The 72,089-nt window shown below is 40.9% G+C and overlaps 2 protein-coding genes across 4 annotated transcripts; both read left to right on the top strand.

Moving 5' to 3' along the window:
• The first annotated feature begins 20,275 nt into the window (after positions 1-20,275).
• LOC105181084 (netrin receptor UNC5B) lies at positions 20,276-53,695 on the top strand. 2 transcript variants are annotated; one of them, XM_011137610.3, is made up of 13 exons: positions 20,276-20,976; positions 28,223-28,437; positions 29,961-30,174; positions 36,165-36,494; positions 38,404-38,571; positions 41,031-41,195; positions 42,463-42,498; positions 42,580-42,853; positions 44,810-44,958; positions 47,705-48,450; positions 52,583-52,971; positions 53,061-53,162; positions 53,290-53,694. In XM_011137610.3, exons 1-13 carry the CDS (start codon positions 20,916-20,918, stop codon positions 53,459-53,461), a joined length of 3,021 nt encoding a protein of 1,006 aa, XP_011135912.1. In that variant the 5' UTR covers positions 20,276-20,915; the 3' UTR covers positions 53,462-53,694. The 2 variants fall into 2 exon arrangements, with proteins under 2 accessions (XP_011135912.1, XP_025157975.1); XM_025302190.1 differs by lacking the exon at positions 42,463-42,498 and having other exon boundaries at positions 53,290-53,695.
• Positions 53,696-57,108: 3,413 nt separating this feature from the next.
• LOC105181077 (uncharacterized) lies at positions 57,109-58,697 on the top strand. 2 transcript variants are annotated; one of them, XM_011137600.2, is made up of 2 exons: positions 57,109-57,167; positions 57,259-58,697. In XM_011137600.2, the coding sequence occupies exon 2, from the start codon at positions 57,272-57,274 to the stop codon at positions 58,553-58,555; it is 1,284 nt and encodes a 427-aa protein (XP_011135902.1). In that variant the 5' UTR covers positions 57,109-57,167; positions 57,259-57,271; the 3' UTR covers positions 58,556-58,697. The 2 variants fall into 2 exon arrangements, with proteins under 2 accessions (XP_011135902.1, XP_011135901.1); XM_011137599.2 differs by having other exon boundaries at positions 57,124-57,180.
• Positions 58,698-72,089: the final 13,392 nt, after the last annotated feature.

Below are 72,089 nucleotides of genomic sequence, written 5' to 3'. Positions count from 1 at the left end.
GAAATTCTTCCGATGGGGTTAAAGCGACTCGCTTCTCTCCCCAGAGGAACGCATCGGCTGGCGCTTTGCATATTCGAGTGTTCTATTACCTCGACGCTCATGCATTATATAAGTGAAGTCGCAGTGTATCGCCACCAGCCGTTTTCTTTGTTCGGCCTTCTTGAGCTCGGGAAATTCCACCCTGCGTGAGCAACCAGCGGGCGGTGCCGCTGACGGTGGTGAAAGCCCTGAGTGACGTTTCTCCCCGCTTTGGGAGAAACATTTTTTCCCCTCGCGCGCCTTGACGGCCACCGGAACGACGAGTGACGAGAACGCGGATCATCGAGACCGTTTTGTGTACTTTGGCGTTGTGCTTGGGAAAAAAGAGAGAAAGAGAGAGAGAGAGAGAGAGAGAGAGCATCGGGTGAAAAAAGGACGAGGATAGAATTTGCACGGGAAGTCTCAGGCTTCTCGTGCAAATTCTATCGCGCAAGCTGCAGTCGAGTCGAGAATTGAATAGAAATCGAGTCGGATCGACGAGCCGACGCACGTGAGAAATTCGGACTGTAGAATTCAGGTGGTAAAAATTTCATGAGACTGCAACGTAGTTGCAGTGTGTACAACGTAGATAGCTCTTAGCCACCAAGGGGTTGATCCAGCTGCATGGTACAGTCAGCGGGAGGAAGATTGCTAAACTTTTGCCTCGATAAACTTCACGACACATCCGGCGCCCGATGGGAAAATTTATCTTCCAAGTATTACCGGCAAACAAATTCTCCTGTGTCGGACACGGACACGTTGCAAAATTTATTGGAAAGCAAACGTGGGAAGCTTTTTTGCTCATTATGCATGAATAACCTCGCTGTCGATGGAAGATTTATCAAATTGGACGATAAACAGCACGAATAATGCATCGAGTCATCGTTGCGATCACCATATTAAGTTGCATTTTATTGAGCTTTGTTTGACGCAAATTTACACAGATTTACGAAGATTTGGAAAATGCCGCATTTCTGCTGCAAAAATCGGAACACGCATTGGGAAAACTTTTGTGATATTGCGATAATCGCACAGTGAGAGAATCATCATTGTGACAACCATGTTTTGGCAAATGTTGCTATAATGTTCAGAATGATAACTTTATACTCCTATTTTTTCCTACTCGGACAAAAAGATGTAGTCGATATCTCGAAAAGGGCTTTAATAAAATTCACCGCTTTGTTCTTTCAGTTTCTCATAGTTGTCTTAATATTTGTTCTAATTTGTTTTGCTTCATTGTTTTTTTTTGTATCTTTGTGCCTGGTCCATCGGCTAAGTACTGATGAAAGGAAAATTGTTTTCACCCCGAGGCTGCATTTCCTGAGTAGAAAAATTAATAGGGCTCTGGTAAGGGCCTGATTATTTTTCTCTAATATTAATCGGGGTCTAGTAGAGACAGAAAGACAAGGACTCTATAAGATGTGTAACAAATGATAACGGGTCTTTATAAGGCAATATTTCAAGGGCTTTATAAGACAATATCAATAGGGCCTTATAAGGTAATAATAATAGGGCCTTATAAGGAAATATTTTTATTATTGCTTGAGTAAAAATATTCGTTGTTTTCATTTCAAGAAATTTAGACTATAATTTCTTTATTTCTTTATAACCTTGTTAATATATAACAAGAATTTTTATTTTAAAAATATAGCATATTTTATACAATAAAATATAGCATTCTTTACATATAAAAATTCTGCTACTGTTCTTATTAAAGTTTGCAACATTTCAAAACGAAGGCAATACTAGAAAAATCCTTGGAAGGGACTAATGAATATGGCAACTATAAACTAATAAAACTATAATAAATAAACAATAAAACTAATAAAATTTGTTTTTAATTGCGGTATAATCAAAAAATCTTTGAAAGAACCAGATAGAGCGTACCTACTAAAACAATACTAAATTATGACAATTTTATTACACGCTTCAGATCTTATTAATTTTCTATAACAAAACTTGATTTTGTATATCTAAAGCATCCTTAAAAGATCCTTCTAAGGCTCACATCAGCTTTCCATGATAAAATGTTATCTCATAATATCTAAGGCAGCCCTAAAAAATTCTAAGGCCTTTATCAGTTTTTCGTCTATCAAAGCCATATTTATTAGATCTAAAGCATTCCTAAAAAATCCTTCTAAGGCTCTTCTCAGCTTTTCCTATCAAAATCTTATTTCGTAAAATCTGAGGCATCCCTAAAAAATCTTTCTGAGGCCCTCATCAGTTTTTCTTATCAAAGCTTTATTTCGTAAAATCTAATTATTTCGTAAAAAGATCCATTCTGGAGCCTGATGTCCGCTCCAACCTGTTTTACTCTACTGTTTTCTTTTTTTTTTATGTACTTTAGCGTCTGGTCCATCGGCTAAGCGCTGAAGAGAAAGTAAAAGGAAAATTGTTTCGTGAAGCACAAGTAAGTAATGGGAAGTTTAGAATAACTGTGAGATAACGGAGAGTTAAGCACCCCGAGCAAAAAATTGTAATTGGTAATAATGAGCCATCCCTTTTTAGAGCATCCCTTTTTAGGGCAACTTACTTTCAGCCTTATCGAGGCCTTATGCTTCATAAGGATAGCCTTAACAATCTTTTGCTCGGGATGCTTAACTCTCCGTTATCTCACAGTTATTCCAATCTTCCCATTACTTACTTGTGCTTCGCGAAACAATTTTCCTTTCACATTCTCTTCAGCACTTAGCCGATGGACCAGGCACTAAAGTACACAAAAAAAAGAAAACAATAAAGTAAAACAGGTTGTAGCGGACATGAGGATGGACAAAGAAACCTGAGGCTGTGCAGCAGCAGCGGCGATACGTTGCAGCCTGAGTGAATAACGCGGAGCTTTCATTCGCCTGGATTCGCCTGGAATTCCGAGCGATTTCGTTTCGCAGTCCGGGTGTCCATCCCTTTGTCCTTGACGTCCGGTGAACAAATACCGTCGCCCCAGGATCACACGGAGAGACGGCGCGGCGCGGCGCGGTGCGGCGCGCTGGACGAAACGACACGTGTCGGCGCGTCTCATGTCCGCTCCCCTCCCCTGCCGAGCGAACGCGATGATTACGCGCGGATCGCGTCCCGCCCTGGATGAATCGGCCTCACCGTCGACAGCCGTCAATTTCGGCGGCCAGGTGCCGTCTGGCACCGGCCGATCGCGCGTTTTCACGCGGCGGGAGACGTGCGACGTGCGCTGTCTCGCGTGTGACGAACTTTCGGCATGAATAACCGATGGCTAATGGATGCCCCTGCTTACTCCTGCGGCGCCGATACGCGCGGCTCCTCTTAGCGGCCGATGAATTAATAATAATTGTCGCACGCGCGCGCAAATATCGTCTTTCGCAGCAAAACGCGCTATATGCACCCTCCTCCCCTCATCCCTCACCCTCATCCTCGACCATCGCCCACCCCCGGCCCGCAGGTCGGGGATACGTACGTAAGAGAGCGCGCAAGGGAGCCGCGGTGCGGTTTTTCTCGAGTTTGCGAAGACAACAGCTGCACGCGCGCTGAAATATTGAGGAGTTGTATGCGAGAGGTAGGTCCTACGGCCAACCCTTTGGGAAGGCTGTAATCGATGAGATAGTACGTTCCACCTATACGGTTCTTCAACCCCGCGCGCGCTCGATACGTATCGACGGCGGCGGCGGCGGCGACGTTCGCTGGAATCGCACGGATGCGGCCGTCCGTTCGGAATGACGTAATACGTTGCAGACGGCGGCGACGACGGCCGCGGTGGATGCGCCGTGCGCACGTCGGCGGGGTGTCATCACGAGGGGACGTCTCGAAGAGAATACTGTACGTAGAGACCCCTTCGCACGCTCCGGAGGATACATCATTCGGCAGGGAGCGGAAGGGGCGGCAGGATGAGATATTCTTTGTTTCTCTTTTTGCGCACGCAGAAGCGAAGCGTCTTGCAGATGAAACTGGAGAAGAGGTCTTTTGTGCAATTAACACGTGACCCTGCCGTTGATTGTACAAAGGCTCGACCGATGATCGAATTGTCAAGGGTGCAGGGCGGGGAGAGGAGGATGTTCTTCATCAACATCTTTGCGCCGCTTATGTTGGTCGAAATTAACCGTCAGAGAAGTTTTCGTAGTCGAATCTTATTCTTATTTGGGGTTGTCTCAAGCTCGCCTTCGGATGTTGAGAAAAAAGTGATTGGTAATTGTGAAAATATTTGTAACTGTAATTGTATAGTGAAAGAATTATATAGTCATATATGAGAGGTATTTTTGTAGTAAATGTTAGTATAGGGTTAGCGATAATTACTATATACAGGGTGTCCGGGATCTTTCGGAAATGAAAAATTGTGAAGATTAATCAGTTAAAACTGACAAGAAAAGTCATGTACTATTTTGGAAAAATCACAATATTTATTAATGATTTAATATATATATATATATATATATAAACTAGTTATTAATGATTGAAAATGACCGTATCTAGAAACTTTTTTAATTGATAATTTGCGCACTTATTTGCAAAATAGTAAAGGGCTTTTTCAGAATGACCTAATCTACGATTATACGCTGTTATGTCTAGCGATAGATATGAGTATATTGAACCTTGAAGCCTGAATCTTGAACCTATTGCTAGGCACAACAATCGTCATATAATTGTAGATTAGATTATTCTGAACAAAAAAATCCTTTACCATTTTGCAAATAAGTGCGTAAATTTTCAAGTTATCAATATAATTGTAGATTAGGTCATTTTAAACAAAAGAGTCTTTTACCATTTTGCAAATAAGTGCGCAAATTTTCAAATTATCAATTAGAAAAGTTTCTAGATGTGATCATTTTCAATCATTAATAACTATTGTGATTTATGCAGAATGGTACATGACTTTTCTTCTAAGTTTGATCTGACTGATCTTCACAATTTTTCTTTTCTGAAAGATCCCGGACACCCTGTATATATACATCGCAAAAACTGTTATTTTGTTAGAACAAGAAGATTAATTGAAACGGAAATAAATATAATTTTGGCAACTTTAACTATTCTTTTTCTTGGTATAAAGATGTTTTATTAACTTATTAACAAAGTATCTGAAGATAAATTTGTGTGTATGTGAAACGATTTTAATTATAATTTCCGACTATGAATACAGACTTAAATGATTGAATATCTAAGGATCTTGGATACAAATAGCGCTTGGTTAAAAGTCTTTGGTATTTGTTACTGTAATTATACGGTGAAATAATTGCAGTTAAGAAATCACTTCATGAACAAACATGTAATCCCTCTTATAGAAATTCTTTTCGATTTTACCATATTTTCCGGTGGTGCAAGAATAAACTGACAGTGGAGTTTACCTCACTAATTAACACGGCGAATGTTTTAATCGCGGTAAATCCTTAATCATAATCCCAGTTCCTGCAATATAAATAGCATGGAAGAATAATAAATTAGGACGGAAAATGTTGATGTGTTCCTCGCTCATAAAACTCCGCGCACAGCAACTTTTACCGTAAAATTCTCTTTGTGCGTATGAGCGTGCTGGTGATGATAATTATATACGTTTTGCTACTAAGAACAGTAATAAAAATAAAAATAGTGCTAACAATAATAACAATAACTCTAGTGACTAATTTTGGTTCCCCCGATAACGGCAAATAAATATCTCCGTCGTCCATCTTTCCATCGGCTCGCCATTGATCGTGCGACCAATTTTTTTGCCTTGATTCAATTAATTATACTTCATAACATAACTCAATGAGAGGCGGGTAGTGCCATCAGAACCAATCACCGGTGCCCGTCGGTGCGGCATGCAACGTGTTAAAGACACTCGGAATTCATAGCGTGTGCGCGCGCGCGTGGTCGAGAATTATCGTCGGCGAGATAATTTACGCGGTTCGCGCCGACCTTTGACTCAACGCAGAATAAACCGAGCCGTCGCGCCTCTCTCGCGCGGTTCCATTACCGTTTGGATTGCCTCGTTTAACGCGGGGCGCAATTACCGCCACCGTTAGATTCGAAGATGCTGCAAGCAGCCCCGCGGCTTTCGATTTCTCGCCAGAGAATAGGAAATTTTCCAGAACGTGTGGGAGTCGCGAAGGAACGCGAGTGTGCGCGTTCACGTGACTCGCGAGAATAAATAATGAGACTGCGAATGGACCAACCTACGACGCCGGTATCCTCGTGCGTGGCTGGGAACTGAAACTATAGAAGTCAGAAGTGTCGAAACATGGCGGAAAGTAAAACATTAATATCGTTGGAAAAGCGTATCGTGTGCGTGTCATGAAGGCAGGATAAAGGACACATTCCTGCGTTTATTACTGCTAAATATTTAATCATTTAGTTGGTCTGAAACGTTACCTTTAATTAAACTCTGCACAAGTGCGAAGCGCATTGTTCACTTTTATCATTATTCATATTTATTCATTTGCGATTTTTGATCTGGGAACAATACTCTCTCTTTCTCTCATTGATGCATTTTAAACAAATACTGACATGTAAATAATAATGAAGTTTTCTTTTTCTCAAAGTAATGCCAAAGACTTGCTAATATTTATTATTATTTTCGATACTCGTGTCGGTTTTTAAATTTTCGTTTTCAATGTACGTGTTGATGAAAAATTGTGAAAAAAATATCGAGCGCCTTCGTGCGCCTTCCGGAATTATTAAATGCTTGTCAGCATTTATTCCGATTGTCATGAAAAGCTTTCATATTTTATGTCGGTATTTAAAAAGAAATGATTGGGGGAGATCAAATATAAAACGTGGGAGAAATGTAATATAACGAAACGGATAAAATACGATTTAGGGTGAAGCGTCCAGTTGCCGGCGCGTTTGATCAATATATTAAGTACATGGGGATTTATGAATTATTTTTCGATTATTTATTAAATATTATTTATTTATGTATTCATTTATTTCAATCCCCTTAAACCATAATATCAGCGACAAAATCAACGCGAGAGTGCCAAAAACTGGCAACGGGCACAAAAGGTGCCGAGGTTACGTTGCAAATCTGAATGTGTTATTTTTGCATGCGTAAACGTTGAAAAGCGATGCACTTGTCCAAAGCTTTTGTATATCTCTTGCCGTTTCGAATCATCATTCACGTTGTTTTTAACGCACGTAGAAATTAAATTGCAAGCCAATCGTAAAAGGAGAATTTCAGCCAAAGTAATATTTGACTTTAGAGCGGTGGTCAAAAACTGATGACAACTAAATATTTCTCACTTTCCCGTTGAAGTGGTTTCAACGTCACTTGATTAATGAATAGAGTTAATTTCTGCAAATTTCGGGTATATTAGTTTGGTGCAAAAATAATTGTGGTTTTTATCATTTTAAGTTTGACGCCGATTTTTCGAATTATCGTTATCTTTTGTTACAGTCATGTGACATGCATCATTGTGAACAATGAAATTGACACTACTGATTTCAGCTTATGTCTATTGTTTCCATCCTTTAGTATTGTTGGATATAACCTCTTAAATTAATCATGAAAAAAAGAGCAATTTCTCGCGATTTCGTTGTATGAGTTTAAATTGGGACGTAAAGCGACGACAGAAACTGCTCGAAATATCAAATTTGTTTTCGGCGAAGAGTCAATTAGTCAGCTCTGGTTTCAAAAATTCCATGATGGAAACGAGAACCTTGCAGATGAGGAGGATCGTGGACACCCTTCGGCTGTAGACAATATTGATTTCAGAACTATTATTGAAGCTGACCCACGTGAAAAAAAACAACTCAGAGGTGGCGGAAGAGCTCAATGTTGATCATTCAAGGCCAATGGTCTTTATCTTGATTAATAAATATAATTTTTAACTGACATACGCGTCTTTATGCTCGATACGTAAAAACCGCAATTATTTTTACACCTACCTGATGCAAACGGCCTTACCAGCCGTACCAGCGGCGGCGTCACGGGAACGCGGTTACGCGAACGTGACCTATTTTCCGCAGCCGTGCGCAACCTCCAGCTCCACCACCACCACCACCACCACCACCACCACCACCATCACCAACACCACGATCATTATTACCACAATCGCCATCCACCCACTTAAAGCCCAGAAAGGGATCCGGCCGGCGCCTTCGACTCGGCCGCGACTGTAACGTCGCCGACGCGAAACGAAGTTCGTTCACGAGGCGAATGCCGCAGATTATACGCGCCGCCCACCGCCTGGTTTAATGATTAAATCGCCAGGCGCGTCGCCGCGTTATCCGCATATTCTGTCAATCGCATTGATCATCGCGCGACATATTTGGCGAAACGCGTTAAGCGTGTTTATCGTCCGGCGTTTAACGGCCGCAGCGCGGAAGCCAATTACGCGGTGTCTGTTTGCAATCGGGCAATATTCATTGTCACCGGTATGCAAGCCGCGCATAATTATACGTGACGCGACATTGTTTTTAATTACGCCCGCCGATTATCTCGTTATACGAATTGTGATTTCCACTAAATGTCGCCCGGCGCTTACGCGCGTTGCACCTAGCGGTCTCTGTCTCGTGACGGCGATAAAGAGATGAATAAGCGTGCTGTATGTATGTGTGTGTGTGTGCGTGCGCGACACGCACAATGGCCGCGGGGTCGTTGCATATTAACCGTTGCGTATTCGCGCGTTGGAGTGTCTAATTAGAGATCGGCGATCATTAGCCGGCAATCATGCTCGACTTGCCGGGTGCGAGAGAGAGAGAGAGAGAGGGCGCTATCTCTTTCCTTCTTCTCTTCTTCTCAAACATCCGACTTTGCTCTCAGTCTCTTCTCGAAACATGTGAGAAACAAAAGGGCTGAAAATTAGTAAGTAGTCTGTAACAAAGCATCTAAAAAGATTGTTACAATTATAATTTACTGCATCAACTATATCTCTTCGGTGTAATAAAAAAATTACACTATAATAACATTTATTACAAAGATGATGCTCTAACTATATTTCTTTCACCACACTATCATATTATAATAAAAAATATCGAATATGTTTTTCTTCAGTATATGTATCAATTGAGTGTACATGAAAAGTATAGACTTTATTTTTTAACGAATTACAGTGTTGAAGAAAATCATTTGAGCAGGGCGATATTCTCATGACATTTTCATTCGCTGAAAAGTAGACGAGAATATGTTATATTGATATTAATATTTCAAAGGGTTAAAAATGAGGATAATAACGTCTGACATATCAAAAATATTGTAAGATATTGTGAGAAAAGTTTCCTCAACGAGAGAGAAGCGATAAGTATAATAAAATTTCCTCGCGGCCATATTGAGCAACATTTTGGCTGGCACAGGGCAGCTTATGAACATTTTCCGAAATCAGTTTTAATTCTAAGTTCAGCAACAAAAACTTGTCTTCAACTTTACTTTGGCGATACAAATTTAGTTCTGGCCCTCCGGAAGTGTTCCGGGAGCCTATCGACTCTCACGATCCAGGAGACCGCCGCAATAACGCGGCAGCAGTCTCATATTTGCCGCCAATCTGCCCTTTCACATGAAAAACTGCCGATACCTCTCGAGAACTACCCGAGGACTGCGAGGTTTTCCGGTCATGCACGAGAGACCGAGAGAACTCCCGAAAAGTCTTTCTCCCCCCCGTCCCCCGAAGTTGATTGCTTCTTCCTCGAAGACGCGTCGGGGCGGTAGCTTCGTCCTCATAAGGTGCGTTCACTCAACTCTTTTGTGCAACTGTTGGGTGATTTCGTCCTGAACGCTACTGAGCGATGCGCTCACTCGCAACATGTTGAGTGAGCGGTTGCCATTTTTCTTTTCATAAATATTCGTCGCTACTTTTACTGATCAGTCTCCGATCCAATATGGCGCAGCCCGTGAATGAAGAAAATAACAAAGAAAATAATTAAATCCAAATATATATATAGGGTGTCCGAGATCATTTGGGAACGAAAAATTGTGAAGATTAGTCATATCAAACTGAGAAGAAAAGTACCATTTTGCAAAAATCGCAATATGACCACATCAAGAAGCTCCTTTATTTTAATTTAACTTGAAAATTTAAGTACTTATTTGCAAAATGGTAGAGTACTTTTTTGTTCAGAATGACCTAAGCGACAGATTCAAGATTTAGGGTTCAAAGTTCCCATATCTATCGTTAGACACAACAGCTGTTGTATAATTGTAGACATTTTAAACAAAAAAATCCTTTATCATTTTGCAGATCAGTACGTAAATTTTCAAGTTATCAATTAGAACTTTCCAGAGCTTCTAGATATGAGAATTTTCAATCGTTAATAACTTAAGAAATATCGCGATTTTTGCAAAATGGCACTCGACTTTTCTTCTCAGTTTGATCTGATTAGTCTCCACAATTTTTCATTTCCAAAAGATCCCCGACACCCTGTATAGTGAGAAATACACATATGAATTATATTTATAAAAATACTTAATAATTACAAGACACATAAACGTGTAGACGGGCCGTAATATTTAATACATTTATCTGACACTTTTTCCGCGCAACAAAATCGCGCGAAACTGATCAGTTGCGCTCAGTGTACATCTCTACTGCTCACTCATCGGATGCTCAAATGTTGTGCAACTGTTGAGTCTCGTGAGCGCACCCTTTGTCGTGCAAATCCTCATAGCGGGCCTCATAGTAGGGATGGGCGATACAATAGAAAATATCGATATTTCATATCGATATTTCATATCGATACGTATCATCAATAGAAATATCGATACATTAAAAATATCGAATACAAAATGTCGGTATTAGTAATATCAATACCACTAATATCCTTATTTTTGACTTTGTATATACCTACTATATATTTATTTATTGATTTATATTTGTTCATATTAAAATCTATTATAGTTACCATTTTTGGAATGCGTCAGAAATAGATGTATTCCTAGTCATTTCTTAGGTAAAAAGGAAAGAATCCAATTACATTGACGAATTGCTCAACCGTTGTATAACCTATATTTTCTGAACGCGGCCTTATATTTAAGTCCGTCTTAAGTTCATGTTTAGATACTATGTAGCCAATGAAATGATCCATACAATATCTGAAGATGAACTTAAAACGGTCTTAAATATAAGATCCGACTATGAATACCGGCCTAAATGTGAGCAGATTAAAAATATTATTTGTTTAGTTTCGGCGACATTTTCGTTTAAGACGGAGTACTTTTAACAAATTACATGATATGTACATAAATTCAGAAAGCTTCTTAAATTACCTGCACTCATAAAAATGTTAGCATAAAAGTACGCACTCCGAGCAATTGCGCCTAATAACAAAAAATTACTAGGCACTGGGACGGAGCGAGTGCATGTCAATCGAATTCGCCATTAATTTGCAACGGTTTGCGACAATTCAAATGCAAACGGAACTGAGAATGGCTGTGGTTGGTAGCGCTAGTTCCAAAAGTTTCGGTTTCGTACGCTAAAATTTTCGCCCAATAGAATACTAATGATTCGTATTGAACTGTATCGGAAGTCCGATATTGCTCTTGAAATATCGATACACAGTAATATTGAAAAGAAAAATATCGATATTTAGATCCAAAAGTATCGATATTTTAAAATATCGATCGACTGTATCGCCCATCCCTACCTCATAGTCACGCGGCTCCTGCTCGGCTCGTCTGATATCGATTTAGACGATGGCAGCGTCCGCTCGCGCGCGCGTTAATAATTCCAACGACGGAACTTATCTAGATGCGGCGTGATATGCTCGCTCGGTAACTCACACTCGCCCGTAATTCATAGCCCGAAGCCGATACGAGGCAGCGAGACAACCTGCGAGGGAAGCCGTGCCCTTTTCCTCTTCGCGAGGATACCTCTCGCTCCTCTCCGGCCGCCGCACGCCGAGCGAGGAGACTTTAACGCGCCGATTCTTCCGTCCCCTCCCCTGCGCGCCGCCATTCTCTTCGAGAATGCCGCAGTCGTCGTCGTCATCGTCGTCGTCGGGAGGACGCGAAATTAGCGGTCGCAATTAGCCGCCGCCGAGTGCAGCGAGACGGCGGCGCTCTGGGATCACCGTCGTCCACGAGACGCCGCGCGTTTTCTTTCGTTATTTCCGGCCGCGTGATAGCTTCGGGCTAAGAGACGAGACAACCTGACCCGCGGCCGGGTATTGTTCTCCCTGCTCTACATTTTGCTCTTTTCCGCCGCCCTCGCTCCCTATTTCTTGTTCACTTTTCTCCTCTCCTCTCCTCTCCTCTCCTCTGGCCCGCGCTCACAGCTCTCGGCTGCGCTGCGCCGCGGAGCGGCGAACGAGGACGCGTGGGTACCTTTTTCCCGAGGGCGACATAAAGCCCGGGACAAATTGCTACGTGTGTTTACGTTAAATCGCTTAAGCGCGCGCGCACGCTCTCTCGGAGGGATCGGCTCTCATACCGGCGAGAGATAACTATCTGCGAGTGAGGGCCATCGGCATAAGTCAGCCTTCGACGCGAGGAGGCGAGCGCGCCGCGCGCGCAGTGTAATGCATAATAGCGTGCAGCGTCGGCCGAGATATACGTGTCCGGATTAAGGCCACTCGGTGCTGCGCCTCCCTAGCCGCCTTAATGCCCGGCGCGGTGGTAGCGCGGAGCGGCTCTTGAACGTTATCGCGATGCATGCCGAAGCCCGTCCCTCTCTCCCTCCCGCCCTCGCTCGCCGAATCGCGCCGGGCGCTAATGTGTACATTTTGCGTTACACGTTAATCCTTTCTGTGGGGTATCATTAATTATGCCGCTGCCACGGGGATCTTCTCGTCTAGTTTCGGCGTGAGATACTTACGTGTATGGGCAGGATGAGAGGGGGAAGGGGGGGGGAGGGAGGAGACGGAACTCCGCGCGGACGCGACGGACGCTCGAGTGCACTTGAACGTTTACCCGGACGCTTTTCAGTTGAATTCCCAAGAATGCGCGGCAGCGACAGGTGGCTGAGGTTCAGCGGGGATCCGCGCTATCGGCGGTAACGAGTGCGCGAGAGTGTTTTGCCCGGCGATGGAGAGTCCGCGGGATAATATAACAGGCAACTGTGTAGAGTGTGTAGAGTGTAGCCGTGCCGTCATTCGCCTGCGCTGCAAATCCGAGTATTATTTTGACACAAGCGTAAGCGCCTGATTGGCTGAAGCTTTCTTTACACGTTTCTCGTCATCCTGGATTATGCTATTTCCCGAGCAACAAATTGTTAGGGCCATCCTCATGAAGCATAAGGCCCCGATAAGGCTGAAAGTAGGATACTCTGGAAAGAGGTGCCTCCTTATTACCACAGGCCCCGAGATGGATCTTTTAGGGATGCCTTAGATTTGATAAATAAGGCTGTGATAGGGAAAACTGAGAAGGGCCTTAGAAAGATTTTTTAAGGACGCTTTTAGGAATTTTTTAAGGATTTTTTAAGGATGCTTTAGATCTAATAAATAAGGCTTTGATAAGACTTTGATAAGGAAAGCTGAGAAGGACCTAAGAAGGATTTTTAGGGATCCCTTAGATTTGACAAAATAACGCTTTAACATGGAAAACTGATGTGGGCCTTAGAAGGATCCTTTAAGGATGCTTTAGATATACAAAATCAAGTTTTGTTATAGAAAATTAATAAGATCTGAAGCGTGTAATAAAATTGTCATAGTTTAGTATTGTTTTAGTAGGTACGCTCTATCTGGTTCTTTCAAAGATTTTTTAATTATGCCGCAATTAAAAACAAATTTTATTAGTTTTATTAGTTGCCATATTCATTAGTCTCTTCCAAGGATTTTTCTAATATTGCCTTCGTTTTGAAATGCAGCAAACTTTAATAAAAACAGTAGCAGGATTTTCATGCGCAAAGAATGCTATATTTTATTGTAAAGCATGCTATATTTTTAAAATAAAAAAATCTTGTTATATATTAACAAGGTTATAAAGGAATAAATTACAGTCTAAATTTCTTGGAATGAAATGAACGAATATTTTTACTCAAGCAATAATAAAAATATTTTCTTATAAGATCTTATTAATATATTGCCCTGTAGATATTGACTCGTTAAACCATTTGTTACACATCTTGTAAGGCCCTTATCTTTCTGTCCCTACTAAGGCTCGATTGATGTTAGAGAAAAATAATCAGACCCTTACCAGAGCGCTATTAATTTTTCTACTCAGGTTTAAACGCACTAAATGATGTCTAATGATGTGATTTACGACAATAAGAAATGCGTAAAAAAAACTTTGACCAATTAAATGCACGTTTGTGCATGTCAAAATAACATACTCGGATTTGCAGTGTAATGTTCGCGCATGACGTTAAGAGCGGAAACAAAACTTCAAGGTGGAAGTCAAATGGCGGCGTTCCTCCGCACCGCGATGGAAGCCTCTCTGATATGTGTAAGCAGTTCTCGAGTGTTGGACGGGTCAAATATTGAGTATCATATTTTTTTTCACGAATCGAGTTAGCGAGGAATTGGGAGCTGAAATCGCCAAGAGGAAAGTTACAAATTCAAAGGGACAAAATAAGGAAAAGGGACTGGAGGACGGTTGGAATCATGCAACGGAATTGGATCTGTTTGGACAGCATTTAACACTTTTAAATGTATTAAATGACGTGAAATCGAAAACGACAAGAAAGAAAGTTTCAGCCGATTTCGCGCTTACGCGTGTCGAAATAATACGCTTGGATTTGCAGCGTAGTTAACCTTCTATAACTAAATTTTTTTTCATAAGTACAAAAAAATTATGTAACTCGAAACCAGCGAATCTTAAATTTCAAATATTAACAATTAATTTACAATTTTTTAAGACTTTATTCAAACGAGAAAAAACGGTTTGTTACTTTGGAGTTACAATGGGATACAGTATTTTTTTATATATATATCCTATATAAATTTTTTTATTCTATTATATAGGATACCCTATATACATATTTTCTTTATATATATAGGGTATCCGGGATTTTTTGGAAACGAAGAATTGTGAAGATGAATAAGATCAAACTGAGAAGAAAGTTCAAGTACCATTTTGCAAAAATCGCAATAGTTATTAAGTTATGAATGATTGCAAATGGTACTTGACTTTTCTTTCTTTCGTTTCCAAAAGATTCTGGACACCCTATATAATTTAAATTAAAAATATTGATATCAGTGTGTGACTTTAAAGTCACGTGACCTTATAGAGGATTAACACTTGAATAGATTAACATTTAATTATTGATTTCTGTTGATCACAAAAGCCTAAGTGATAACTGAATTATTATATTATTAAATATTATTATTATATTATTAATTATTATTATTACATTATTATATTATTGTTATATTATTATATTGTTATATAAAGATATAGTAGGGAAATATGACTCGAAATATACGTGCATTTTTAATATCACTTCATTGATTACTTCGTTAGCCATCCAATTTTGCGACTTCTATTAATTATAATTCAAAATAATTATATTTATTTTGAATTTCAGAATTCTCATAATTTTAAATAAAATAATAAAAATATCGTTTCGATGCTTGTACGGCTTATATGCATAATAATGCTCGCAAAAATGTTTAATAATAATTATCATAATTTATTTCACAAGACGTAACGAGGATGTGTATTTGTTATCAGGAAAATACATTGTACTTTTACACGGTTGAGCGAGGTGAAAATACGATTATTGTGGCGTGGAGCTGGCTGACGGTTCTCTCTTTCTCTCTTATTAATCTTGTTGTCGTAATATGCTTTTAATTTATCTTTCCAGCGCAACATATTTCAAGTCTTGAGCGGATCAAACAATCTCTAAAGGAGCAAGCAATCTAACGGATTCTCGAATATCAATAAGCTAACGTAACTTGATACGTAACTTGATACATGATAATATCATGGTGCTGGTGACCGGTGAATATCATGGCGTTAACCCATTGAGACCGCGTGATTCTGGTTTGTCACGCGTACCTATGTTCAAATATGAAACCAACAAATCGAACTACAAACAATCAGATTAATTAATACCCAACTCGAACACTTATACCATATGGGAGGGGGCCTGCTAACGTATGACGTATGACGTTTAGAATAAACGTCATACGTCATACTGGAATGTGTCGGTGAATATATTCCGCATATGTCAATGAAAGCTCAGTCCTATTACTGAATGTCCAGAATGCGCAGACAGATTGTATATAAAATTAAGAATCAAGAATCAAGAAGAAAAATAATAAACACCCAGAAACTTGTTTCTTTATTAACTAGATTAATAAACGCGGACTTAGAAACTTATTTCTTTATTAGCCGGACTAATCAGTGTCCAGAAACCTCTTTCCCTTATCAATCAAACTAATGAACATCCAGAAATTTAGAAACTAGTCAGACTAATGAACAGAGATTAATACCTGACTTCCGCCGTTTCGCCCAGTTCTGCGACTGATGACAACAAACATTGCATCTTCGGCCTCGGCAAGAAAGAAACGGTTCCAACGGGCGAAGCATGAGTGAAAAGGTGAGTATAAGCGAGTCGGATGCACGACGCGCAATTTAGAAAGGATTAAGTCGCAAAGGACGGATCACATGTGCACACTTTACCCGAGTGTAAAAGGATTACTCGCTAAGTAGTGTAAGAGTTATTTAAAAGACAACATCTCTCAAAGATAAAAGATCTAGTTCCTTCTCCTCCTTTTATAATCAGTTACACCTCATCACTCTTTCTCTCTCTCCCTCTCTTCATACACTAATCCTACCGCGCGAAACTCAAAAACGTCTTACACGAGGGACATCATTGTGGAAGAGTCATCGCGGGCTGTTACGTAACGCAACTTTCTCCTAATCTCCTAGAGACCCATATCTTTTCCTATCACTACCTTCCGAATCCTTGCGCAACTAACCTAACCTAACCAAACACCTGAACCTCAGAGTTTCCTTATTGTCACGAAAAACGTATCAAATTTCTCACGCTATTTGCCTTCAGTCCACAATGATACACCCTCGTAAATCTCATCCCTGAGAAATCTTGTAGAACAGTCGCGTAACCATTTTTGGACTTCTTAGGGTTCTAATGGGGTTTCAGGTCCAGACTCTTTCTCGGTCCGCTATAATTCCTAGCTATTAAACAATTTCAAGTCCAGAGAACATCTATGGAGTGATTTTTCGATACATTTTTTTCACCAATATGTGTGCACCAACGGTTCAATAATCAGCCCATTGCTTATACGCATGACTCATATATGAACTTTACGAATAGCTCGGCCAATTTGCGACAGATTTGCATCAAACTTGATAGACCCATGCTTATTTGGATCGCTATCCGGAACCAAATTTGAGAAATTCATAAAGGTGGAGTCAATATATCGGCGCTTAAATATACAATTTGGTTTTTTTGAAGAATATTTATTAAGACTGATACCCATTTGATTTTGTATGAAATCTTCTTTATAGAAAGTTTTTCGGATTGCTAGTGATGAACCCGAAGTCGAAATTACAAAATTCAAAATAGCAGATCCAATATGGCGACTCTAAGTGATTAATTTATTCTATTATAGAGAAGATTATATATTCAATATATCCATGTTTTTTGGATCCAGTCAAAATTGCGAAACTTAAAATGGCGGATCGAGTATGGCGGTTTCTAATGACTAACGTATTTCATTATGGATACTCTTACCCTCATTATTAGCGGATGAAATATATTGAAGAAGAAGTTTCTCTGCCGAATGATTCTGTGGTGAAAATTTCGAATTTACGACAGTCGTTACTTGTGACCGAAAAAAGAAATATATATATATATATATATATATATATAATATATTAGAGATGTGCGAATTAAGAATTTTTATGTCGAATCGAATCGAATCTCATTTTTTAAATTCGAATTCCAATCGAATGAAATCGAATAGAATCATTAAAAAATTTAACATGACTATTAAACATGCAAATAATGATGGAAGATTTTGATACGAAAGGGAATATTGATATTGTAATATCATCTTAAAATAAAATATATATTTAAATATTTAAAGTAATTTACAATTAAGATATTAATTACAAGTTAAGTTAATCACAAGTTAAAGGTTCAAACATACCCCAGGCCCAGATGACCTGTTTTGTAGCTAATGTACGCAAACACTAAGTATTTGATTCGTATTCGAATCTTCGCGATTCGAAATTTTCGAATTATTCGGATTTGAATCATAAGGATTAGGATTCGAATAGTTTGCACATTTTTGATATATATATATATATATATATATATATATACATAGTTAAAAACATTTCGTACTTTTATGTGTAAAATTATTTGTGTGTAGAAAGTTTTGTGTTAAATTTTTTACACGGTCGTGTGTTAATTTAACATATCATTATTGTGTTACCTAGACTTTCTTGTGTTAAATTAAGATTAACTATTTTCAAGGGTTAAAATGACATTTCCAAGTATAAAATAACACAATTTATATGTAAATGCATGAATTCTTGCTATGACATATTTTATACGTTAAAGTCAACATACTTAAAATGTGTTACTATCCTCATTATAACAGTTATCATGTGTTAAATGTATAATATTAACATTTCTGGTATGTGAAGATCGAATTTTTCACACATAGATTATGTCAATCTAACATTTTCATTTCATCAAATCATAGATCATTACTTTTCCCAAATGTTGAAGTAACATTTATTGTACTGTGATTCTTGACGGTATTCAAATGTTAAATTTTTGTGTTAATTTTTTACATATTATATGTGTTACATTTTAACATATTTGCTATATGTTAAATTAACACATAAATGAGAGTGGATGATTTGAGACACATGAAATATGTTAAATTTAACACATCATTTCTTACAGTGTGCCTAGTGTGATACGTATCCATAATGGAATATAAAAATAATCGCTTGAACCCGACATACTGAATCCGCCATTTTGAATTTTGAAATTTCGATCCTAGATTCGCATCAGCGACCCAAGAAATCCTTATAAATAAGTTTCCATGTAAAATACGAAATTATTCGCTCTCGCCAGTTCTGGTACAAAATTGATTTCGGACCTACCAGTGAACTGGTTGATAGAGCCTACGTTTCCCATTACGTTCGCGAATCCCAAACACAACATGGCCTACGTTCTCGATCGGGATCGCTCCTGCGTAAAGTAACCGACGGTTCCGCAGTTTCCGCTTTATATTTCCGCCAAGTAGCGTCAAGGGTAGTACTCCCGTCCGCCTACATGCGTAACCAAGCAACTCGGAAGCTTGTTCCAGCCGCCGTCGCACGACACGACTCGTGAGGTTGACGGCGACGACGACGGCGTCTAAACTTGATCCGCGGTTGGATCCGATTTCACGTTCGAGCGGCTCGCCAGGGTGATCGAGCGTAGGAAATCCCACGTGTTCCCGCGAGGATTCCCCGGCGGAGTGTCGCGGCTGCTCCGGCGATATCCATTCGACCGGTCACCTCGTGGACGAGGTACGATAACAACGACCTCCGGGCTGACGGTTCGGCTCGCTTTACGACGCGGCCCGTGAATGAAAGGCTGGATGAATATTAAATTGTCAAGGAACGAGTGCAGACGCGCATACCGACGCTCTCCGGGCACAACAATGCGCTCCGCGAGCGCGTCGCCGAGAGAGAGAGAGAGAGAGAGAGCCGGGTGCTTTCACGCGGGAGAAGACGTCTCAGCCAGAAACGCGAGCTCCGTGGAAGAGGAGGAAACAAACAAATGACCCTCCATCATCGCGCTGCCGCTCCCGCGCGAGCTCTCGTCGATTGTCCGCCCGATGTCCCGACGCGCTGAAAGATTCGAGTGGGCGCTCCCGATGAACAAGGTCTCCTTCTCACACTCAATTAGCCCGCGAGGAGTGTTGAGATTCACTCCGAAGAGTCCGGTCCCAAAGGAGAATCGCGGCTCGTGATTTTCGAGCGAAGGTGGACGCAGATCGGCTTCTTCTTCGGAAACGATTGAGGCGCACCAGGGGGCGGAAGGACGAATGTACACCGAGGAAGAAAGGAAGACAGAGGCAGAGAGAGCGAGCGAGCGATCTATGACGACCATCGCTCAACGCGGAAGGAGAATGTCCGTGGAAGAAAGCGCAGCCTCCGGCGGCACGAGCACCACCACCGCCGCCGCCGCCGCCGCCGCCACCACCTCTACCGCCTCCACCACCACCCACGTCGCCGTCACCGCCGCAGATACCGCCACCACTGGCAACAGCGGCGGCGGCGGCGGCGGCGGCAGTAGCAGTAATAGTAGTAGTAGTAGTAGTAGTAATAGTAGTAGTAGTAGTAGTAGTAGCAGCAGCAGCAGCAGCAGCAGCAGCAGCAGCAGCAGCAGCAGCAGCAGCAGCAGCAGAGCAGCAGCAGCACCCCCGACGACAAGGGGATGAAGAAGAGCGTCGGTATCGAAGTGAGACGTGTATATATGTATATATAGAGGTGCGCGCACGCCGGCAAGTTCAGTCGTCCAGCGCGTGCCGAGCGGCGAGCATCGTGTAGCCACCCTCCCTTGGCACGAGCGAGTCCCTCGTTCTCCCCCGTGTCGTCCGGTCACGTGTCCCACCCCCGGTTCGGCTTCGTCCGCTCCAACGCAAGTGCAACCGTGCAAGTGCGAGCACCCTCGCTCGGACTCGTCATGCAGCCTGCTACGTGAGTCGCGAGTAATTGGCGCCGACGCTCCTTCTTTTTCCTCCTCGTCGTCATCGTCGTCGTTGTCCTCGTCTTTCGCTGCTCGGCCTGGACGCGGCCTGAGCCGATGGGACTTGGTCCGCTGTGAGGAACCTGCGCGAATTCGACCGGGACAGTTTCCCGCGTGCGGCCGGCCGCGCGCGATTCAACGGCGACGATGCTCGCGGAGGACGCGCGCCGAGTAGCGCAGTATGAGCGACTGCATCTCCCCCTGATCCGCGTCGACGTGGTCCGCCGGCGATTATGAGGCCCGGGATCGCCGTGCGGGACTGATCAGGCAAGATCGCGCGATCCGGTCAGCAGGAGTATGAGGTTTGCCGCGGCTGACCGCACCAAGAGATGAGACACCGGCTTGCGCGGAGTGAGATGTGAATTCACGATGGAGCTGCGGATCAGTATACTCCTGTTGACGCTCCTCCGGCTCGTCAGCACTCTCGAAAGTAAGTAGCGCGAAGCGCCGCGGCTAACCCTCGCTGCGCCACCCGACCGCCAGCCTCCGTCGAGCTTGAGTTTCGGGTCTTTGGGTTTTGTCTTTTTTTTCTTCTCCTGATGATTTTAACTGTTCGCTGAACGGCTGACGGTTTTTATTATTCCTCGAGTGTCACAGGTATTACATTTCGAAGATTTCTTTGTTGGATCTCGAAAATAACGGAGAAGCTTGATCTTGGTCTTTGAGTTTTTCTTTTTTATGGTTCCAACCATCCGTAACGATTGCCATTTCGTGATTGTTACTGTTAGGTTGGTGCAAAAATAATTGCAGTTTTTACGTATCGAGTATAAAGACACATATATCAATTAAAAATTATATTTATTAATCAAAATCATCGGCCTGTACACATTTCTTCCAACGGGAAACAAGTTTGTTTGTTCCTACAAGATAGGATTTTGGAGAAGATAACGGAGAAGATAACTAGAAAAATCGGCGCCAAATTTAAAATGATAAAAACCGCAATTATTTTTGCACCAACTTAATATTTCTCAAGTATCAAGTTTTGGGGGTTTTAAAAATTTCTTAAGCTTTGCAAGGATCGAGGAAGCCTGATTTTGGTTTTTGAGCTTTTCCTTCCTGACGATTCTAACCGTTTGCAAGGATTTGCATTGTTATGATTTCTCAAATATCAAGTCTTGGACTTTTGGGATTTCTTTTTTAAGTTTTGTAAAAAAGAAGTTTCATCTTAATTTTTGAGTTTTTTCTTTCTGACCATTTCAACCATTCGCAAAGATCGTTGTCTCACGATTTTTGCCAATTTTCAAATATCAAGTCTTAGATTTCTAAAATTTCTTCCTTAGGTTTTGCAAAGAACGGAGAAGCCTGATTTTAATTTTTGACATTTTTCCACGATCATTCCAATTATTTGCAACGATTGATGTATCTCATGTTCTTATTCTTCTTCGAGTATCAAGACCTTGAATCTCTAAGATCTCTTTCATGGATCTTGCAAAGGACGAAAAAGCCTGATTTTAGTTTTTGAGTTCTTGACGGTTCCAACAATTCTCAACGACTGACACCGCATGATGTTTATTATTCTTCAGCTATGAAATCTTAGATCTCTAAGATTTCTTTCTTTGGTCTCGTAAAAAAACAGAGAACTTTTTCCTCGGGATAGAATAGATCAATCCTTCGACTTAATTGATATGACAATGGCGTATCGAGGGTTGACGCGATATCGATGTTAGTGTCGCATGATTTCCACGAAGGAACAACGTCACGCGTACGTGACTCATCAGTCGACCTATTTGATACATTCCTCTCTCCCTCTCTCTCTCTCTCTCTCTCCCCCTCCCTCTCTCTCTCTCTCTCTCTCTCTCTCTCTCTGCATAAGACAAACCGCGTGCATTTAAACTACTTAGCACGCAACGTCGTCACCGCGCGAAAATTTTTTTTCAACCTAACGCGTGTGTGTCCATCGATGACACTTGTTAACCGAGTTCCGAGCATCGCAACGGAGCCAATCCGACTTCGCGGTAGCTGCAGCCTCGAGCGGCTAATTCGCACGATGCAATCGCAATCTTGCAACGTTCCACGAGAGCCGAGAACATACGCGGGTTGAAAAAAGTGAAACAGTGGGGTATGGGGAAGGGGGCGGGGAGAAAGAGATGAGAGAAAAATAGAGAGAGAAATTGGCCCGTTGAAAAATCGTTCGGCGAGCGGCAGCAGTTATTATTGCAGCGCGGAAGTTGGCCGGCGCGTTTTCGGAGCGAGCGAAAATTCATTTCGTCCATTTCCGACCGGCGCGCGTAGCTGTCCGAATCGCGGCGTAAATTTACGCCTCGCGTTCCTCCTCGCGAAAGCCCCTCGTTGCAGATCGTGACATGTTTCTCATGAACGTGACAGCGGGGGTAATCATCGTCCGCGCCCGGCCCGGCCCGCCCGGTCGCTTTTACTGCGGCGAGTCAAACAAGCGCGGCGCGCAGTTTGCCGCGGGTGTAATAAAGTTCCCGCGGGGACTTAGGAGCGAGACGGCGAACACGAAGCATAAAGTCCGCGTAAGATCCTGCGCCCGCCTCTCTCGGATTGATACACGGCGCTTGAGATCCGCTACGCATTGTTAATCCCGCTTCCAATCCGCCTCCCAATCGCACTCGAGTCCTCTCGTCTAAACATACGTGGGTGCGCGCGTCTTCGGATAAAGTGGATGGTACGTAGAATAGAAACTCGTGAGAGAGGTAAAAGTTAGACAACGAGCGACTCGACCGATTATATGTGACGATTATTAAGAATATAAAGTGGATTGCGTGTAGAAAATACGTAAGAAGTAAAAATTAAACAATGAACGAGAGAGAGAGAGAGAGAGAGAGAGAGAGAGAGAAACGGCCGATTATATCTAATGACTGTTAAGAATTAAAACTGCATCGGCAAGAATTAAAAGAACTAGCATGTAGAAAAACAAAAATGGAAACTAAACAATGAGCATATTGGTTATTAGTTAATATTTGATATTCTTAAGAACATAAAACGAGTAGCACGTGGAGAAACGTAAGAAATATAAGTTAAATAATGAGTGAATTAACGGATTATATTTGACGATTGTTAAGAATATAAAGTAGGTGGGGCGTAGAAAAAAACATAAGAAGTAAAAATTAAACAATGGGAGAATCGGCCGATTATATCTGACGATTGTTAAAAATATAAAATGATGGTGCGTAGGAAGAACGTAAAAAGTAAAAATTAAACAATGGGATAGAAAGAAAATTGGCCGATTATTTGACGACTGTTAAAAATATAAAGTAAGTGGCACGTAAAAAGACAGCAAGTGAAAACTAAACAATGATTGGCCGATCAAATTTAATGATGTTTTTAAAAACGTAAAGCGGATAGCACGTGGAGAAACGTAAGAAATAGAAATTAAATAATGAACGAATTGACCGATTATATTTGACTATTGTTAAGAATATAAAGTGGGTGGCGTATAGAGAAAACATAAGAATTAAACATTAAACAATGAGTGAGTTGGCATCGAACAATGAGTGAATGAACATCGAATATCAATCATATTCGATGTTCTTAAGAAGCGGGTAAAGACGGATGGAAAAACGTAAGAAATAAAAATTAACTAATAAGCGAATAGACCTATTATATTTGACGATTGTTAAAAATATAAAATGGTGGCGCGTAAGAAAAACATAAAAGTCAAAATTGAACAATGGACTAGAAAGAGATTTGGCCGATTATATTTGACGATTGCTAAGCATATAAAATAGTTCGTAGAAAAACATGGAAAGTGAAAATTAAACAATGCGTGTATTGGTTATTTAATATTTGAAGTTTTTAAGAACACAATGTGGAAAAACGTAAAAAATATAAATATAAATTAAATATATAAATATAATTAAATATATAAATAAAAAATATAAATTAAATAATGAACGAACAGACCTATTATATTTGACGATTGTTAGGAATATAAAGTGAGTAAAAAAACATAAGAAGTAATAATTAAAAATAATGAGTGGATTGGCTGATTATATTTGATAATTCTTAACAACATAAGGCGGGTAATGTGTGGGAGAAAACGTAAAAAGTAGAAATTAAACGAAAAGCGAATCGGGCGATCATGTTCGACGATTGTTAAGAATATAAAGTGGATGGTACGTAGAAAAACGTAAGAAGTGAAAATTAAAAACAATGAGTGGATTGTCTAATTATATTTGATAATTCTTCAGAATATAAAGCGGGAAAAACTTAAGAAGTGGAAATTAAATAATGAGCGGAATGACCGATTATATTTGACGATTATTAAAAATATAAAATAGGTGGTGCGCTAAGAAAACGTAAGAAGTAATAATTAAATAATGAGTGAATTGGCCAATTATATTTGATGATTCTTAAGAACATAAAGCGGGTAGCACGTGAAAAAACGTAAGAAATAGAAATAAATAATAAACAATAAGCGAATTAGCCGATCTTATTCAACAATTATATATTATATATTAAGAACTTGAAGCGAAAACGGCAGAAGTGTACATGGTAAAACTCAAGCAGCAATTGACCTATTACATTCGAACATACATCAAGGACGTAAAGAGCGGATGACACATAAAGAAATGTAAGCAACAAAACTTAAGCAGTAAACGAATCGATCAATTACGTTTGAGAATCACCGAAGACGTCAGACTATCACGTTGAAGTTCTCGATTATGATCGATTGACTCATTTGTTGCTTAACACTTTGCAGCCGCTGTCACTTGCACATGATATTTGTTCTGCCGGCGATTATCATCTTGTAAAGAAGTATTTGTCGTTATTAACAGTCTACAATTATATTATTACATAGGCAGTATGCAAAACAGCATAGATTTGCTGATTTATGTAGACGTGGGGAATTTTGCGGTTAACAGATCGCAACAGTATTTCGTAACAACCGAACATACAGTCTGTAAAGTAAGAGCGTGTACGGGTTAATGTGTAGAAAAATTTATTTTTAATGATTTTTAAGTACATGGATTTGTTGTACTCCATGAGAAGAAAAATGCTATACCATTAATAATGAGTCCAGTCACCACCGGCATTGATAATTGCCTGGCATCTCCGAGGCATACTTTCCACTAAGTTGACTGCGTATTCGTTCGGTAAAGACCTCCAAATGAGACGAATTTGTCGTGTCAGCTGCTTCAAAGTGCACATTTTTTTTTCTCGAAGCTTGTGCTTGAGATATGCCTACACATTTTCAATGGGATTTGCATCTGGCGACTGCGATGGCCAATCAAGTGTGACGATGCCAGACTGCTCTTTTCACTCGGTGCAAAGCTTGCTCCGGTGTTTTGGGTCGTTGTCTTCCTGTAAGATCGAGTCCTCGTTTTTTCTTTATGAAGCATCGTTCAGCAGTCGGCAACAAACACTTCTCATAAATTTTAAGCATTTTCGGAGCATTTAAATTGTATGTAAACAGATGTAATGCTCCAAAACCCTGTTTCGAAAAGCAGCCCCAAAGATGAACTTTTACAGGGTGTTTAACAGTCCGTTGCATTAATCTATTGGTCAAGGTTGACCAGGAACGTCGGATGGCAGTACATCCCCAAACAGAAGCTTCGTCCGTAAAGATCACGTTGCTCCAATCTCGGTCCAAATTCTCCTTTGCCCAAGCGAGTCTTTTCGTCACATGTTTTTCGGCTAACAGTGGTTTCTTCATTGTGCTTCGATATTTGAGGTTATGCGCAAGGAGATGGGTTCGAATAATTGTATGTGATACTTCTATACCCTTCTGTTTTAATTTTGCTGCTCCTTGTCGTAATGTCAAGGTCGGGTTCCGCTTAAACAAATTCACAATTTTTTTTCCATATTCCACTTTGCCTTAGAGTTACAGTTTTTTTCACTGAAAAAGTAACTAGTTACAGTTACAATTTACTGACCGTTAAAAATAACATGTTGTTAGTTATAGTTATTTAGAAAGTAATATGTCGTTACTTTTCAGTTACTTTTTTTACAATAATTGTGCTATTATTTTAAATTTCGTAATTGTGCAAATTTATTCAATTTTATATAAAAGTAGTTTGTTGATTTTATATTCCTCATATTGTATATAATTTTTACAAGTTAATTTAAATAATCGATTCACATTTATTCTTCAAGACTATTAATAGCAATTATAAGAAAGTGAATGAATTTGATGAGAATAATAAATACTAAAAATACTGAAAGTAACCTTAACATAAAAAATTAGATAGACACTAAAAAACATATTGATATTTTATAAATAAAGACTTACACCCATATGTTTTTTTAAATTTGTATTTGAACTTCTTCTTGCATGAATAATTTTTTTGCGCATATTTTGCAGAGAAATGCCCAGTTATTCTTATTTCCAAATTTTTGCTGTAACTCAAATATTTCTGCATATGCTGGCCATGGCATTTTACAATCCTTCTCCGAAGATTGAGATGTTTTATTCATTGCTTGAATTTTTTATATAACTGAAAACACGCCGCGCACTTCACGCTGAACGCAGGTTATGTCAACAAATAAGGACTGACAATGTGCGATGGAAATGTCCAGTAGGCGTAAAATTTTTTTGAGAAAAATACAAGTTGCGTTCGGAGAGAAAATTATCAGCGCTATTGCGTCATTTTATCCTTGTTTTACATTTAATGAATGATAAAGATAGATGACGCAATAGCGCGTTTTCCAGTAGAAGACTTGCAGCACGTTATAAAGTGACTATTAAAGTAACTGTTAAATTAGTTACTAGTTATCAAACAAATGTAACTAAGTTAAGTTACAGTTATAGATGGAAAAAACGGAATGAAGTTAAGTTATAGTTACCAAAAAAAAAAAAACTGTAACTGTAACTTCGTTACAAGTAACGAGTTACTTCCCAACCCTGATAATATTCTCTCCGCGTAGTTCGAAGGATGTGCTCATTCGTTAGTTATTGTTTGATACTAGGAACCACCAAACGGTGAGAGAAATGACCGGTTTGTAATTTCTCAGCAAAAATTAAATTTCTCAAAAAAAATTAGAAAACTCAAAAAATTAGAAAACTTAAATTTCTAAAAAAAAAAAATTAGAAAACTCAACAACGATGTATCTGTTACTCTTACGTCGCAAGAGAGCGAAGGAAACAAGTACACATTTTTGCCTTCTCATAGCGTATCTTTCTAAAAAACCGTTATTTTGATCGCTCCGCTGGCAAGTCGTCGGTAGTTTCAATACTCCGAGTGAGTTTTCGAAATCCATCGGCGGCGGGTGAGAAATTACGCGCGATGAATGCGCACCCGTTTTACTGCTTACGTACTTTCTTTGTGTGCCGTAAGTCTTACGGCAAATCGCGCTTTTGCAAGAAGACAATCGACGGCGGACAGAGAGAGAGAGAGAGAGAGAGAGAGAGAGAGAAATAGAGAGGGAGTCGTCCGTTAGGAGACGTTATCGGATCCGATAATGTGCCGTCGGATAACGCGTTTCCGCCGTCGTTTCTCCTGATCGCGGCGGCGACGCGGCTTAATCCTTCGGACGGGCCGGGAAACGAGCTGCCGACGGCATGAGACAATTTCATCCGATCGAATCGGTATGAAAAATTTAAGGAAAGTGCCGCGAAGGGATTACGCCGCGCCTCGGCACGCTCTCTCTCTCTCTCTCTCTCTCTATCGGATTAGCCGCGGGTTGAGTCGCGCCGGAATGATCGATTTCTCCGGGCTAAAAGGAGAAAAGACGACTAAGTGTGCCGCGCTGCCTATGTTATTGTCGCCCAGGCACGAAGGAGGAGGACGACGCCGAGGAGGACGACGAGGAGAGCTATCCCGTGGAGGACTACGATTACAGTGACTACGAAACCGCGACCATAGCCAGCGATACCGATCTCATCGCCGGCCGTTCGCTGCCGATCTTCTTGGCGGAGCCTGTCGACACGTTCGTCGTCAAGGGGAAACCGGCGACGCTGCACTGCCGCGCCGCACACGCTCTTCAGGTATGCGCGCCGCATCCCCGTAGAACGTAAGTTTCAATTCCTTCGCAGCTTCCTCCCTTTGTACGATACTTACTTCTCGCGTATGCGTGTACACGTGTATGATCTCTGCTTCGCCGGTATCAGCCGCTTCTTTTCTCACCGCTCGCTCGTATCACTTCGCAATACACGCATACATGGAGAAAGGAGAGAGAGAATATTGTGCAGTTCCACCTCGGATAAATTTCTCTTTCCTCGACTTTATATATAAATTATCTTTGCTTTTCCATATTCTTTTAGATCTTTTTCAAACGCCTTCCAATGTTTATTTTCTAGCGGTGCGCAGGAGCGGAGAGTCGGTAGACTTTATCTTATTAAGGAGAACATAGTAAATTTGTTGATAGAAGATTTTCAGAGTCGTTTGTTCTGGATGCATAACGAATGCTAAATATGCTCTCTCGATCCTAAGTTTAATGTTTCTTACGTGTGAGCGCTAACTGTAATCTCGCTTCAACTTGAGAGTTAGAAAAAAATTGAGCGTTTGCTACACGGAGGAAAAATCGTAATAAAAATTAGATTTCTTTTTACGATTTCCTTTTTTCGTAAAACTGGAGTCTATACCGATGTAGTATGAGTTATTACTAAAAATAATAAACGGCAAAAGACGAGTCAAGACAGCGAAATATTCAAAAAACTATAATATTATTTGTGAAAAGCTTGTACGATGAAAAGTTAAACGCACACACACACATGCGTAATATTTTAAAATAAACATGTAGTAAATATTTAAATATCGTAGTAAATATTATATATTTCTTTCTCGCAACCTTCTTTTTGCAAAACTCTTGACTCTGCCGATATTGTAGTCGTAAAAATAACAAACAGCAAAAAGAGAAGAAATCTCTCAAAACAGTAAAATATTAAAAAAACCACAATATCGATTGTGTAGTAAAAAGTCAAACGCACATGTACATGGCAAATATATATAGCAAACACTTGCACAGTATTAATATTTACATTAACAGTAAATATTTTAAGATAAATATATAGCAACGTCGGTCCGTAATTTCTTCATGTGTCTCAAGAGGAAAACTCTGTTACAATTTTCATCGCAACATTTCCTTCGTGTGTGCGTTCGAGACACGATTTCGGTTTCTGAAATATACCTAAATAAAGCAAACATGAAACGTAAGGATAATAAATTATGACAGGGGACACCTTTAGATATGCTCCTCGGTTACGTACAATTGTTTGTACAGTAATGTTTATTCAGAAATTTTCTCTGTGTGCACACACGGCTGGTAAGAACGCGAGAGTATCGTTAAAACCTCGCATTATCCTTTGTTAAGACTCTCACATGAAATACCTTCGGCTTTGCCTCTTTCTCCGCGGCTTGCGTCCGTTCTTCCGCGCTGTCTCCCCTCGGAGCCGTCTCTTCCTCGCGGCTCTTTACCTTTTCCTCGTTCTTATTACCCACTTAGCCGGCGTTTAACGAAGACAACCTGTTTCCCGCACGCCTGCATACGACTGTCCGGTCTTTTTCGCAGGTGTATTTTCGCTGCAACGGCGAGCGGGCTGAGCGTTCGCAGCAGCAGGATTTCGTCGACCCTCGCACTGGAACGAGGGTCGTCGAGGTCGAGTTGAACGTGACGAGAAACGAGGTCGAGGAGTACTTCGGGAGGGAGAGATTCAAGTGCGAGTGCGTGGCTTGGTCGGGACCAGGTCAAATTCGAGGGCAGCCCGCTACGGTTGAGGTCGCCTGTAAGTAAAGAGCTCCTTCCACTTTCTCTCTCTCTCTCTCTCTCTCTCTCTCTTCTCATTCTCTGTCACTCCTTCTCTCTCCATTTCTCCCCGCTCTCTCTCTCTCTCCCTCTCCCCCTCCTTCCTTTCCTCTCTCCCTCCCTTCCTCCCTCCCTCCCTCCTTCCCTCCCTCCCTCCTCCCCTCCCTCCCTCTCTCTCTCTCTCTTTCTCCTGCTCTGCCTCCCTGTACCTCCTGTTCTCCCTCAATTCTCTTTGGATGTTCGGTTTACCGACGCGACGAAAGGATTTTTCTCTCGTCGCGGTAATGACCATGTCGCTCGTTTCCACGGCGCGGCGCTCCATGTGAGACGCTCCGGGAGAGATTACATCACTTTCACCACGTTGACACGAGGCGGCGCGGCGGGAGGGAGGGGGCGAGGGAACGGCCTTTGAACGGACATGTAACTATTCCGCGCGCCGTCTTCGCAATTTATGCACGTTAATTGAAGCTTCAAAAGATTCGCAGCACACACACGCGCACGCGCATGCGCGCATGCGCAAAATATTTTAATTGCCGGTGATTTGATCGTATTTGCCGTTCGATACGGTGCAATGCGCACTGATATACCGTAATGTGCGCTAATTACCGTTTATCGATACGTACGACGAGTAATTTGTTCCCTCTCCCTCCAATCCCCTTCAGCCGATCCTACTGCTGTGCCCATTGCCCGGGTTCTGGCGATATTTAATTACACCGTTATTTAGTAACTTCATCGATGTGATTTCCGTGTAACTCGTTTAAAGCCTCGGGAAGGTAATCGACGTAAAGTTCCATCCCTGCCACCCCTCACGTCCGCCCTCGTGTGTTGGTCGCGAGCTCGTCGGAAGATGGGACGAATTAGAGGGACCGAGGTGAGCGCGCGGTTCTGTTTTCATCATGTGTCCTGTGACGCGCAAATTGAGTACGAAATCTAATCGATATTCTATCGCAAACGAAACGAGAGATGCGTAAGCTCCGAAATGGCGCCGCATCGCTCCTTTTTTCTTCTCCATCACAGGAGGGAAAGAGAGAGAGTGTGTATATGTGTGTGTGTGTGTGTGTGTGAGTGTGTATGAGAGAGAGAGAGAGAGAGAGAGAGAGAGAGAGAGAGAGAGAGAGAGAGAGAGAGAGAGAGAGAGAGAGAGAGAGAGAGAGAGAGAGAGAGAGAGAGATGACTCTGGGTGAATCTCTGTTATTTACAACACTCGTGTGTTATCAAAGCTAGAATAAAGTTACGCGTGCATATATGTAACATACACACATGCGCGTCACGACAAGTTATACAGAGGAGGAAAGTGTATTTTGGCATTTTGCGTATGGGATTTCAATAACGATGCGATTGCATCGGGAGTGGCGGCGGCGGCGGCAGGCCCGGGCTTGTAGAAGGCGCGGCGCAAGAGCAATTTTCATTTAGACATTTCGAGTCGCGCCACGCGCAAATACAAACACGATGCGCGGCAAACAGGATGCAAAATTAAATCGGTATTTGCGTGCAAACAGAAAGCGGACGTGCTTTCGAAATTGAATGCGCGATGTCGATCGGATTGATATGTGTACGAGTCCGCGGCGGTGCCGCTGCCGTCGCCGCCGTCGTCGTCTCGATTCTCCGCGTGACGATCCCCAGATGCAGCTCGGCAAGAGAGAGAAAGGGGAGAGAGGAGAGAGACGCCGTTGGATTACGTTTACGTGATCTTACGCGCGTTTCCTCCACGTGAGGCTTCGTGATGCTTCCCGCGATATTTGAAATTAATTCATTTGCCGAGCAATCGAGTCGAATTGCACGGCAAATGAATATTTCGCGCTGGCTTGCGGTCTCGACGACGGCTCTCGGCGAGGAGCTGAATGAGGTGTGAGAGCGGGACTCTGTTGAAAGGATAATAATCGCATAATAAGGACCGTTAAGAGAGCACGCGACTATCTTCGAGTAAGAAGTTGTTATACAAGGAAGTTTTCGATGGCGTTGGACTGCTCTGTGTTATGTCGTTTTCTTCTTCGAAAGGGATGCGGGAAGATGGATACTGCTTTCTCCTTCAAATGGATGTTACTTGTTTCTCGAGTATTTGGCAAGTACTTGGAAAGTTGATATGTCTGCAAATCTGTGATAAGCTTGTGGCAGACGTCAGATATTTACTCAAAATATATGTTGAGTTCTCTGGTGAATTTAACTTTAGTGAAGAATATCTTAGGTTGAATTGACATTAGACGCGCGATAGGGGCTTTATAATTTTTTAGTTACTTAAATGCGCTTACGGAGAATGTGTAAATTTTCACTGGTGAGCTTGAAATCAAATTTGAAAAATTTAAATGGCAGACCCAATATGGCGGCGTTTAAATACTCAACTTTGTTAGTTTTTGAAAAATATTTCTCAGGATTGATATCCTATTTTATTTTGTGAAAAATTTCGTACATGGAAGCTTACCAGTAAGAATTCTTTTGGATCGCTAGTAACAAATCCAGGATCGAAATTTCAAAATTCAAAGTGGCGAATCCAAAATGTGGTTTCAAATGGCTAACTTTGATATTCTATTATACAGAAGATCATGTATGTTTATGTATTTTGGGTCGCTACTGACGAATCCGGGTTGAAAAATATAAATTTCAATATGGCGGCTGCAAGTGACTGACTTTGATATTCTATTGTGGATACGTATCAGAACTCAATATTTTTGGTTTTTTAGTCGTAGATAACGACTATCATCAATTCAAAATTTTCAGCAGAGCCATTCGGCAATGAAGTAGTTTCTTTCAAGATATTTCACCCGCTAATAATAAAGGTAAGAGTATCCATAATCGCATACAGTTAGTCATTAGAAGCCCCCATGCTGGATCCGCCATTCTAGATTTCATAATTTTTATTGGATCCAAAAAATATAAACATATCGAATATAATATTCTCTATAACAGGATAATAAAATTACTTGGAGCTGTCATGTTGAATCGGCCATTTTTAATTTTGAAATTTCGGTCCTGGGTTTGTTACCATCCGAAAAATCCTCTATAAAGAAGATTCTCCACGAAATAAAATGAGCATATCAATCTTAATAAGTATTTTCCGAAAATTAACAAAGTTGAGTATTTAAGCATCGCTATATTGGATCCGCCCTTATAAATTTCTCAAACTTAATTTCGCCGACTCAAAAAACATGGATATGCTTGATGTAAATCCGTTGAAAACAGACAGAGCTATTCATGGTGCTCGTAAATAAATCATTTTTGTCGGTTGCAGCGCGTCTGTTTTTCGCCTATATATATATGACTCATTATCAGTAAACTGACTAACGAAGCTGCTGTGAAATCGATCCTCTCATCCGGTGAGGTCTTTGAAAATTTAAAGCCCAAAAACGGCGTTACTCACGACTCAAGTCAATAAACGAGACGAATCGCTCTCTCGAATTTTTGCTCGCGCGCGCGCGCGCCACGCGGAGCAAGGTGATATTTCTCAAGAAACGCAGCCGCGTGAGAGATGAAATCACACGTCGGGATCGCATGAAAACCTGACACACGTCGTATCTCCGCGCGGCGAGATCTCCGGTAGCGTCGTCGGGGCGTGATGCTCTGGCAGATCCGACTCGGCGCTCCCGTGGATGATGCGCGTTCGCTTTGTGATAACGCGCACGTATCATCCATCAGCCGGGGTGCGCGGCTGCGTTCAGCCGCTTTCAGCGAAGCACGTAAAGCCGGGTATACACGAGGCGAACGAGAAACGAACGAGCAGCGAATGCGAACACTCGCTGCGTCGCGGCTCGAAGAATATGTACACCTTAACGAGTCCAAGCGGAACGTTCGATTCGCTCGTCAGGCCGTTTGTCGGGGAGAGCCAAAGTGTGTCAAAACACGTAATATATCGCAACACACACACACACACACACACACACACACACATGTTGTTATAGCTATTCGTTACAAGTCAGTATGTAATTCTTTTATCGTGTGATTAGCCACAAATTAGAAAAATGGAATCAAAGGAAAACTGCTGTGAGGTCAGTTGAAGTTGACAAAGAGCTCGAACACTGTTATGGAATTTAGAGGAATCCATTTTGTCAGATGTAGTAAAATGGAAAAGGCACGGGAAGATCATTTTGCAATCTGATTAAAATATAATTACAACGCGATACGATATTTTTTATCGTGTGTGACGAATTCCGCCGAGTGCAAAAGTTCATAGTTAGGTCGAAATAAATGAGTAAACATCCAACGTGATTGCGAACGCCTGGCCATTCACGGTTCGATTCGATTCATTTGTTGTTCGCTCGTTCAGGGTGCACAGACCGGCACACATAATAATCTTAATATTCAGTACAAGATTACCGTTAGATCTTGAACACAATAAGTTCTGCAGATTTGTCGTTCAAAAGTAGTTTTTGGGTCACTGATTGCAAATCTGAAGTCAGATCTCAAAAATTCAAAATGGCAGATTATAAAAAATTCAATATGGCTGTTATAGGGATAAATTAGCGTGAATTTGAATAAATGTAAATCAGGTAGAAAGATTTTCCAGATCGTTAATTACGAATTTCATATCAGATTTATCAAAAATTCATTCAAATCATTTATTTATAAAAGAAATCTAGCGTGCGAGGAATTCTGGAAAAAAATTATACATGACATGTGAAGAATATTCAATAAAATTTTCAGCCTCTAATCTTAAATGTTTCCCAAGAAATGAATTTTTTTTTTAAATCGCTTTTTTTTAAGTTTATTCAAATGAAATAATTGCGGCAAAATTATTTTTAATTAAATCAATTGCTGTCAGCATGTACGATTTTCTGCCATTTCTCAGGCAAGAGTCCAATTACAGTTGCCGTTAAAATAATGGCTTTTTAATCCTTTGTATGGCACATTTTTTCCATCTGATAGATTTCTGTGAAATTTTGTATTTCTAAATTTTTTTGGGCCACTAAGTGCAAATCTGAAGTCAGATCTCAAAAATTTTAAACGGCAGATTCAATAAGGCTGTCATACAGGAATAAATTTGTGCAGGTTTGAATAAATATAAATCAGATAGAAAGATTCTTCAGATTCTTTATTACGAATTTTATGTCAGATTTACCAGAAATTCATTCAAGTAATTTATTTATAAAAGAAACCTAGCGTGTGAAAAATTATGAAAAACATTATACATGACATGTGAGGAATATTTAATAAAATTGTCAGCTTCTAATGTTAAGTGTTTTCCAAGAAATTAAATTTTCTTTTTAAGTCGCTTCTCTTCAAGTTTGTTTATAAATAATTGATAATTGAATAAATGAACAATCAGATATAAAAACCATGGGAAATATGTGAAATAAGTATTAATATACCAAAAAAATGTGAGATCATACTTGTTTTCATTGAACTATAAACAGTACGTCGTCAAAATAAAAGAATATATATTGAATATTGAAGAAATAAAAGAGAGAAGAAGTAGCAAATATATATTTATTATAGCCGCGCAAAGGATTAAGTAAGCAGAAGAAATGTGACTTCTAGCCGTACGAACATAAAGCCATCACTGCGATAAATCTACAGCTGATCGTCCCCGCTACTTGGAATGCTCAATAAACAATAAACCGATATCGCGTGCGATTAGAAAGTCCTAATGACCGGACAAAATATGTTGGGGCTATCACTCCGGTCACTGTGCACCCAGCTTAAGCCGCGGCTCAGCGAGGCAGCCGGCAACAACCTTCTGCCCTTGATTGGGCGAAATGAAAGCTCGCTTTTCGACCGCGAACGGCCGCGCGTCCGCGTCTTCCTCGGCCTTGCCGATGGCCGCGGCCATTGCTGCAACGAAAAAAGCTCCTTTCACGCGCCCTAATATCGCTGAGTGCTGCTCTCTCTCTCGGTCTCTCGCTGCCACTCCTGTCGCCCTCATCATCCAACTTCGCGCGCAAGGGAGGCAGTAGAAAGGAGGGGGTACGCGTTTTCCCAGCGAATACTAAAAGCCTGGTATCGGCCGCGATCCCTGGTCGCCGGCGACCCGATCCGCAGACCTGAAGAAGCACTTCATATCGCCGCCGTACTCACTGTTGGTGGAAGTCGGCCGCAACGCTGAGCTACGATGTTCGCCGCCGGTGGGCATGCCGCAGCCCAAGGTCTACTGGCTGAGGAACGGCTCGCCCCTCGAGACGACGACGACGGCCGCTTCCGGCGCCTCCGAGGTGAACCCTAACGACGTGTCTGCGAGCAGCTTCGTACAGTCTGCCGACGGGCACCTGCTGCTGGGCGAGGCCGAACTGAGCCATCAGGGGAACTACTCGTGCGTCGCCGAGAACTTAGCTGCGAGGAGGGTCAGCGAGCCGGCAGTGCTCACGGTGTATGGTGAGTGACTCTTTTGTGGATTGCTGTTATCGATAGCTGCCTGTGAGGCGCCACTTCAGCGACAAATCACTGGCAAACCTGAGACCTGGTGCGATATCGGTCTTGACAACCTTAGTTTTACTTTTAAAATTGGTAGGCCTTGAAGCAATTTAGAAGCAATTTTTTCCCGTAACTAATGCTGATTCATGCGATCGACTTTACGATCGAGAGATTCGAGATTCGACATCGATTGCAAGATTAGTAGCTAAGGCCAAGTTTGTAAACAGAAATACATGGCCGTGAACGCGTCCAAGCTATGTCCCACTCGCTGTACTAACAGAGATAGTTCCGCGAAATTAGTCGCATGATCAGCTGATCAATCGCGGAACTACCTGAGTTAGTTGAAGACCTACTAACCTCACAACTAAAACTAAAGTTTCCGAAACCGATCTCGGGACAGGTCTCTGATGTAAGCTTGCCCTAGTTTTAAACGTCTATCTGAAGTCCTTTGTGAACACCGTCGATTATTTGCGATATCGGGTATAGTTCTTAACTTTGAGACAACGCTGTGGTGAAGCGGCGAGTTAAGCGACGATCACGCCCTTCTACGTGTTAATTGGGTAAAGTCACGGGAGACGTACTCAACTCTGGACATTCTTATTGTTTTGACTTTTAAATACGAATGTTTAAATTTACAACATGGGATATATTAGGTGCTTGCAAAAGTTCGTCAGATTACAAATAAGTGGAAGTCACTGCGAGTTGACAGTTTTGTTTTTCTGTTTTTTGTGGAGCTTTATAAATTTAAGAAGCTTGCTTACGACCTTAAAATTTATCCACAGCATTTCATGTAACATCGTAACTTCATTTTTATTACAGGTAAAAATAGAAAATAATAACGTGCATCTACGCCATTGTACGCTTTTTTGTTTATCCAAAAAGTCTGCTGCGGAGACAAAACGCTTACAAACGTTGTTCCATCTAATTTTCGAAAATGGATCGATCACTTCGTTGCCTCGAAAGTTGTATCGTGTTTCAGAAACGGGGTCAGACAATTAACTGAGAAGTGGCAATGACGATAGATATTTTGATTTAAACGAATACGTATGATTTTTTTATTATTAATAAAATTAATCCGATGAACTTTTGCAAGCACCTGACACATACACAATGTTATATGCTGAATATTTAAACGTTCGTACTTGAAGACCAAAATAACGATGAGAATATCCAAAATATCTTCTTAGATGGTGGTTTTGCACAATTATTTCCCATGTTTTAATGGATTCGTTTGTCTTATTAAAAAAATAAAGCAGAGTTGGCTTAAAATCGACTTACATTAGCAGTTTAATTAAACTAAAAATGTAGTACATGCGACCGTTGGCGCAACTTTTTTTATGCAACCAACGGAGGATAAAAAATGATTTTCTCATTTCAAGTTCAACTCTCGTTTCTTAAACGAGAACCAATTTTCGTTTCGCATCCTTGTAAAAGAATTGCTTATTGAATTCGAAACGAATCTCAAAACTGCTTTAATTTGACCTCATGACCGTTGAGCACTTTTTTCTAACCTTGAAAAGTCTCTCTCTGCACGCCGCCGGCCTTGACGTGATCCAAGACGTGGTCACGCACCACGTGGAATTGCACGTCGAATTTAGCCGCGGAGACTTGAATCATCGAGATCGCTTCGTCTCTTTAGTCTTGCATTTAACTTCGGGTCATCGATTTGCCTCTTGGCGATCTCAGAGCGATCAAATTTGCGCGATGAAATTGTTACATTTAAATAGCGCAGCGCTGGCCTTGCGTCTTCTTGGTCTGTTGGAGCCGCGGGGCGTAACGAGACGCTGTTTGTTCCCGTTTTAATTTCACCGTCGGACTATCTCCCCCACTTGTTTTTTCTTTCTTTCTCCTCTTCTCGGTCCATTCTCAGTGAACGGCGGGTGGTCGTCCTGGTCCGGCTGGTCGGAGTGTAGCGTTCGCTGCGGTAGAGGCGCACAAAAGAGGACAAGAACGTGTACAAATCCCGTTCCAATCAACGGCGGTCAAACGTGCCCAGGGCCAGCCACACAAAGGGTAGAATGCAATCCTTCCTGTCCCGGTAGGTGGACTACAAAGAGCGCTCATGTACGCGCGACACTCGACATAATATAGCGCGACGTCGCGAATTCTAATGGGATCGGAGTTGACGATCGCCCACACCGGGGCGGCGCTAAGCGCTAAACGTTCGGCCGGTTAAGTCGCGCGCGCGATCAAGATACGCGGCGTGGATGTGCGCCGAGCTTCAAGGAAGCCTCAACATTCACCGGGCCCGAAACCCCGACCGTTGCCCAGCGGAGTCTGGGAATGTTAACGCGATACGCTTTCAATCCCAGCTTTTCATCCCGGTTCCTCGCACACAGCCACGAGAGCTGCAGGGCGCCTATTCCCGTACATTGCGCGCGATTTTCGAGTCTGTTAGAGGACAATAGACGGCGCCACCAGTCGCTGTGTTGCATCAACCTTGCCTGTTTCGTCACCTGTCATCTCTGTTTACCTTCTCACTCGTAGCTATCGTTCGCTCTTGATTAAATGCCTTTTTCTTTTAGGTTTAGGTTAGGCTTCGCATCAGCGCTGCTCAGCCTCGTTCTTTGTGTGCCATCAGGCACGAAGTTGTTGCTTTTGTTCCGATATTCGTTGTGTCATTTATGCGTGTAATCGATGAAACTTTAGTAATAATAATAATAACAACAACAACACGATAATAATCCCGATTATGATATGATGAGTGTGATAACGACGTTATTATTGTCGACATCATTAAATACGAAATGTCCAATTTCTTTTAGGTACTAAATTCGACAGTCGATACCTCTGACACTTCACTTTTACAGTTCTCTCTTGGCTTTTTTCTTGTTGCGAAGATCGCTATCACTCTTCCAAATGCATGTTTTCACTTGTAATTATTTTTCGATTTGTCTTTATTACAGCAATTTTTGTGTAACCATGGGTAAGTAAAAAATTCGTGTTATTTTCTGTCGTGGAAGCGATGCAGCGCAGACAACCCGAGATATTAACGAACTATTTAGTGAAAATGTGGTTAGTGAACGCACAGTACGTCGATGGTTTGAGAAGTTTCGTTCTGGCGATTTTAATCTTGAAAATGAACCACGTGGACGACCTGAGACCAAAGTGGATAATAATGAGCTGAAGCTGCAGTGGAAACGGATATATTTCAAACTATGCGTGAATCAGCAGCAAGGTTTAATGTTACTGTTCCAACAATATTAGAGCAGTTGAAACAAATCGGCAAAGTAAAGAAGCTGGATAGATGGATTCCGCGTGAATTAAATGAGCGTCAGAAGAGAAATCGTCTCGAAGCTTACCTTTCTTTATTATCACGACGTGAAGGAGAATCATTTTTACATCGTTATTTTTATTTTACATTGTTATGTGTGATGAAAAATGGATTTTTTCGACAATCGCAAGCATTCAGCAAAATGGTTAGATAAAGATGAAGTGCCGAAACATAATTTGAAACCGAATATTCACCAAAACAAGCTAATGGTGTCTGTTCTGTAGTCTAACTCTGGTATTATCCACTACAGCTTCATGAAACCTGGTCGATCGATTATAGCGAGTGTCTACTGCAACCAACTGGACGAAATGATGAGGATGCTTGCGATTAAGCTAGCCGAGATTGATCAATAGAGACAGACCAATTCTCTTGCAAGACAATGCTCGACCACATGTCGCACAAACAACGCTGCTTAAACCACAGGAGCTGAACTTGGAAAGTCTCTCTGTTAGCCACCGTATTCATCAGACTTTATACCAACTGACTGCCACTTCTTCCAGGCACTGGACCACTTCTTGCAAGGAAAAATATTCAATTCTCAACAAGCTGTGGAAAATGCCTTCCACGATTTCATCGCCAGCCGCTCTTCAGGTTTCTTCGCTGCTGGCGTAAATAAGTTATCCTTAAGACAGCAAAATCGTGTCGATAGTTTAGGTACTTTAATTAATTGTATTACTTCTAGTTTGAGATATAATAAACCAAACTTGATTCGAAATCGGACATTTTATATTTAATGACCTAATATTATCGTTGTTGTTGTTGTTTTCGGGATTATTATTGTTATCATTATTATTATCATTAAGAACACGGAAAAAATATTTTTCTTGTACGTAAAGAAAACAGGAAAGAAACATGCTGTATTATTATTTATAAAAGCGAAGAAATTACACGTTCAATTTAGATCCGATTTTTAGCGTAGTTAGCGACATATTATAAAAAAATATATCGCCAACTACGCTAAAGGATACGCTGAAGGACTCACTCGTGACATTCGGGTTGCCTGCCGAATGTCACGTTTAGTCGAATCAACAAGCACGCATGTACCCAGGCACGATGCGAAAAGGGTGAGTCGGAAGGGCTAAAAAGTTTTGTCCTGACAAAAATGTGAGGGGCCTTCATTGAAACTCGGTGCACTCGTACGTCCGTTCTTCCGTTCTCGCTCGCGAGTGAGATAATCGCACTTTAATCGGGATTTTCATCCGCCACCCCGTTGCTCCCCGCAGCGGTTGACGGCAGATGGTCAACTTGGTCCTCGTGGTCTGCATGCGGTCCCGATTGTTCGAGAGTAAGGAGGAGATCCTGCAACGACCCCCCGCCTAGCAACGGCGGTCGTCCCTGTCAAGGCAAGGACGTCATCGTCGAGTCCTGCGTCACGGATCGATGTAATGGTGAGCTTCCCCAGCCACGTTTCTGCGTTTCTTATTGTTCTTCGTGACTCGCGCGGCTGCCTAACGATTTACTCCGGGCCCGCGCGCAGCCCCTCCTTCATTTCTCCGCGCGCGCCTGATTACTATTCGTAACATCCGATGACTTCGCACGCGCGATGATTCATCGACGAGCTTGGTCGCGTCTGCAGGCTGAGGTGGAAATTTACAAGGAGAGATTCGAAAAGTGCTGTGGCCCTTAGATCGTCCCTATTGAGCCCTATTGAGCCTCTTTTTCGAATCCCGGCGTATCTTGAAGAATACAACGTACGATATCTCGAAAACGAAGGCTACTTTGATTTCGTGGGTAGAATAGGGCGTTTTTAGATAGCCGATGGTTTACTCGTTCCGAAGAAGGAAATCGATTGCATTCTGATAATACAATTTCTTAATTTTTCCTCGCTGAGAAACCACTTTTCAGATCGAACTTTGGAATCAAACTATCTACACTAGAGATGTGCGAATCAAGAATTGTTATGTCGAATCGAATCTCATTTTTTAAATTCGAATTCGAATCGAATAGAATCTATGAAGTTTCACTCGAATTCGAATCGAATCGAATCATTAAAAAACTTAACATGACTATTAAACATGCAAATAACGATGGAAGATTTTAATATAAAAGGGAATATTGATATTGTAACATCAATCTTAAAGTAAAATATATATTTAAATATTTAAAGTAATTTATAATTAAGTTATTAATTATAAGTTAAGTTAATTGCAAGTTAAGGGTTCAAACATACAGGCCCAGATGGCTCGTTTTATAGCTGATGCACGCAAACGAAAATGTATTTGTCTTATTCGAATTATTCGGATTCGAATCATAGAAATTCGGATTCGAATCGAATCGAATTATATTAGATTCGATTCGATTCCAATTCGAATAGTTCGCACATCTCTAATCTACACCTACGTTTCACTTCATACTTATGTTAAAATTTCATCATATCTTGAAAATGAGAAGTAGCCAAATAAAAAAGAGACTTCCACGTACTGAAATACCAAAATAAAAAATTTCTAAGTAACAAAACCGGGACTGAAACAATTAATCAGACCGAAGCGTTATTCTTTTCTTGCCAAAATCGCTCCAATCTCGAAATTACACTAAATTTCCAAACAATGTTCATCCCGGTAGCTAAATAAAAAAAGTCTCAAATAAAACCTTTCAAAAAAGTCACAGTATTAATTCGACTAGGCCAAAATGTTTTTCCTCTTGTCTTGCACGCAGCACTCGGACAAGACGGGCCGAGGGTATTCAAGGAAGGTAAAGAGAAACAATGGCGTGTAAGAGCTCGAGGCGCGCTCCGCCTATTCTATCATGTTAAAAGGTCATTTCTCCCCGTAGCGACTCGGGCGGTCGATCATAGAAACATCCTCGCGTTGTGGATCACTCTGAGCCTAGCCGCGGTTATCTTGGCGTTGACCACCATCTTCTTCGTCCGCTTCATGCGCCGGAAAGAGCGGATGGAGGCGCTGTACGGCGTCGCGCGGCTGGACTTCCGACGTCCGGGCGATCTCGCCAAGTCCGTCGTCTCCAAGAACGAGCGCGCTAACGTCTTGGCTAATGACCGGCGCCTCGAGCACGTGATTGACGAGACGAACGCCGCCCGGTTACCCAGGTACCCATATCCGTGATAAGTCGAGATAATAAAAAATTAGCGCGACGAATTAGCCTTCGGCTTGCGTCTGTGTATTGGGAGTGCGATTTAGTTTTAAGGGGATTTTTTCCCCCAAAAGCTGATTTACTTAAACGAGATAATGAACGAATATCTTCAATCAACATATCTTTCTTCGTTTTCTACAACTTCTTCCCATCTTCCTGGCAAGAGATGGATTCCACGATGATAAAAAGATACTTTTTTGAAGTTCATACAATTTTCAATAAATTTTCGCAAAGTTATTGCTCAAAGTTATGAAAGTGTGTATCCTCTAAACATGTTGCATCGACTGGAACAATGTCTGGAGAATACGCAGAGTAAAACTTGTTATTCTAGCTCTAACAACATTTGCTTCATTGATAATGCCACATGAGGTCGAGCATTGTCGCGAAGAAGGATCACTTTGCGTCGTTTACACGCAAAGTTGGTGATCGTTTTTAGTCCAATGTTCGCTTCAATTTATATAATTGTTGTCGATAACGATCAGCGGTGACAGTTCCATTCGGATTTAACAGTTTATGGTACACAACAACCTTCTTGATCCCACCAAATACACAGCAATACAGCTTTGAATCGTGAATATTACGCCTCGAAGTGGATATTGCTGATTGGCCTGCATCAACCCATGATTTTTCCCATTTGAGATTATCGAAATAGATCCATTTTTCATCTCTAGTAACAATCCGATACAAAAAGTTCTTAATTTTTTGTCTCGCGATCAACGAAATGCAAATGTTCCGGTTTGCATTTCCCGATAATTTATGTGGATCCATTTTTCTTCTTTTCTCATTTTCTTTCTTTCCCATATCATGTAAACGTTTAGTAACTGTTGTGCAATCAACATTTAATGCTCTGACAAGTTCTGAAGTGGATTGTGTTAGATTTTCGTCCAATAATGCTTGCAAATCTGCATTTTCAAGCTTTCTTGCTTGTCCCGAACGATCTTTTTCGTTAACATTGAAATCTCCACTTTGAATCGTCTAAATCAGTATCCACAATATCCAATATCCAATATCCAATACAACCAATATCCATATCTTAATTGATGAAGCAGTATCATCACAAGTTTCTATCAGAATTGAATATGACCTTCAGTTGCCGTTTTCTTCTGATTAAAAAACAAAAGTAACATATGTCGAAAATGCTCTTTAGGAAGCTCCATTTGTCAGACGGTATTAACATGATTTTTACCGTAGATTAATATCAAAGTATTAAGAAACAATAGCTGTAATTGGAATATCTCCGACAAAATTAACATTAATGCCATCTCTTGCACAATCCTCAAAATTAAATGACGCTCCTAATATTAGGTGAACAAAAAAGTTCATGCGGTTTTGTATATTAACAATTGAACAAGGACAGAAATTTTCAGAGAAAATGTAATCGACAGACGAATGAATGTTACAATTCATGTAGAATAAATAATTGATAAAAATAATAAATAATTGATCATTGTTATCAACAACGGAGGATCTTCATGAACATGGTGCATCTTCAAGTGATTTATCGCCAGAAAAAAATTTTTTAAACCACTTTCAGTCAGTTCTTCCAGCACATCTTCTCTAAATACTACACATATCTAGCGATATGCTTCCGCATGCTTTTGGTTCGAGTTTAAATTCGTAAAGCAAATATGATCGAGTTACAACAGATATTTTAAAAAGGAATAAATAAAGGGACCATACCACGACACAGTTCACCGATTAACTCACGCGAATCTGTACTGTATGATGTGCATAAACACGCATGCCTGACGAGTCTCGACGAAATTCGGCAACTCATTGCATCTCAGAGAAAAACCGTGCGAACTTTTTTCATCACCTAATAACTTCACGCGCTCTGCGTGTGCACGCACGCATACTCCCACTCGCACACACGTACAGACGTATGTACAGACGGATTACGCATCATACACAGATCCTGCTCGGAGCATCATTACGACGTCCCGCAATTGTCATTACCGTCGACAACGAGGCCGTCACCGAGCTCCTCCGTAACTAGGTCCTCCTGCAAGAATTCGCAACGGGGACGCTGCATGTCGGATAACGAGGAGGGTCGATCTTCCCGTAAGAGACTCCTTATATATTCGATTCGAGAACACGAGAACTCTCTTTAAGAGCGTAATCAATCTCGATGAATCGCCCGTCGTCTTTGCCGAGCGATCCGGAGAGCGAGTATACTCGCGGCGAATATCTCTCCGCGGAAGTTCTGGAAAATATTGTAAGGGTGTCTCTGATGATTACCGCCGTGTGCTAGGGATGGGCGATACAGTATTGATATTTTAAAATATCGATACTTTTGGATCTAAATATCGATATTTTTCTTTTCAATATTACTGTGTATCGATATTTCAAGAGCAATATCGGACTTCCGATATAGTTCAATACGAATCATTAGTATTCTATTGGGCGAAAATTTTAGCGTACGAAACCGAAACTTTTGGAACTAGCGCTACCAACCACAGCCATTCTCAGTTCCGTTTGCATTTGAATTGTCGCAAACCGTTGCAAATTAATGGCGAATTCGATTGACATGCACTCGCTCCGTCCCAGTGCCTAGTAATTTTTTGTTATTAGGCGCAATTGCTCGGAGTGCGTAATTTTATGCTAACATTTTTATGAGTGCAGGTAATTTAAGAAGCTTTCTGAATTTACGTACATATCATGTAATTTGTTAAAAGTACTCCGTCTTAAACGAAAATGTCGCCGAAACTAAACAAATAATATTTTTAATCTGCACACATTTAGGCCGGTATTCATAGTCGGATCTTATATTTAAGACCGTTTTAAGTTCATCTTCAGATATTGTATGGATCATTTCATTGGCTACATAGTATCTAAACATGAACTTAAGACGGACTTAAATATAAGGCTGCGTTCAGAAAATATAGGTTATACAACGGTTGAGCAATTCGTCAATGTAATTGGATTCTTTCCTTTTTTCCTATGAAATGACTAGGAATACATCTATTTCTGACGCATTCCAAAAATGGTAACTATAATAGATTTTAATATAAACAAATATAAATCAATAAATAAATATATAGTAGGTACATACAAAGTCAAAAATAAGGATATTAGTGGTATTGATATTACTAATATCGACATTTTGTATTCGATATTTTTAATATATCGATATTTCTATTTATGATACGTATCGATATGAAATATCGATACGATATTTTCTATTGTATCGCCCATCCTTACCGTGTGCCGATGCTCATGTGCAGCGCGTTTTCTATTGAACGGGACAGTCCTCCTCTATGTGGAGGAAATATTGTGGTACAACAAAGTTGCAACGCCAGTTGCGGTAATTATTACAAAATTATAATTACTGGATGAATGCAAACGTTTTAGTGGATTTTCTACAGAAAAAATGGGCTAAGTAATTTTATTAAAAACAAAGAAGGACATGTATCATAGTACGATAAAGTTGCAATGACAGTATTGCGATAATTATTAGGTGAGTGTAAAAGTTTTGATAGACTTTGGACAAAAACAATTTATTAAAAATAAGGAGTAATTTTATTAAAAATAATTTTATTAAAATACTTTGATTAAAAATAAAGTAATTTAAGTGAAGTAATAAAGTAACTTTATTAAAAATAATGAAAAAAATATTGTACTACGACGAAGTTTCAAAGACAAGTGCAATAATTGCAACAAAATTTTAAGTATGATGGTAATTACTGGTTGGGTGAAAACATTTTGATGGATTTTGGGTAGAAGAATAAGCTGTGTATCTTTATCAAAATCAGTTTATACAATTTATTAAATAATCGCTATTGTTATCCTTGGTACATTATACATCTACATGTTTATAAATGCTGCTATAAAACTGGAGATACTTTTGGGGAAAATCTCTCAAAATTTGGACACTTATCCAATACAACGAATTATAATTACAATAAAATCGTAATTACAACAATAAAGTTGTAATTACAACAGCAGTAATTATCACAAAATCACAAAATAATTTCAAGTATAGAGATCCCAGATAGCACAATGACATCCTCCGACAATCCTAAAGACATCCAGGACGAACATTCCAGATATCCTGTGGCTATCCAAATTTTATTCCGATATACTTTGGATGTCCTGACGAAGAGAAAACGATTTAAATATTTACAATAACACTACTAAATATCCTGAAAATATCTCAAGAGTATCCTGAAAATATCCTAGGACATCCTGGACCTATTCAGCATTACTTTGAGGTCGCCTTGTGCTGCCTGGGATATCATCGAAATTATTACGTATTTGTTTCATATTTTATATGTTTGAGACTCCTTATTACACGGTATTGTGTAATTACTTGAATGTTTCATTTTATTTTGTTTCGTTATTCATCATTTTTAATATTTATTAATAATTTATACAATGTCACAATGTATTAGTGATTTACACATTGTTAATGCCAATTGCAACAAAAGAGAAGACAGATGATATAAGAATTATTTAAAAAGTTAACGACTGTCTGTGAATGAATCATAATAATTAACCCGAGACATTCTTAAGACAGATTCTCAGAACAGAAAAGTCTACGGAGAAATTGTCTCATCGTTCGCGATCGCGCATTCACTTGCTGATATTCTTTAAATCATTCTCTTCACAACTATCGCACGAGTAAAACGATCGCCAGATGGTGGAGTATTTTTCTCTTCAGCTAACCGCGCACGATCGTCGGCTCACGCTCGGCTGATCAGAGACCCTCTGTACGATAAATTCCCGGGAATTGAAGCTTCACACACGAGAAGTGATCCACTTCCGCGCTCGTCGCCCGTTAGCGATTTATAAGTCAACATACAAGCAGGCTCGACGTGCCAAGCGAATCCGGAGAGCACCAACGAGGACGACGACGAGCAGGACGACGACGACCGGCCGGACGAAGACGAACGGCTGTCGGCGGAAGACGACCGCGCCGGCGACGGCTTCATCGTGAGAGCCTTGATCGACGAGCAAGGCGCGCTTCTGGTCGTGCCCGAGGTGGGCGTCTCGATGTCTGTACCGGAAGGCGCGATCTCGCGCGGTCGTCGGCACAGCCTGCACCTCGCCGTGCTCGGGGACAACTCCTTCAGGCCGAACCTCCCACCCGGGCTGACTCTGCTGTCCGCCGTGGTGGCTTGCGGCCCGCCGGGCGTCGATCTCGTGAAGCCTGTGATCCTCCAGTTCGAGCACTGCGCCGAGCTGAGAACCGGCAACTGGGAGCTGAGTCTGTGGTCCGCGGAGATCGACCTGGAGACCGGCTCGACCAACTCCGCGAGCTCGTCCAGCGGCTCGAGCTCGTCCGGTGCGACGGTGTGGCGCAAGGTGCTGATGTTGGGCGGCGACCCGACGAATCTGCCGGGTCAGCCGTTCGCGCAGCTCGACCATGCTGGCGTGTTCCTCGTCACGGAGACGCCGAGTGTGTACGCGGTGGCTGGCGAGAATTCCGTGGTCGCGCCCGGCTTGGCCGTCAAGCGCCTCTGCTTGGCGGTTTTCGTGTCACGCGAGCGCGACTACGTCAGGTGCCACGTGCTCGAAGACACCAAGGCGGCGTTCAAGCTAGTCAGCGAGCAGGTGAGCGCTTTCTTCATGTTGTTGTCTCTCTCTATTGTTGCGCACTGTTGAAACTTCACGTTGCACGGAAAGAATTAGATACGTGTCCAAGCGTTGGTACTTATGTTTTTTCTTATACAACTCGCGCCAAAAGATTCGTTACGCCGGCGTCACGGCGTGAAATTTTTTTCTTTCTGGAAAATATTAATCATCATCAGGATAGAGTGATTTTATAATACAACGAACAGAGGTCTAACAGATATTCTCAATACGGAGAAAAACTGAAATTGAATGATTCTGAAATATTTTACTTCTTTTAACTCAGTTTATTTGTTTAGTAAAATTTCATAACACTAATATGTAGATTGGGGAAAAAAATCGGCATAATTGAAAATTTGAAAATATACTAGATAGGAAAAAATATATTACATATATAGAAGTTGTTTGTAGGGTTTTAAGCGACGCGTCACATAGCAATACTAGTATGACCTTGAACAGCGTTATTAAGTTTATGGGAAGGTCACCGAGGATTTTTTAAATGAAAAGCATTATTTTTTATTATATAATTGCTTAAAATTTACTTCTGTATTTAACTTTTTTTCCTATGTTGCATACTTTTAAAGTTATTCAGATAGTCTCCGACCGTTTTTCCCCACTCTGTATTTGATAGGCTATTTATTCAGTGTAGAATTATTCCGCACAGCTGAAATTAACAATTCTAAAATATTTTACTTCTTTTAAGTCAATTTATTTAATAAAATACATTAATATATACATTAATACAAACATTAATATATAGGGTGTCCAGGATCTTTTGGAAACGAAAAATTGTGAAGATTAATCAGATTAAATTGAAAAGAAAAGTCATGTAGTATTTTATAACATATAGAAGTATAATATATAAAAATAATAATAGTTATTATCGATTGAAGATGGCCATATCTAGAAACTGTTTTAATTTACAACTTGAAAATTTGCGTACTTATTTGCAAAATGGTAAAGGACTTTTTTGTTCAGAATGACCTGCAATTATAGCGACAGGTTCAAGATTCAGGGTTCAATATACTCGTATCTATGGCTAGACAAAATAGCCATCATATAATTGTAGGTTAGGTTGTTCTGAACAAAAAAGTCTTGTACCATTTTACAAAGTATGTAAATTTTCAAGTTCAAGTTATCGATTAAAAGAGCCTATAGATGTAGTCATTTTTAATCATTAATAACTTAATAACTATTGTGATTTTTGCAAAATGGTACTTGACTTTTCTTCTCAGTTTGGTCTGATTAATCTTCGAAATTTTTCGTTTCCAAAACATCCCGGACATCCTGTATATAATAGATTATTTATACTATTATATTTATCATATTTGGTTTTTAATGAAAGAGAAGCTTCGAAGGTTCTTCTATTCAAATGAAGGTTAATGTTTTTACACACCGGGAAAATAGTCTGTAAATGTGATGAAATTTCTTGAAGTGAAATTTTGCACAAAATATGTTGAGCGATCGTCGACTCACCGTGGAATTCATGCGATGCTTCGCTTATATATGGAATCTTATACTCTAAAACGTCGAGTGAATATTTCCTCTCCAAAGCGGAGAGTGATCTGGTGTACTCCACAGTCGCACAGGAATATATTTGTTACAATCGACTGAAATATTCGCTGCAGAGTTAGGATCCGTTCTAAGCTTGAGTGAAATATTGACTCTTGCGCTTTCGAGGAGTGGTACTTTCATTATCGCTTCGAGGGTAGGTGTTGTCGGTGTTCGCTCATTTTGAACGAGACTTTATTCCCGAAAGTTTAGAGATTAACTTACTAATTTATCCTGCTAGAATGTACTTCTATTATTCAAAACGTTTGAGAATAATAGAAAAATGGTGGAAATTATTTTACGTGCGACAGAAATGTTTATATTGTAAAGATATCCGAACGCAGATAATTTATTAATTGTTATTAATTAATATTCATCATTTGTTACAATATATAAACTGTTGTAATATGATATATAAATAGTACATTTCAGTTATGCGATATGGTATGGTGTATTATTCGATGGAAATTTTCTCCGTCGGAGAGTTCGCGTGAAAACTTTTATGGAATTTTTATCCTTTGTCGTTGAGCTTCTGCGAATAATTCTTCGTCGTTTAATGTGCACGTGCGTGTTTAATATTGGGTGAGTGCAAAAGTTCGTGCGGAGTTTGTGAGTAAAAGTCACACAGTGATTAGGCAAACAAAAATCTTTATTCAATCAATGATATATTCTCCATCGTTTTCTATAATCTTTTCCCAACGTTCTGGCAGCATACGGATGCCTCGATCATAAAAACTGCGCGGTTTAGATTCGAAGAACGAAGAGACGCCGTTTTTTAAGGCGTCCAAAGAGTCAAAGATTTTTCCATTTAAATAATTTTGCAATGACCGAAACAAGTGATAGTCAGATGGTGCGATATCAGGAGAATACGGTGGATGCGTTACGACATCCCATTTCAGGCTCTTCAGTTTGCGCAGCGTCTTTTTCGAAACGCGTGGTCTGGCGTTGTCGTGATGAAAGACGACTCCCTTGCGATTTGACAAAATCGGACGTTTCTCTTTTATTTCTCGATTCAGATTGGTTAATTGGCGACAGTACTTGTCCGAATCAATCGTTTCGCCAGCGGGGAGAAGCTCGAAATAGATTATGCCCTTGCAATCCCACCAAACAGAGAGCATCACCTTCATCGGGTGCAAACTGGCCTTTGGCATTGCGTCACCATGCTCACCTGATTGTTTCCATGTCCGTTTGCGCTGAACATTGTTGTAGAGGACCCATTTCTCATCGCCCGTCACTAGTCGATCCAAAAACGACTCGTTATTGAGCCGCCCGAGTAAAGAAACGGCTGCAGAAATTCACTTGATTTTGTTCTTCTCGGTCAGCAAATGGGGCACCCATATATCGAGCTTCAAATCGAATCCTATCTTTTTTAAACGCCGAAAAGCGGTTGATCGGTCAACGTTTAGTGCTGTAGCAACTTCTTCTGTTGAAATTCGCGGATTATTGAGCACTAAAGTACGCAAAACATCGTCATCAATGTCAGAAGGTCGACCAGAGCGTGGCTCGTCTTCAAGGTTAAATTCTCCGCGCCGAAATTTAGCAAACCATTTTTCCACAGTTCGAAGCTGGTGCTTCATCCTGATAAACATCCTGAATGTTTTTTACGGCTGCGGCAACGTTTATTCCCTTCCGAAACTCGTAAAGCATAACATGCCGTAAATGCACCTTATCGATACTCATTTTTAAAGTGATATTTCTCGAAGCAGTTTGTATGAAAACAAATGATTTTTTTTTTAATAACAGCTGAAGACGTCACCTTTCCAACGTTATATAATATGTAGATGGAAGTATTAATGACAACACTTTACGACGCTTATAACTCCATCTATTGAAACTCCGCACGAACTTTTGCACTCACCCAATAGTTATAAATTGGTGGATCGGGTAAACAAATCGGTTTGATTTTTCAGTTGAATTTGACTTTAATGCTCCAAGCTTTGTCGCTTTATCTTACACTTTCGATGCTCATTTGTGCGTTATTTATGGTAATTTATGAATCATCTGTCTTATTCATTTATATTTATTTCATTTATTTATCTACTTACGCATTTATTTGTTTGCCGTTGCATTTACTTCAGTCATTGCTTTTTATTTTTTGCTTCCGTTCTATTTTATTTTTTCTTATTATGTATTTAAACATTTTTTTCGATCAATAAATTTTTATTATTTGCACACAGGGAGAAATATATTTTGCGCAGGAAAAACAAATTGAATTTTTGTATTAATTTAACATTCTTCTAATGTAACATTTTAAAATGTAATATTCTTGATTCTCGGTTGTAATATCAAACTTACTAAAACTCGGAATGTATTTTGAGTAAAGAATTATGATTAACTTTGGTGATAATTTTGAAACGCGTGAAACGCGAGTAACATTTATCTGAAAAGTGCAGTGTATTCTTTTCTGTGCGTAGAACTTTTCACCTTAAAGTTCACCGTGGCAAAAAATTATTGAAGCACGAACCGAAGCTTTTCTTTCGGGATGAGCAAGGAGAGCTAAGCGATATATTAAAATATCCTCTGGCTTCCTATTTCTACACGGTCGCGCATAATCCTTCCGCAGGAACGTCGTTTAGGCAGCAGCCATATCGATCACGGCACCCTCGGATTTCGCGCTAGCGGCACCTCGCTTCGCGTCGACCTCGAGGATCGAGAGAGCGGCTTCGCGGAGCGGCAGGAGATACCGTACCGGCGCATCTGGTCGTCCTCGAGGACCAGCATTCGGCGTTCCTTCAGGATAGAGAAAATCGTCGGCGACCTCAGACTCGGTTTCGAGCTTCGCGCTTGCCAGCGCGGCTTCGAGGATCAAGGCTTGCTGCTGAGGATTGATCTGGACCTCGTGAAGAGGAACAATATGAACGGCAAGAGGAACGGTAAAGCGGAATCCTCCGTTGTCCTGCGGAGCAAAAGCTCGACGAGGTCCACGGAATCCGTCATTCCGAGACCTTTCAGGTATACACTCGTGACACTTTTCTACGTCGAATAGACGATAAATGGCGAATATAAGGACGAAAGCAGTGAGAGACTTCCGGTCATTGCAGATTTTCCAAGACGCTGAGGAAGCAACTATGCCAATGTCTGGATCCGCCAAGCGCGCGCGGCAACGACTGGAGAATGCTGGCACAGAGATTGCAAGTGGATCGGTGAGTGTTCGGAGTTTGTTAAAACGCAACAAAGTGACTTTCGTCTCTCTTTAATCCCCCCCCCTCCCGCGATCCTTTCGCGTAAGAGAAACATATAACAACCGACACACGGCACTCTGATATGCAGATACGTTGACTACTTCGCGACGAAGGCGAGTCCGACCGAGCATATTCTGGACTTGTGGGAGGCCAGACATCGCGAAGCTACGGCTCTGGCGGATTTGCTGAACCATTTAAGACTGATGGGGCGCGTCGACGCGGCCAATGTACTCGAGAGCCGCCTGGGGCCATGGATCTAAGAGATTACGGAGAATGAGAGAAAGAAAAGAAAGAGAGGAGTCACTACACACACACACACACACACTGCCACGCGACGTAACGACGCGCGGATTTGTAACGCGAGACGAGTTTTTGTACATAGAGTAGTCATTACATATACGGCATTAACAAAGAGGACGTAAGAAACAAAGTATGTTGTATAGATATTGGTCATATTTGTACATACAAGTGGTTTACAACAAATACCTGCGAGACGGCCTGTTTCTTTAAGAAAACCCCGTCCGCACCCTTTACCGCCACCCCTACCGCCGTCTTGAATCACTTCCCGCAAGATAGAAACTCGATCATATCCCACCTGTCGACCCTCCTCCCTCCTCTCTCCTTTCTGTCGGGTCTTTGATATTACTCCGGTATCTTAATTACTGATATTAACGCTGACATTAACGAGACAAGCTTATTCCTCGACTCGTTGCACCGAGTCTCAATCGCGCCCGATGACCGACGCGAATTCCGTCTAATGAGACGCGGCTTAACGAGCAACATGATGGAGCGCTCGGAAGGTCGGTCGGAAATCACAGACGACATTCATGGCCGCGCGTGCCCAATTTGCACCTGAATGCCGATCGTCAGGTATCCGGTGCGGCTGCTCGAGCGGCCCGAGGCTCGGATGCGGAAGCTGCCGGAGGATTGCTAGTTGTGGTCGCGTTTAGGCGGGTATTTAGCTACCATTTGGACCTATCGTATCGCGGCGCAAGCATTCGAGGAAGGCTCCTAGATATCGCGTCCTGGACCAAGGATGCGTAGGATGCTCGAAACAATGGGCATTATCCATCTCCGTATGGGGGTAAGGGTCGAGGGGTTCAGCAAGGTATAGGTATGCAAGTGTACGGACGCGGCGGCAGCCCCCATATAGGTATATACGTATCCCTCTGCTCTCTCTCTCTCTCTCTCTCTCTCTCTCTCTCTCTCTCTCTCTCTCTCTCTCTCTCTCTCTCTCTCTCTCTCTCTGTCTGTCTCCCATCCTTCCCCTTCGCTGCCCCCTCGCCCCACCGCCTGTTCCCCTCATCGTTTCCATTAGTCGCTCTCCTTCTCGCACACTCTCCGCTGAGCGCTGTAGCTTCCCTGTTCCACTCTCCTCTCTCGCTCCCCGGCCCTCCACTTCCTCCCCGGATCCTCTTGGAGGGACGAGAGGTGGAGGGACGGCAGCATTTAATCACAGACGCCCGCTAGTGGTAATTCCGCCGGACAATGCCTGTTGACCCGAGTCGTCGGGGATGGCGTACCGGCCACCCTTTAACGCTACGCGATTTGCTAACCACGAGCTCGATACCTGTCTCTCTCTCTCTCTCTCTCTCTCTCTCTGCTCTCTGCGAGCCACTCTGTCTCGCCGTCCTGGCGGAATCTCGCTTTTTCACTGCCCTCCCGATGCGTCCGTTTCTCTTTCGCTTCTTTCTGTCGAAAAGCACTCACCGCGGCCGCGGCGGAAGAGTAATGTGAGGCCAACCGCCGCGGCAACGGCAACACCGAGGCCTCGACGTCGACGGCGCTTTTTCTGCTCGCGTGCGATGCGGACGGCGGGATTCGTGATTCCTGCCTGAGCGGGAAAAGGGAATAGACAAACGGCGCAGCGATACACATTAAACGGACAGTGTTTTAACGGATCTCTTCGGGGCAAAGTACGTCCCTCCGCACGTAACGAGATACGAACGGCGGGACTGCGAGTAGCGCTTCCTCCGGCTGCACGCCGTGGAAGTATTAGCTCCGACGTTATTGCTCACCTTCAACATGTGTTTATCCGCTAAATGACTACTAGCTCGGAAACAGCACGATATCACGTTTCGAGACGCGCGATCGTCGACGATAAGCGAGGAACTAGCCTCCACCGAGGGAGGGCTCGCTGCTGTCTCTTTCTCTTTCTTTCTTTCTCTCTCTCTCTCTCTCTCTCTCTCTCTCTCGCTCTCTCGTCGGACGGATCCTTGAACGTCGCGCGACGCGGTTACGCACGAGTTACCGACACGGTGCGTGCATAATCCAACGGCCGGCTCGCATAAATCGTGGATCCAGAATCGTATTAATTTCCCGGCTAATCGCGATTTGGGATCTACAGGCAATTACGAGAAGGTCCGGCCAATCAGATTGCGAACGCGGAGCTTTACTCGCTTCCGTTAACGCACCGCGAGTCACGCACACGCGTGTTACGTGGGCACGCAGAGGCCGCCCGCCGTAATGTAGGAAAACACCCACGCGGAGCGCGAGGCCATCGCTGGAGGGTGGTTTATGAATCGGCCAGACGTATCGCGATCGAATGACGCGGAATCGGCTTCGCCGCGCGGCCGTTAGTGCGTCATTAATTCATGCCGTTTCGCGGGCCCGCATGGAGTGGTTAAATACAGCTTTACCCCTGCAGTCGCCGCTTATAGTCACGAACTCCACGACTGATTCGAGGTTGATTCGTTTTTCATCCGACTCCGAGTGTCCTGAGAAGGAACCGAGATCGTGTTGGTCGATCTTAGGCCGATTTTTCGGTTGACCAGGGCGTTCCTTGTCTTCCAAATCAAAATCTCCACTTTTGAATCATCTAAACAAGCTGAGATCGATGGAGCATAATCCTCATAAGCTTCGGACAACAAACGAAGACTTTGAGCTTTTCGATTTTTTCAAATGGAAACAAAAAAATAACGCTTCCCGCAAATTGCGTTTCGTTGGCATAAAACTCGACATATTGAATGCGCTAGAAAAATATGTTATTTACACTACGACCAAATGAAATATACTGATTCTTAAAGCCCAATGACAGGGCTTTCATATGAAGTTGGCTTCAGTATGGGCCGATGCCATTAGGTGCTCATTGCGCCATCTCTTGTAAATCCTTTAAAATTAAGTCCAATACTCAATATATTAGGAGTGTGATTTGGTTTTGAGGATTTTTATTCTCAAAAACCGATTTATTTAAATAAGATAATGAACGAACACCTTAATAACTCAAAATATTTCCCTCCGTTTTCCACAAATTTTTCCCATCTTTCTGCCGAGAAATAAATATGACGCTCATAATAAGTTTGGAAACTTATGAAAAACTTGAAAAATAGTGGACATTTATTCAAATACATGATATATTTTTTTATGCGTGCACGTTACGATAAGTCACGATTTTTTGACAACGTATTCGCGACTCGCGAATTGTGAATAATGTATCAAAGTTTGCAAACACAGAAACACAGAAGACAGATTAGCGCTTAGCGCAAAATTAACGCGCTTCAATTCACTTCGCGAACGGAATAATCGCGAGGTACAAGATGCTTGCAATACGATACCGCGGATTACTTTCGCGATATTAAACTTGATGCAACAACGATTGTCTTTATTTTACGGAATTTAATCGCGAATGTAAACGCATGCTTGGTGGACGTAAAAAATTTATGATCGCAGCGAGATCAGAATCGCCAGCTGTTCAGCAGTGCAAACGAGCGGAGAGTAATACGTAACAGAATGTATATTATATTGTTAGCGTTTCGTATTGTGTGTTTATTCGCGCGACATTCAACTTGGTAACGAATATAATATTTGTAGTCCGTTACATCGTCGAATACGATTCAGCGTATAAACAATAACTGAGGCGCACGCGCGCACGCACCCGAGAATATTTATAAATATATTGCGGATTTCCTCCAAACAGTCATCAGTGGTACATTTGAGCTGTGTTTGGAAAACTTTCTTATTTCTAAGGTACTGTACCAAGGTACTGTATTACTGTATTACATACGCGCATTATTTCTAAAGTAAGAGATTACAGGAAAGTATCATTTGTTTCCGTCAGGTGAATATATATCATGATGAGGCAGAATAACTGGAACAACGATTGGGCAGACGTAATACCGCCTAATTTATCCGAGCCTGATGCTTATAATAATTTTTTCTATCCGGACCTTTGTCACGTTTGCAAGGGAACAAATGGTGGAAATTTGATATTGTGCAACGAGTGCCTTTCGATTTCTTACTGCAGCGTCGAACACAAACACCTGCATCGAGAAGATCACACGGAGTTCTGCGTAAATATGAAGAAATTTTTACGATTACGTAGCAAATATGAAAAGTATTCTCCAAGTAGAGTCGATTGGGTCAACTCAAGGAGGGACCTTCTGAGGATAATGAAGAAAGAGATGCGACGCCTATTAATGCCATGCGAAGAGGAGATGATTATGTTTGCAAAATCATGTTACGTCTGTTTTCAGGAGTTTGATCTCAAAGTATGTAACATATGCTATTCCGCCAGCTATTGCGAACAACACGAGCAGCAATTTCTAATTAAGCATAATAAGCATTGTCCGGATTTAACGTTCTGCCTGAACCTAGAAATGAGACTCGCGGGGATAAAGTTTGACTATGATTTCTCTATTTTCCCGGACGATATGAGACATGTTGACGACATGGAGAGTTTTGTGAAAAATTATTGTTGCTGGGTCATGTTTCCTGAATTCTGGACAAGTAAGGAATATTTCTACACCGACTTCGTGTCGACACCGTTAACAGTGTATTATGGGATGATCAAAGCAGAGATAGACATTCTAAACGGACATACTCAATGTTTTGTGTGTCACGTAATAACATCAAGCTACCTCGAGGCAGATTACGCAGCGGCCTGGGAACTTCTTCTTCATGGTTTACATGAGATAAAGGAGCTAACGGTCGTGTTAATAGGACTAGAACCCAAGGCCGAAAATAGCTGCTTCGATCTTTGTCGCAAATGCAAGGAGCACGGACGGTCGCTTAAGTTCGAATTTAGTCGTATGTTACACCACGAATACATAAACAATCCATTGAACAAGCGACCAAATGTGATCATAAGATTCGATGTAGATTTGCACGATGAGGTGACATTGATCGATGTATTGTCGTCACTGAGATGTCCAAATTTTTTTATATCAACATCGGAGTCTATTGCGCAAGAGATCAAAACTACGTTGAGGAATCTTACTGAGGAAAGTTATTGTCCTATGTATAGCAGGCGAAATAACTTTCGGTCCTTTCAACCACGGAGAGACTTTAAGACTGGTACCATATATTATCGTAATAATTATGTAACTATTTATGAGAGTTTTTCTTGCAATACGTAGAAGCGTCTTGAAAGTTTCTAAACTAATAGGATTCTTTCTCAAAGGTTATTTTGTACAAAAGCTATCTTTTTACAAGGCTCATTTTGAACGACTCCTAGAGCTCCCGCATATGATTTGCATACTACTTTATTAATATTACTGTAAAAAAAGGTTTATTGGTTTCTTGAATTATAAACATTTTTAAGTTCATTTTTAAGTTCATATCACAATATTATTAACTTATTACCATTAAGAATATTTTTGAATAGTATTATGTATTTTATTTTGTATTATGTATTCATATATAATTTTTTAAATATAAGTTATTATATAATACAATATAATGAAGCCACATAGCTGCAAATTATTTACAATTTTTGGCTGAGAGCTTAGTTAAAAATTCGTTTGTCTATAAACTATTCAAACGTTTGGATCAACATAATAATTTTTTTAATACGAGATAAGAAAGCACGCAGAGATCCGCAAAGAGTGATCAAAAATTCATGAGGTTTTCATGATTATTTGTCAAATAATGACGAAGTACACGAACACCGAGCTGGGCGGCCGAAACTACCATCCGGGATCTCACCGTGAATGATGGATCGTCTCGATCAAGTCTAAAGAGTAAAGAGACGTCTCTCGTGTCTCCCAGAGGATCATCACGAAAGCTGAACGATGGTAGGTATTAATGATGCGGTGTATTTATCGCGTCGCCAGCCCATTAAAAACGCATGCTCGCATGAGATAGTCCAGTTCGAGTAGAACGACGTGTTCTGCACGTGTAATAAAACAAGGTCGTAAAAAGGTGGGGGGGGGGAGGGGGGGCATATAAGTTTTCCGAGCGCTCGCTCGGCCGGCAGTCGGTGGTCGGCCTGCGTGTAACGCGAGACGATCCGACGGTACATATCGTCTTTCAAATAATTACTTTTCGTCGAAAGGAAATGAAGAAGGATCCTCCGTGGAGGCGACAAGGGGAAGGGGTTGAGACGGGAGGATACCGTGCATGCGGCGCGGTAACGACCGAAAGAAAAAAAGATCGTGAAGGATGTGGTGGAGGCGATCGTCGGCGTCGTCGTCGAACGGACTCTCCCGGGGGATCCAATCATAAACGACGAAAAGTGAAATTACCGACAGCCACCGGCGCAGCGGCGGGCCCGGCGAAGACGGCGGAGAGCGTCACGGATAAATTAAGCAACGGCCTTTTTTCCGTTGCGCTCGCCGTCGTCGTCCCCGCGGCCGTTTGTAAACGAGGCGGCGATATTTTCGTGGGCTGAATTAAACATGCGCGCGCGCGCGCCTTTTATCACGATCGCATTCGTCACGTTTTCTCTCTCTCTCTCTCTCTCTCTCTCTCTCTGTCCCCCTCCCCCTCCCCGCCCCCTTGTCGCATATTATTGTTACCGCGAGGCGGTGTTTTCGAATGGAAAAAACTCTCCCCCATCGCGCGCATCGCGCTCCTCTGATTTTATTTCATGCGGAGAGTTGATACGTAAAACGTCTGTTTAGCGTTTATGCAAATGCATGATAAACACGATCGAATAATTAAACGCGATGCGCCGTGCGGAGTCCGGCGCGCGCGAGTCGCGTGAGTCGCTATAAAATCGCGATGTAATAATGGCAGGGGGGGGGGTGGGTGGGTGGGTGCGCGCGGAAGGGCGGCAGAGGAATATATTGCCATTCATCAAGTTAACTCGTTAGCGGCGCGACTGGCATTAAAAATATTCGTGAAACCGCTCGCGCGCGCAGGCGTGTACGTGTCGACGGGAAAGTTTGCGACGGGCAAAAATTCCCGGCGAACGGACGAAAACCACGCGCTCGAAACGGCGCAGCACGGAAGGAAGAAGAGCATTTTTTCACTGTCGTTCGCCTGGATTTTTGCAGCGTTACCGTAACAAAAAGCCCGCCACATAGTTCCGAAACAATTTCGTCGTGGAATTCCACGACATCCACGGCTAAAAGGCAGTAAATTTCGCGTGTATCCCATATATGTGGACGACGACGACGACGACGGCATGTACAGTCCGCCCTGAAAGCGCGGATCGGCCGGCGAGAACGATTATAATTTAAGTCCCGTTATTGAATAATCGGCGAATATGCGCGACCGGATAAGCCTCGCAGCGCACGCGGAGCTTATAGTTATAGTTATAGTATACGACGTGCAAATGAGCGTAAAACAGCCTCCCGCCGACCTGCAATTAACGCGACGAATCGTGTCGTCTTATTCGCGATACAGGCGGAACAATTGAGCAAATTATTAATCGAGTGTAATTAATTGAGTTCGTTGCTGAATAATTGTTCGACTTGTTGCCATCAGCAGTTCGCTTGTCGCAGGCAAACTTACATGTTAATGAGATCGAGTAAGCGAAGGCAGATGGTACAAACTTCAGTCCGAAAATGCTTTGGAACATCACAGACGTTTACGAATTGTTTTCTATAACTCCGCTATACGGGACACTCTGATTCCGTAAGTGGTTTCAAGCAAAACCAACTGTTCTACGCGGTCCCAAAAAAAGAAGCCGAAAAAATGTTAAATCTGATAGACGAGGCAATTCTGTTTATAAATCTTTCAACGTTCGTAACTTTTTAACAAAGCATTTTCGGACATAATTTTATACAAACTCAGCTACTCGACCTCATTAACATGTTTCGAACACGCTTCTAAAGCTAATCTTTTGTTCCTATCAGATTCTCATGAGTCAATTGCTTTACATGATCCCTATAGAAGCCAAGAGACGTTAAATCTGATAGAAAACCATACCGCTCGCAAATCTTGAACGTTCATAATTTTTTAACAAAATATTTCCGGACGAAAGTTTATATAGAGTGAGGTACCTAAAACAAGCCACCTGAATAATTTTAAAATTATGCAAGATAGAAACAAATGTTAAATACAGAAGTCGGTTTTAAGCGACACATAGCTATATTAATATGATCTTGAATAGTGTCAAGGTTACAGGAAGGTCACTTTGAATGTTTTAAATGGAAACCTCCATTTTTTATTATATAATTTTTTTTGCTAATTAATTTGGACACTTTTTGTCTGAAACATTTACCTATTTATCTAATATATTTTTTGAGTTAGTTAAAAAAAGTTGGTAATTTTTTAAATTTATTTTTATATATTAATATATTTTTAATATATTTAATATATTTCGCCTACGATGTCTCAGTAATTATTTGTCGGGAGATAAGGTGGTATCAGACCTTTCTGCTCTATTTTTTTTTCGTCTCAAGAATATACTATTACAATAATGCCCTAATTTTCGTTAATATGATGACTTTGAAATTTCCAAAGGTTATCAAATTAACAAGAATTGGGGCACTATTATAACAGCATGTTCTTGAGACCAAAGAAAGCAAAAAAATTGAGTATGACTTTTTCTTCCGACGAATAATTACCGAGATATCGTCAAATAAGGCAAATATTGCAAAAGTTAACTTTCCTTAAATATTTCAAAAAATGTTAAGCAAATAAAAAATGCTTCAGACAAAAGTTGTTTAAATTAATTGGTAGAAAAATATTATATAATAAAAAATAGCGGTTTCTATTTAAAAAGTTCCCGGTAATCTTCAGTGACCTTAATGATGCTTTTCAAGGTCATACCATTATTATCATGTGACGCGTCACTTAAAACCTTACAATTTCTATATTTAACATTTTTTTCCTATCTTGCATATTTTCAAAATTATTCAATTGGTCTGTTTTAGGTTCCTCACCCTGTGTAAACTTTTCTCGTCTACTTGACTTTATTAACACATCGTCTAATTTTGGGCCTATTGCCAACATTCTGCACATTTAGACGAAAAACCAGGTATCAGGTGATTTATTAAGGAAAATAGACACAAGTTGGCACATTCATCTTATAGACGGTGTACATATTGATTCTTTGTTGTATTCCGTAAGAGTTGTTTCCTCGAATGCTTTATTGCCTTCGAATCCTTCATTGTGCGACGGCGAAGTGTCTCGGTGTGCTCACGAATTTCTTCGCCGCGTGACTCCGTCCTGTCGAACGCGGCGAAGAAGGCGACATATGAATGTCTCGATTTGCTCGTGTCGCTCCCGCGCGCGTCTTCCTACCCGGAGCGGAACGGTGCCGCGGCGCGTCGCGCGGGGCGCGCAGCCATTCGACGATGGCATTTGCATGGGAACGCCCGGCTTTAATCCACGCGGTGGCGAGCTGCCGGCGGTGCTGAATTATGCCAGCGGCGTAATTTGCATAACCCTTGCAGGCCGGCCCGATAAATGACGATTCGCGGAAAATTGGCCCCCGGCCGCGCGCGCACATCCCTTGTCCCGAATTAAATCCGCCGCTTAATTAACCGAAGTTTACAGCGCGGACGAGAGTCGCCGCAATCTCGTCCGCCACGACCGCGCTTATGCCGAGAGAGCCAGTCGATGTCGCGTAAAATCCTAAGGACATTCTGTTCAGCGACATGCAAGCGAGCGAGCGAGCGAGCGAGAGCTCACGTTCGTATATCCGCTCCTGTTACGACACGCCGACTCTCTTTAGTGCCTAATTAAATATAACAGCCCCACTGCGCAGTACTTGCTATCAAATTAGATCGCCGCGAGTTCCGAACGACGGTGATGTCCCAAGCATCGAGCGATCCTGCGTCTTTGAACCGTCGTCGGCCGGATATTCCATACACAGTTAAGAGAAGGTCGAAGTTTCGCGAGATGCCGACGATAATTAATCCGCCAATTTCGCCATGTGAACTGAGGCTGAAGAAAACTCCACTCGGGACGCACAGGTGTCCTTCTTCGGAGGAGGGCATTGAAAGAGCGCCATGTGCAATTCGTGTCGCGGTGAACAGCTTCGAATACATGTCCACTGACTTCTTTTTCTTTAGCCCTTAAACACTTGGATGGATAAAAATTCACCCGATAATATTTTTTAACCGTTGCCACTAGATAGCAGCATATTGCACAGCAGGGTCCTGTTAGGATTTATAATGTTCATAAACATTTATAGTTCATGTACACTCAAGAAAAGTAATAAAGTAAATTATAGCTGAGAATTCACCTTTAACAAAAAACATCCTAATGTTCAAGGGTTAAAGAGAGATGGGAAAGCCTGTGTTGATATTTTAATAGTTACCCGCATGGAAAATCGTTTGAGATGTAATCGATCCAATCTTTGAGAAATTTATGGACTCTGTTTGGGAAATTTTGTGTTAGAAAGTATTAGAGAAATTATGTTAGAAATGAGACGTTTTCTAACGCGCGATTCTAAGTAGACAACCCAAACAGACCGGATTTGCTCTCTTCGATATTTTTCCAAAGGTTCTCTCTGGTCTTCATTTTAGCGTGTGTACATTCTACAAGCACTTTTACATAACGCACGTTATGTAAATTCTCCGAGGGCCAATCGATGTATCCGACAAACTCGTATGACGCATGAAATGGTCTGAGAGCAAACACCCGAACACCCACAGCAGTTGTTTAATTTGTGTAATTCACAGTTGGTATCGTTGTCTAGACAAATATTAGCTGTAGAGCTGTATAGTGCGGTATTTACAGCCCGATCTTATACAGGATGTCTTAAAAATACTGGAACTCCCGGATAACTTCGCAGGATCAAATTTTCATGAAAAACTTTAAATACTTGTACAAAAAGTTGTTGAAAATTGAGTAACGGACTTGATGGTGACCTTGAATTTGACCTTGGCCATGACCTTTAAAGTCATTTGGAGGTCAACTTGCGTTTTTTAAATGGGAATTCTTATTTTTTATTACACTGTTTTTTTCTACTAGTTGATTTGAACAACTTTTATCTAAAACATTTTTTTATTTGCCTAATATTTTTTGAGATATTTGAGGAAAACTTGATAACTTTTTCAATATTTAACTTACGATATCTCGTTAACTATTTGTCGGAGGAAGAAGTGGTACTAGACTTTCTTGCTTTATTTAGTCTTAAGAATATATTGTTACAATAGTGCCCTGATTTTTGTTAATTTGATGATTTCCAAATTTCCAAAAGTCAGTAAGTTAACAAAAGTCAGGGCACTATTGTAACAATATATTCTTCGCCTTCACAGCCTCAAAGTCACCTAGTTTCTATCGTGATGGGATTCGGCAACTGCCCAATCAATGACGTAAAGTCATCGATAACGACGGAGAATATTTCATTGATTATTCTTATTCTATTGATTTTTATATAAAGATTGAAAATTGTCGAAAATCGGAAAGAATTAATTACTAGACCTAATAAATGTAAGATTTAACTATGTATGTATTGTTCCTATTACATAAACATTTATTGCATTAAAACATATATTAGTTCCTGTAATTGTTTTTATTCGTAATATTTATTAGCAAAAACTGCAACACATGTTGATTATACGTCAAAATTTTTCACGAGTATTAATGTAATATTTCTAATTTAGTAATATTTCTAAAAAAATTCTTCTAAAAATTAGTAATTCTTCTAAAAAAACATTCGATATTTTACTCGACATGCACAATATCCGTTTATATTTGATATAATAAAAAAAACAATGACGAATATATTCATATGACATTTTCGCGCGATATTTTAACATGTTTAAAATAGAAGCTCGAAGTGTCTCGTCTCCCAATCTCAATCCATTTAAACTAATAACCTAAAATTTTACTCAAAATAACTCGAAATTTGTCTGCAAAGTGGCAGAGGATTCTAGTGTTCAATTTCAGCTAATCTACATATACACGAGCATTATCCTGTTTTACGTCAGACATCCTGTATCGGGATCGTCCACAGATCTCGGAGGTTAATAAGGGACAATTATCAGAGGACGTGCTTTATTTCGTTGTTATAAGTCCAGCTGAATTGGCTTGCGGCTCGTGTACCAAATATAAGTGTGTGTACGAAATAAATATGTGTTGTCTGTGTCTCTTCTAAGCTTCGTGCACAATTACTTCGTGACATCTCCTGTTACTCCTGGATCCTCAATCGACGTCTCGGAAATTCCAAAAACCCCTCACACGCAGAGCATGTAAACAACGATTGAACAGCGATCGTAAGTGACGAATAAAACCAAACGGCATACGACGCTTTTCACCGTCAGAAACATGGAATTTTCAAGGCGATATCCAGGATTGGGAAGTAACGCGTTACTTGTAACGCCGTTACTGGTCTCGTCATTTTTTTGACTAACGATTAGGTAACGCCGTTACTTTTTGGTGTCAGTAACGAAAAAGTAACGGCGATACATTTTTTTTTTGTAACGAGTAACAAAACGTCCGTTACTTTAATCGTTACTTTTTAATTTTCATAAAATTAAACTTAATTGTATTTAATTTTTATGCATTTTTTGTTTTATGCTGGATTTAATGAGAACCAATAAAGATGGACTCACATATTGTCATCCATTGGCCGTAGCCATACAGAAAGGTTTAAAAGAAAGGTAAGTTGGTGTAATTTGGTTAATACATATGTTCATCAAACAACATTCATCTGATCAAAAAGAAAAATCAATATGTTCATATTTAATTTTATTGATTTAACTTTAGGTTTTGTACTACATTCGAAAAAGAAGAATTGATAATTGCCAGCTGTTTGCATCCCAAATTGAGTGGGTTAGCCGGAGATAAGTGAAAATTTGCGCAAACGTATTTAGAAGATTTATAAGGAATTCCTTCAATTAAAAATTTTTTGTTGCCTGATAAGCACAATAATAACGATGACTTTTTAAATTTCAAATAGCAAACATCAAATGAGAAATCTGCCTATGATGAATGGCAAAGATTTTTAAAGTCAACAGGCACTAATGTCCAAATATTAAATTCATATCCACTAATTAAGAAACTTTTCATTAAGTACAATACTTAATAACATAAAATATTAAAAATATTTAAATATATATATATATATATATATATTTCTAATCGTCTTATGTCCAATTTATATCTTGTCTTAGCACCTTTCTTATAATCCTGGATTTACAACAAAAAAAAGTAACGGAAAGTAACGAAATAAAATATCGTTACTTTCAAGTAACGGTAACGCGTTACTTTTTAAGATCAGTAACGAGTAACGGTAACGAGTTACTTTTTACCGAAAGTAATGGTAACGGTAACGAGTCACTTTTAAAAAGTAACTTTCCCAACCCTGATGATATCTCACCTTTAGGACTTAATTCTACAATCGATATCTGCGCTTCATTCATCGGGAAAATTTTACAAAATCTCCGTGCGCAAATCTCTCCACAAGCAACGGTGAAGCGAAAGAGGCCAATGAGAGCCTCTGCGCGGCTCTCGTAGCGCAATATAATAAGAAAGATTGAACATATTTTAACGGAGGATCTTTTCTCCTCGTTTTTTTCCTCCTCGCGTTCTTCATCCATGCCGTCGCGTCTGTGAATCGCGCGGATTCGACGACAAGAGGAAGCTCGCGGTTATTACCCGATACCTCAACGCGGCGATGACGGGAGCATCGGTCGACGTGATCCCATAACTCAAGACTGAATCAAAAGACAATTATCTGGCTTACATCCGGCGAGCGCACACGTCTTGGCGGCTGTGCGCGAATCGCGATTCTCTCATCTCCCCCTCTTCCACGGTCTTATCGTTCTTTGCGACTGATGCTGCACGGTGGCGCAATTTATCGCATTAACAAATCACCCTCTTACCTCTCTTAATGTATTCACGACTTGGCTTAAAGTATCTCGCGCGTAAGATCGTCCTTTCTTCAACTTTCTCTCGGTCGCCGTCGCGCCGTTGCGGGTCCCTGCATTTCCGTCAGAGCTCGAAAGATTGTCGTAAGATTTTCTGGTCCCCACGAGGGGCCTGCGCGATATCGGGAAGAGATATCTACAGGGTGTCTAGGAATTTCAGACACCAGATTGGATCAAAGTGAAGAGACAATTCTACCATTTTGCAAACAGCCACACATAAAATGTTGGGATATTGCTGAAAGAAGGACCACGCGCGCTCTCATTTGCCAATTTTTTTTTATTGATATCTCAGTAATCACTAGGGAGTTGGGTAAGTTAATTTTTTTGTAAACCAAGTTAATGTTAAAGTTAATGACTCATAAATTTACGTTAAGTTTACGTTAAAAGTTACTTAAACAGCCAACCCGACTAAAAGTTATGTTCAAAAATTAAATTAACTTATTATTAAAGCTAAAAGTTAATTATGCTAAGCTATATGTTTTTTTACACAATTAACCTTTTAATTATAAATTTAGATGAAATAATAATTTCATTTTAATAATTTATAATTTAATTTTAATTAATAATTTAAGTTAAATTTAAATTGTTAATTAATTTAAATTATTATTTAATTTAATTAATAATTTTATTTTAAAATTTGAAATAATAAAAGGGTAGTATTTTTTACAAAAGAGATGTATATTTCCTTTTTTATATTACTAATATGATATATATTACTGAAGAAGTACAATAGTTGTAATAGAGAGATTAGAGTGTTTAGAAACAAAACATTCAATTAAGAACAATTAAAAACAATGATTGGCAAAATGTTTGTGTGCATTTATGAATTATTTTAACTTGTAATTTGAAGAAAGTTAATAAGTCAACGTTAATGCGCTTAAAAATAATTGGTTTGGGTTAAAAGTTAACGCGTTTTTTAAATTTTTAAATCAAGTCAGGTTAAAAGTTATTGATTTTTAACTTTTTAACTTAACTTTTAACCGATTAACTACCCAGTTACTACCCAACCCTAGTAATCACTACGATATTACAATTTACAAAGCGATGCAGACTTTTCCATTCAGTTTAACGAATTTCATCTGCGCTCACGAACGCTCGATCGCTGAAATCCGGGCACACCCTATATAAAGAAATAATACTGCAATATATAATGAAATTGAGGCACGTAACATGTTGACGATAATAATCTCTCCCGCGATAATCACGGAAAAGCGCGGCCACGCTGCGAATTTTTGATCACCGTTTACGGACGCGCCACATTTATAATGCGATTCATTTCGCTTTCATTTCCATATGCCGCTGCCGCGGAATAACATTAATTATCAAACATAAATTGTGTCAGTGTGCGTCGCATTTTAACAGGTGGATTCGTGCATAAACATGTCCCCTTTCGTCTCCTCTCTACTCCCCCCCGCCCCCCCCCACTCTCGATCTACGATCCCAAATTGGTCATGTAATTTTAAAAATGTAATATCGCAGTACATTGTACCGTTCACTGTCGTGGGCTTTCGTTGCTAATGACGCAATCATGCCGCCCCTCCTTCTCCCCTCCCCCGCCCACTTCGCCGGACGATGTTTCGAATTAACAAATTGCCAGCACGCCGCTCCGCGTCGTTCCACAAATGCAATTTCGTACCGGTTTCAACTTTAAAGTCCCGTGAGCGCGCATACTAATTCGCGACCCGCTCTTTCGTGCTCGTCGCTTTATCAGCAACATTTCATACTCTTTCCGGGCCGAATTTCGAGAATGGGCAGCTCGACCGCGGAATTCAAATTACACTCACGAATTATATCTTCGTGTCTGTTTATTGCAACGAGATTCCAGAATTTCACAAAAATACCGGTGGATCTTAATGAAACTTCTGCACTTAATTGATTTCAGATGACCAGATTTTTCAGTATCAAATCCAAAACATCTTATAAATTTTGAAGAAGAGGAAGAATTAGAAAATGGTTATTAGAAATGTTTAATTTATATGTATCATACCTAAAAATATTTAATTTATACAAACATATGAAAGATAATTTGATTGTAATAAAAGTTTAGCAAATATATCAAGAAAATAGAAACTTGTTAAAGTAAAACTATCGTTATCTTTAAGAAAAAGAGGAAGAAGGTGGAAAAGAAGAAGAGAAAAACAGAGAAAAAGAAGTAAAGTTACGTCGTATATTTTTAATATTGTGAATTCTTTTTATTAATTTCGATATTAATATAATACATACAATAATATTTATTTAAATGAATAAAAAATAAAAAATAAAAAATAAAAAAAAACAGATTATAGGAAATGCTCAAAATATTCACTGCGTGATACAATTCTGGATTCTTCGCGTCATAGACTATTTTATACGTTCAGATACTTTTGGAGTATCGCATATCGTCCAATACTCTACTATTTTTTATAAAAGTGGCTTGTTGTTAATCGGAACTTAGAAAACAATTGTTTTCAAGTAGCTTGATAGATAAAAGACAAGCATGTAGATTTAATAATTTAAATAAATATTATTGTGTATATTATATGTGTACCGTCGAAATTAATTCTTCTAATCTTGATTCGACGTTAACTTTTTTAATTGAGTGTTTTAGTCATTACATTTATGCAAACTTTTTTATTTGTCTTGAGAAATAATATGTCTTGTTTGAGAACAATATAATTACATATAGCCAGTTTACTCTTTTTTAAACATCCTGTGTATATATATATATATATATATATATATATATATAGGGTATCCGGGATCTTTTGGAAACGAAAAATTGTGAAAATAATTAGATCAAATTGAGAAAAAAAGTCAAGTATCGTTTTGCAAAAATCGCAATAGTTAATGATGGAAAATAATCACATCTAGAAGCTCTTTTAATTGATAACTTGTAAATTTGCCTACTTATTTGCAAAATAGTAAAGGACTTTTTTTATTCAGAAAGGCCTAATCTGGACAGTAATCTTATAACAATTACATGATGACTATTGTGCCTAGCGGCAGATTCAAAATTCAGGGTTCAAAGTTCAATATACTCATAGCTATCGTTAGACACAATGGCCGTCATATAATTATAGATTAGAAAATCTTGAACAAAAAAGTCCTTTACCATTTCACAAATAAGTATACAAATAAGTACGCAAATTTTCAAGTTACTGATTAAAAGTGCTTCTAGATGTAGTCACTTTCAATCATTAATAACTTAATAACTATTGCGACTTTTGCAAAATGGTACTTGACTCTTCTTTTCAGTTTGATCTGATTAATCTTCACAATCTTTCTTTTCCAAAAGATCTCGGACATCCTATATATACCTGCTTTTACGCAGTAACGAGTGATTTTTATGGCGATTACACCACATATCAAACGGAATGTCAATCTTCAAAAAAGAACGTACGAGAAATTGCTTGGTTTTGTAAATCAACCGTTTATTTTCGTGACTTCGTTCTCTCTCCAATCTCCAACAATCTCTGTCTCTGTGATAGGCAGACCCGTTCCTCTTTGTACCGACTTAATGCCTGATCCTCAACAACAAAACGCCTGAAGGGACACCTTTATTAAGTCATACTATTACACACATCGGCTCGGTCGCGTTGCTCTTGAATGCAGCTCAACACACTTCTCACAATAGTTCATCTTAGTCGCTAACACGACATCTTCAGAATACTCAACTACCAAACCGAGTTCTGAAACGCTCTCTAAGCCGGAATAAACCGTGACAGATTGACCTGACCTGGAACAAATCGTTGTCCCAGACGTTCTCCGAAAAAAAATTCCACAGCTCCTCTGGAACATTTCAGGGATGCCCGGTCGACTCGGTCCAGAAGCTAATAACTGAAGCGCTCGCTTGTGAGTTTCTCGCCTCGCTTCTATTTCGGGGTTTTGCGCAGCGACGGTAGCTGACGGACAGTGAGGATCGGAAGAAGTTTCGTGATCTGATACTGATAGATGAAGGGGACGAGCGTCTCTCTCGGAAGAAACGCACACCGTCCCTCCGTGTCGCCCTCGCAGTGTCGCATTCTCCGGACGCTGACAGTGAAGAACCGCCCATCGCGCCCCGCGGAGATTAGTTCCGGTCTCCAAAGAATCGGCCGAGCGAACGGCGAACGTCGTCCCGCGCGGCGGTCCTCTCGGCGTCCTCGTGCGGCGACGACGCGAGGCGGGGCGGAACGGGGGAGGTAAAAGTCCGATCGAGATCGTACATCGAAATAAATAGAACGAGTCGCCCACGCGACTACGACGACGACGACGACAGTGACGCGTCCGTGATATTTGTCAAGAGGCTAAATCGCGCGCTCCGAGGATCCGTCCGGGATGTCGGGGCCACGTTGCTGTCTCTCGCGAGGACGCCGGCGCGGCGGAGAACAATGCGACCGTTGAAAAAGCGCGTTTGGAGAAATTGCGAGGTGATGCGCTCGGAATCGCAATGGTCGTGCGCGCGTATGCCGAGGCCTTTGAATCTCGTCTGAGCGGCACTTTGCGATGATCATACATAAATTGAAATTCACATATTAAATTCAAGTGGAGTAATTGATATGGACCGAACGTGTGCACATTAAATTTAATGAATGACTGCGTATCTATCCCTACGAGCGCGCATAACTCCATTTACAACGCTGTAAACCGCAATGATGCCGATAATTCATCGCGGTTTCGCGAAATTTGCCGATGTGCGTATCGCTCGTCGATCACTCACCGGAGAATGTTCGCATTAATCTGCTGTAACGGCCAGGGTGACTCCTCTCACGCGTGTAAAAAGACGTTTGCAACGGGCGGGCCGGGAGAGGAGGCCACAGCAACAACGCGAATCTTCCGCTCATTCGAGAGTCAGATATTGTTGTAAAAAGAAACATAATATATTAATTCTTATAGTGCCAGGACGGCACTTTTTGACCGGTTTTTACAGCCATCAAAC

Source organism: Harpegnathos saltator, unplaced genomic scaffold, assembly GCF_003227715.2.
Source record: "Harpegnathos saltator strain DR-91 unplaced genomic scaffold, Hsal_v8.6 scaffold47, whole genome shotgun sequence".
NCBI lineage: Eukaryota > Metazoa > Arthropoda > Insecta > Hymenoptera > Formicidae > Harpegnathos > Harpegnathos saltator.
This window is presented reverse-complemented; position numbering and strand designations above follow the sequence as displayed.

Coding starts and splice junctions, on each gene's coding strand:
- LOC105181084 (XM_011137610.3), top strand. CDS start 20,916: ATGGAGCTGCGGATCAGTATACTCCTGTTGACGCTCCTCCGGCTCGTC. Junction 36,495..38,403: donor GGCAGTGCTCACGGTGTATG/GTGAGTGACTCT, acceptor GTCCATTCTCAG/TGAACGGCGGGTGGTCGTCC. Junction 48,451..52,582: donor TCAAGCTAGTCAGCGAGCAG/GTGAGCGCTTTC, acceptor ATCCTTCCGCAG/GAACGTCGTTTAGGCAGCAG.
- LOC105181077 (XM_011137600.2), top strand. CDS start 57,272: ATGATGAGGCAGAATAACTGGAACAACGATTGGGCAGACGTAATACCG.